The 71,661-nt window shown below is 40.3% G+C and overlaps 5 protein-coding genes across 5 annotated transcripts; 2 read left to right on the top strand and 3 right to left on the bottom strand.

Moving 5' to 3' along the window:
* Positions 1-30,759: 30,759 nt before the first annotated feature.
* On the bottom strand, positions 30,760-34,783 carry LOC149299245 (interferon regulatory factor 8-like). The gene is made up of 8 exons (XM_089486468.1): positions 34,610-34,783; positions 33,858-34,041; positions 33,684-33,748; positions 33,312-33,417; positions 32,903-32,950; positions 31,806-32,192; positions 31,458-31,570; positions 30,760-30,927 (listed from the first exon to the last, which is right to left on the bottom strand). Exons 1-8 carry the CDS (start codon positions 34,781-34,783, stop codon positions 30,760-30,762), a joined length of 1,245 nt encoding a protein of 414 aa, XP_089342594.1.
* A 6,114-nt stretch (positions 34,784-40,897) lies between these two features.
* Positions 40,898-51,016, bottom strand: LOC149299244 (dual specificity protein phosphatase 22-A-like). Its single transcript, XM_089486470.1, has 7 exons — positions 50,996-51,016; positions 49,533-49,566; positions 49,082-49,164; positions 45,603-45,652; positions 43,511-43,585; positions 43,100-43,271; positions 40,898-41,092 (listed from the first exon to the last, which is right to left on the bottom strand). Exons 1-7 carry the CDS (start codon positions 51,014-51,016, stop codon positions 40,898-40,900), a joined length of 630 nt encoding a protein of 209 aa, XP_089342596.1.
* A 1,986-nt stretch (positions 51,017-53,002) lies between these two features.
* LOC149299243 (cytochrome c oxidase subunit 4 isoform 1, mitochondrial-like) lies at positions 53,003-55,232 on the bottom strand. Its single transcript, XM_089486473.1, has 5 exons — positions 55,215-55,232; positions 54,283-54,356; positions 53,876-54,043; positions 53,456-53,587; positions 53,003-53,179 (listed from the first exon to the last, which is right to left on the bottom strand). Exons 2-5 carry the CDS (start codon positions 54,353-54,355, stop codon positions 53,043-53,045), a joined length of 510 nt encoding a protein of 169 aa, XP_089342599.1. The 5' UTR covers position 54,356; positions 55,215-55,232; the 3' UTR covers positions 53,003-53,042.
* A 1,146-nt stretch (positions 55,233-56,378) lies between these two features.
* Positions 56,379-57,959, top strand: LOC149299242 (ER membrane protein complex subunit 8-like). The gene is made up of 5 exons (XM_089486471.1): positions 56,379-56,579; positions 56,691-56,767; positions 57,061-57,130; positions 57,401-57,495; positions 57,800-57,959. Exons 1-5 carry the CDS (start codon positions 56,379-56,381, stop codon positions 57,957-57,959), a joined length of 603 nt encoding a protein of 200 aa, XP_089342597.1.
* Positions 57,960-66,390: 8,431 nt separating this feature from the next.
* Positions 66,391-69,396, top strand: LOC149299241 (DNA replication complex GINS protein PSF2). Its single transcript, XM_089486472.1, has 5 exons — positions 66,391-66,480; positions 67,715-67,829; positions 68,158-68,257; positions 68,759-68,885; positions 69,271-69,396. The coding sequence occupies exons 1-5, from the start codon at positions 66,391-66,393 to the stop codon at positions 69,394-69,396; spliced, it is 558 nt and encodes a 185-aa protein (XP_089342598.1).
* The last annotated feature ends 2,265 nt before the right edge of the window (positions 69,397-71,661 follow it).

Below are 71,661 nucleotides of genomic sequence, written 5' to 3'. Positions count from 1 at the left end.
GGGAGAATTTCAGGAGACTTTTTTTTGGGGACCTGTGATGGTCATTGGAAAAGCAAGCCATAACATTGTATAAATACAAACAAAAGTAACCCCAAAAAATAATTATTGCAACAGTTTAAAGTTCTATTGCTTTGTGAATCACATATAACTCTAGCCATCCGTTTAGAAAAACTTCTGGTGGCTCTTACTTTTACCCACCAAGAGACGTAAAAATCTAGATGTTCCTTAACCAAATTATAGCACCAACTCAAACAAATACAAAAGAAAATAGGTAAGAACCCAGATTCACTTACCCCTTCTAGTTGAAGACTTGCTGATGCACTGGAAACAGCAACTTTATGATTTAAGCCGTTAATAGACTGCCATTACCAGGGATGGTTTTATTGGTTGACCCAATTTTAGCTGGGGTATGTTTTTTTTCCTGGGAAGCTAAAGTTTAGTGTAAGGTTAAGTATCTGAGCAGAGATTTTTATCTGTTTTAGGATAACATGATCCAATGTCTGCAAATGACATTGTTTATTGCCATGAGAACATTTAAGGACACAAAAAAAAATCAGGAAGAAGAACCTTTAAAAAGTATAAACTTGACCTTTCTAGACCTGACGATCACAGATTTTATTTTTTTCACCCTTTTCTCTGGAACACAACTCAATATATTGAAAAATCTCTGTTAATCTACATAGTTGAGTGAGTAGTATTTTTTTTTAGGAGATATTGTTTCAAAATTGTACTAGCAAAATACTATTTGTATTCATATTTAAGCTTCAAGCGCTGTTAGATTTATTGAAAACTGAACATATTTCCCAAACAGCAACATCTTCAGTTGGCAATCTTTGCCAAAAACAAACCCATGTCCATCACAGCTCTGTATCGGTTTAAATGTTCTAAAGGGCCAAGCAGCGTGTGCAAATATAATTTGCATACCAGCAAGAGGACCATCCTGGGACCGTGAAAATGTATCATGGTCAATAGCCAACACCCTGTCCATAAAAAAATGTTCCACGAAGGTGTTAAAGGGTCCCCCCCCCTGTCCCATTTCTGCCTATCCCCTCCTTTTATGACATAACAATTGGGCATTAAAGGCTACCAGCAATGGTGAAAAAATGGTGGTGCGTTTAAGTATGGAGTCACAACTGCATGGTCTTACTTGTAGTTCCTGGAGGAAAAGTGATAAGTTTGGTTCATACTGTCACAAGTCACCCTTGTGTTTTATAGAATAATGTATGGTTTTCCAAGTTCTCCAGCAGTTGAGATGTTAAATGTTTACTGATCCCAAAGGAGCAGGGTTTAGATCTTAGTAATGAGGACTTGAATACCCCCAGACACTGCAGAGGTGGTCCTTCCAGGTCAGGTTTGAGGTCATTGGCAGGGCAATGGTGGGGAAAATAATAAAATCCAAGCCATCTGTATGCACACGCACACAGTCACATAGGCTAAGAGCAAAGATACATCTCATTAACTTTTACGTTTGGATCAGATTTGTCATCTGTCATATGTGTTTTTGTGGCTTCCTAGTTATCTTTCAGTTTTGACTTTAAATCCATAGTCAGCAATTAAGTTGAATGCATTACCAGCAAGCTCAGAACATATGTATTTAGAACATGTTTCCACTCACACTTGATCCTGCGCTACATCAGTCATTCCCATACCTCTACAACATGGAGAACGTGGAGGTTCTATGTTCCTCTGTGACCCCCCTGTAAGTCAAAGTGAAAAATGTTACAATTTTATACAAAAAAAATGATAAAAAATCCATGGCATGTGTCCATAGGTTTCCATCCCTCACTGTTGGAATCCTTTTTTTTCCCCCCCAGCAAAATGGTTAGTTATGTAGAAACTCAGCAATGTTTTTTGATTAAAAATAGAAAACAAAACAAAAATCTACTTTTTAAAGTAAGAATCTTTAAAATGCGTGAAAAACAAAAAGGATAGTTTGGTTTGAGCTTTGGGTTCAAACTTATTCGGGAGGGGAGAAGCCCTCTGCTTAATACTCCCAAGGGGGCCCCCAACAAGACGGTTATCGGCAAGTGGCACTTCAGCGAGAAGCGGTTTTAGGGCCAACGTCAATATACTGGGATAGCCAGAGTTTTTATTCCAGCTAAGGTGGCAAAACTGCCAGTAAACTGCCCCAAACTTGAATCGCAGAAGAATTTGTAGCGGGGAAGCCAAATAACTTGGAGGAATGGATTTCAGAAAATTCTTTCCCTGGACAAGGTGATTGTAGTTTGTTTGGACGACAGAAACTGGTTGGATGGACTCTGGGCTCCAGGACTTTTTTTAAAAATAAATAGAGGCTATGATTAAAATAAAATAGGTGGAAAAACTAAAAGGGTGGGATTTTTGACAGAGGCAAGGAGCTGTGTACGTTGTCTATACAATGTTACCGGGATTCATCCATCACCTCCTGAGTAACACGCTGCTGGTGGCTTAGAGGAAGTCATTCATCTCTTATGAAAATATCCCCAGCTCCACTGCCCACGACTGCCTTACAGAGAGTTCCATTCGTCTCTATAAACACCTCAATGCTCTCTGGGGATGAACTGTAATTTTGACCCTTACAGCTGTCTTGGGCTATAGCTTCCTGTACAACATGTATATAATTTAATGGTAAAATAATGTTAAAGTACAGCCGAATTTTAACTTTAGACAAAATACCACAAAAGAACTTATGTTCTAGATTGTGAGTTGGTTCCTCATACCGGTTTGCCTTGGTTTGTCTTAGGTTATGTGTAGAATGTAAATTGCTGGTGCTGTCTAATTTATTGAGATATGAATTTAACGGTATAAGGGAATTTGTTGAAAACATGTTGAAATAAATGGCTTCTGAAAGAATAGATAGAGGAATTCACAGCTAAGTATTGGGGGGAGAAGTTATGGTCAGAAATGTTGTTGGGATAATCGAAGCAAAACTAGTAGGTACAATAATAATTGACATGAAATGTGTATTAAATCATATCACCCCATTCTCCTGAGGTGTACACTAGTTATTCACTATGCACCGTGGAGATAAATCCTCAGTAAGTGCTTTTTTTTTTTTTGCTTTTTTTTTTTATTTTAACACCAAGTGATTAAAATCCACTTAGAACTTTCAGGGGTTTGCGTATTGAGAGAACCTTTCTTATTCTTTTTGGTTCGGCTTTCGCATGCTTTGGCAGTTGATGCTAATTAAGAAATAAATGTTAAGGAAAATAAACATTTTCACTCGGTGAACACTACAAGCAAAACCTAACAAAATAGATGGTTTTCATGTTGATTGGATGGAGTAAACCAGGAAAAAAGTACACCGTAGTTTGAGGGTTAGAACCTTGATTAAATGGGAAAGCAAAACAGAAACGCAGAGCATGATTGAGTGAGCAGCGTTTGAGAAAATCTCTAGAAAGGAGCCGCTCGTTGAATATGTCCCAGAAACCACACCTGTAGTCCATTAAATAAAATCCATTATTTTATTTTAGTTAGGTATGGTGTGCTTCATCAGGGCCGAGCAATCACGACGAGCGGATGAGAGCCGACACACAGCCAGCAACCATGTGTTTTACTCTGCACCAATGCATGGTGGTCCTTAAACGCACAATCCTTTTTGGTTTCTTCTCTTTGAAGCAATCCTATTGGATTCTAATGCGGTATTTTACCGCATGATGTAATGGAATTTTGGGGGTTTTAAAATGTTTGAGGTGATAAATGATATCACGTTATCAAATATGTTGAGGATATGTGCAAAGGCAAGCTTTCGTTAACGTTTGCCAACGTTGACCTGCCATCCACGGACAATATCGTCGTTAATGTACCGCATATCGTTATATCTGTACACTGTGCTTATTAGGACACACAGTTAAAATCTCTGATCAAACGAGACAGATATTGGATGAAAGGTTTATGCTAAATTAAAAAGTAATTTAGAATTTTTCATTTTTGCGAACAAAGCTGGGTTTGACATTCAGCTCTAGGTAAACCAGGAACTCATAATCTTCCTACTGCTATCTCATATCTATTTTATTAGATGTTATAATAGTTACATATTTTTGTTTTGTTTCCGCCGTCGGCAAACGTTAAGGACGTTACTGCAGAAGTTGCAAGCAGATGGAATTTGTTTGTCATGATTCTTGTGATCCCTTTATAAATCAGACTTTCAGTTTTATTTACGAACAGTAATGGTTTTCCATATTTTAGCCCACACAGCCCGCACGCTTTTACTGCTGCATCTTCCTTTTGGCAGAACTGTTTCTAAATAACTTTTTTTAGTGGCCAGGGCTCGTAAGAAGCAGCAACTGGCACCCCCCCCCCAAAAAAAAACCAAATACGGCCTTCAGCTTGTTCCCGTGCTATGTTAATTAAGGATGTTCTAAGTATCCATACAGGTGTTTCTTGTACAGTTTTGGGTACATTCTCCTCCACATTCCTCATTGAGTCCCTTTGACTTGTTGTGTGATCTGTTTGCTGTTGTCCTTGTAAGGTAGATTGTGCTAAGCCTTCAAGTTGGACTCAATTTGTCGTCATGAAAACCGTTTTCAAAAAATTCCTCAGCTGACACTGTGTCTATAAAATATGCCAGAAAGCTAGCACATAGCGCCTACTGCTTAATTCATACTTGGCCACTTGCTACGGTGCTGCTGGATTTTTTGGCTCTTTTCCTGAAGCTGCTTCTCCGCTTGGAAATAACAGCCCTTTGGCAAGACACGTTACAAAGCTTTCCAGCGGTCGCTTTTACAAAGGTATTGTTCTATACACCCCATACGCAGGGGATGCTTCCATCCTCGCTGTATATAGCCACTGACTAATGGTGTATGTTATTACCACCAGATAGCATAGAAGTGGAAGAAAAATTGAAATCCATACAGCCGTCCAAGGAAGCTGTAGGTACGCTATGCAGTATTCTACAAGCCCGTAAATGTATTAATAACTAAATGTATACCGCAGGCCAACAAGGTTACATTGCCTTTGATCTAGACTACCATTCTCGGCCATCTAAATCCTTTTCTTTTAAGATTTGTCGCTTGTTTCTTACATTGTCTTTAGTGACAGATTGTGTGTTTATAACCCTTGTCCTGAAAAAGCCAGGGTTTGTATAGCAGTGCCAGCTGGCAGCTTGCGCTGGTTGTGGCATTTTGCAATACAGCCGTAAACACTCTTATTACTAAGCTAGTGTGATGTCCAGTGGCTTCCTCGTAGGGAATGACTGCCCCAGTTTGGCTTCCCCTTAAACCGACCCAGTGCCAAATATGTAACTGTGCATTGTAGGGGCATTTAAGCAAACAATAAGGCATAGAGTTACAAAACACAACCAAACCCTTTTTATTATTCATAAGGGCAGCTTGGGGTTGAAAAAGGTAAAATATTTTGTATGTCTGTCGATCACCAGTAGTATACCAGAGAACTGTGATCTAAACTGAAAGTCTAAGCCCTAGTTGAAGTGAGGAAGCTGTGGAACAACCAAGGGAATCCGGTTAATGATTTCAACCACCCACTAGTGTTTAGATGTCTAGAAATTCTTTTGTATGGGCACGCATATGACTTTCCAATTAAATCCCCTCTATCACTAGATGTGGTTGCATAGCACACCATAGACACCATACGTTGTGGAGCACAACGAGAGCTGTAAATGTTTTTGTGATGACTAGTAGATCTCAGATTTTAAGTATATCCCCGGGTAACCTTGTTGAAAGACCATGTATAATTATATATTCGACATAAGTAACATACAGTGTGAAAGCAGAGATCTTCCAGGAGTCTGGTGTTAAAATGAAGAGCGTTCTTTATTAAACCTGGCGTGTATCATCATGCAAAGACACCATCAAGGAAACATCTCATCCTTGGCCACCCAGACACTTGATGCAAAGTTCAACCAAAACACAAGTTCTTCAGATGCTAACCACAGGCGCAGGAGTTTTTCCACGCTGTAGAATCTTGTGTTGTATATAGAATTTCATTAACATTACCCTTTTCTACTAAAGATGTGGTTGAGTATCGTCCATCTCTTGCAGGTTGAACGGGTTAACCCATATATTTTATCTTGTGTAAACTTGGCACCATTTACATTAAAACAAGGGATTAACATGTTATCTTTGATTAAGCTATTTTTTGGACTGCTTTTGGCAATTGTGTTCCAATATGTTCTGCGTCTAGTTTTTGAGGAAAAAAAATGTAGTCAGCAGATGTCTTAGGAATTTTCTCCATGGCGGGTTGAATATTATCTTACAGGTGATACAAGGTCACTTGGCATTGTTACTGTAGTGCAAGGCTTAGTGGAGATGTTCTACTCTACTGTAGTTGAGCTCACCTGGGCGACTGGCTTGATGTGGCTGTGTCTGTTGGGATCCTGCTGGATATTTAATAGCATTTGTCTTTGGTTTTTCTTCCAATCCGTTTTTAATAGGCTTTTTAGTGAGATGACAGACTGCAATAATTGTATTAAGACTGTGTAGTAATTGCCTAAAGCAATGGCTCAAACCAACCAGTGGAACATCTACAGACTGAAAAAAGTGTAAACAGAGTACCCTTTCAAAAGGAGAATGCACAATAAATGATCACATCAAATGATTAGAGTAAAAAAGAACCTGCGATGCTTATGGTTTATCAACATGTCCTTTATATATAGGAGAAATGTAGGTATAAGCGAGAGTCATTGAAGAACTAGGAAAGAGGCACTGTGGTTTTGTGTAAGAAAAAAAGAATGGAAAAGGTTAAACATCATCTACCCTCAAGACATATCCTAATGAGTACCTTCATAGCCAGTGGTACCAGGATGCCAATATATTGCTACACCTTCCCTCCCAAACCTTTTGGTTAGCGTTTTTGTCACATATACACTTTGCTTATTTGTTTTCTGTTAAATGCCATCACTGGCTGGCTAGCTATGGCTACAAACTTTTTATCAAGGGCTCCTAACATTGTCCCTTCTTATGCTGATGCGGAACAAATGGCTCCTAAAAATTGCGTGTGGGATTAATGTCATTCTTAAAACAATCCTTCTCTGTGGATAAAAATGTTGATATAGTACATCACCTTAGACTTGCGTCAAACATTTCAAAAGTATATGTCTAATGGTCTAGGCTGACTTCTAATTAGCTTTTGATGAAAATATGATAGCGGTATGTAGGAATAGCATAATATGTTTACAATATTTTATTATAGGAATATATGATGATTGTATTGCTTTGTTTAGACACAAATGTCTTTTAGTGTCTTTTAGTTTATATTTGGTAACCATTTTTGTCTATAGAAAGGTATCTAGGTCCTGCTTTGAGTTTCCACCTAGCAAAACTCCTGTGTCTGTAAAATACAGAATACAGCATTTGGAGAGACAAAAAAATATATTAAATATATATTGTATTGTATAAATATATTATAATATATTATATAGAAGCAAAAAATACAGCGCTTAATATTACCCAGAAGAAAAAAAGACAGGGGGGAATGATCAAGAGCCAAACACACACACCAATAAGTGAAAAAACAAAATAACCAGTCTTATGTGTTTAAAAAAAACAAAACAAAAAAAGTGTATAGAAACAATAAACTGGTATCATAACCAATAAATGACAAAGCTGCTAGTCTTGAATAGTACACGTTCTCCAACAGGTAGAGAGATCCTACAAAGATAAACACAAACTGAAAACAAGAGACAGCGCTTGGATAAATGTAAAAACATTGTTTAATACAAAGACAAAAAAATATACACTACATTAAATAAAAAATAGAGGCAAAAAAAATATATAAGACCTCAATAATATATAAATAAAACAAGAGCGGTAGAGTGATGTTCAGCCTGCCCCACTAGGGGTCAAAACAATGAATATACAGGGAGAACCAAAAATGAAACAAATATACTACATATATCTAAAATAAAAATACTTAAGACTGATGATGACTGTGCCTGGCCAGGCTTGCGCCAAAAAACCAAGCAGGACGCGTTTCGTTTGCACTTCCCCAGCTGCAATGGGCGCACCATTGTTTTTTTGGCACAAGCCTGGCCAGTCATTATCAGTGGTGTTTTAACTCTTAGTGGGGCAGGCTGAACATCACTCCACTGCTCTTGTTTTATTTATATTTTTGTACCAAATTATTGAGGTCTTTTATATATATTTTTTTTGTCTCTATTTCTTTAATGTAGTGTATATTTTGTCTTTGTATTAAACATATTTTTACATTTATCCAAGCGCTGTCTCTTGTTTTCAGTTTATAATATATTATATATTGAATATTAAATATAATATATTGAATATGTAATATATAATTGAATATTAAATATTATATTGAATATGTAATATATAATAGTATATTGAATATACAATAGTATATTGAATATACAATAGTATATTGAATATACAATAGTATATTGAATATACAATAGTATATTGACTATTTTATATTTAATATAAACATTACATATGTAAACATATAAACATAAATATATAAAATATAAATATATGAAATATATTATATGAAATATATATATATTATATGAAATATAAATATATGAAATATATTATATGAAAAATATATATATATATATATATATGAAATATTAGGGCTGCAACTAACTATTTGTGTAATCGATTAGTTGGCCGATTGTGTTTTTCAATTAATCAGATAATGATTTTTTTACATTTTTCATTTATTTAAAATAATTTAATTAACAAACCGGATGTTAAAAACAAACAGCAGAATTTTATGACCCATCCTGCCCCCCCCCCTAGTTATACACATCTAAGCCCAGGCTTGCCACACTACCTCCCAGATATGCCTTATACCCCCTGTATTCCTTATACCCTTTAGATATGCCACTCTGCTCTCCCCAGATATGCCTTATATCTCCTATATGCCTTATATCCCCCAGATATGCCTTATACACCCAAATATGTCACTCTGCCCCCCAGATATGCCTTATACACCCAGGTATTCCACTTGGGCCCCCCCCAGATATGCCTTATACACCCAGGTATGCCACTCTGCCCACCCCAGATATACCCATCTTCCTCAGATATGCCTTATACCCCCTGATATACCACTATGCCGTCTGATATGCCTTAGACCGCCTGATATGCCACTTTGCGCCCCCCCATATATACCTTATACCCCATGATATACCCTATATATCACCCTGTCCGTCCCAGATATGCCCTATGCCCCTTATATGCCATAGTGCCTCTGATATGCCTTATATCCCTATATATATATCTCAGACACGCATTGGTTTTATTGTAGATGTATTTGGCAGCCTTTTCTGTAGACTGCTTTCTTTACAAATAATAAAAAAAAAAAAACCAAAACCCTGTTCCATCTCGCAGTAATTTAATAGAGTCTGGAGTTTATCTGTGAATCCAGAACCTGTCTGTGCGGATTCAGAACATTTTCACAACCTGGCTTTTTGTTCCTGTTCCTTGAGCCTGTGCAGGGTCGTCAGGTAAATCATCCCTTGTAACAGAGACATAACCCCTTTAAGTTTGGGAGCCTGGCCTGACTAATCCCTTCCATGCTGATAGGAGCTGCAACACAATCCAGGAACAAGGGCCAAAGAGAAACTGGTCTGGCCCTTAACACATTGCATCCCAGACGAAAGTGCAGCGCTTAGCGCAACATGCCAAAAAAGACTAAAAAGTACAGTCAGTTGGAGAGTAAAGTCAGAAAATATGGACTGTAACCCCTTGAAAGGCACTCTACCGTTGTGATGTTCATTAGTGAGCTACATGGTCTATTCTCTGGGTATATTTGTATTGCTTTTGAATGCCTCTTTAGCGCTATATTGAAACAGTCTATACATACATGATGGTACTTATCACCAAATGCATGTCGTATCACCCAAGTATTCTAAGGAGGATGAGTTGTCAAACATTGCGTTCCAATTTTAGTCATTTTTGTAATGCTAGTCAAATAATTATGTACCCTTTAAAATCCACAAGTAAACCTAGTTGTGTTACTTAATTACAGTAATAAACTACTTAATATTGTTTCATATCACTACAAGTTTTTTTGTGCTACATAAATACTTTCACACATAGCAAGGACCATGACTACTAGGTGAACAGTCAGCGCCGCTAATCACAAATAGAGATAGATCTTTCACTGTTTCCCCGGTAGTTTACAAATTGCTGCTTCTAAGAATCACGTTTTTTGTTACATTTCACCTGCAGACCTTGAGCCAGTGATGGAAGGATCTTAAATTATGGGAAAGCTACAGACGTGACAAGGGAAAATGCTGAGGTCATAAGGGTGTACCAACTAATCTTCATATGACATGCCCTGGTACATGTTTTATTACAGTCCTGCCACACACACACACACACACACACACACACTGTTGTGCAAAGGGCAAAGGTCGCCTTGCAGTGCCCAGATACAGAGGCTTCCTTAGGAAATGCTTAAGACAATGTCATGCTTTAAGTTCTGGTACTGATTTTGAGACTAAGGCATTATAATGGATTGCAAGCTCACAAGAGCAGGGCTTTCTTCTCCCCTGTAGTGAACCAGTATGTCTCATATGTCTCACGTTTGCACGTCTTATTCTTGAATTGATGTTTTGTTAGTGTCCGGTCGTGTTGTGTATTGCAGAGAACAGTTATAGAGACATATGTTTAATATTTTCAAAACATTTTCATTTGTTGTAAACATGGCTGTCTCCAAATTCTATTATAAATTGAAATGTAATTAAAAATCTGGTGCGCATCATCGTTGCATAGTGTCTTTGGTATAATGTTGTATTCCCTTAAGGACAACACACAAAGCACTATGGCAATTTGCACAGACCTCGCTAGTGTAAATGGGCTACTTTCCAAAGAACACAACCCCAGTAAAGTGAACCAGAACTGTGGGCTACCGCCTCTTTATATTTTTATATAGCGCCGCCATATTCCACAGTGCTGTACATATAGGCAAGTTGCCTTCTCAGCACCATATATATAATGTACGTAATATTTTTACGTAAGGCTATCTGAATCTAAAGTAGGACCCGAAGACTGATTAAGACCTGAGACTTTAAATCCTGAAAAAATTGTTCTCTTTGGCATCAGCTTCCATGTTTCTAAATACTGGTGTCTTAACCATTTTTCATATGGGAAATTTCACGAGTTGCACCAATTTCTTTTAAAATGGAAGCTGTTAGGACATAATGTAACATTCGTAATAAGTTTGCACGTTAATAATGCCGGTGTCCCCTCTGCTTGCGCTGTTAACGGAGGATGTGCAGACATGTGTAGGAACCGACCGTAGTCGCCGGTCATGACCTTAGACCTTTCCCTCACCAAATCGTCACATACTGAGTGCCTCTTCTGTTGCTATGTTGGCTCTACATCATTGAAACAGCATCCAGGATGCCTTGTCCTATTTTTGTTTCCTTTTGTTTAGGGGGAATCTCTCTTAAGGCCTTTGCCTTCTCTGGCAAGGAAAAGCCCACTTAGAGCCCTGACATAAAAATGTGTTACGGAAGAGGCGTAGGCTGCATCCACAGCAATTCATTTCTCCTTGAAAGATTCAAGTGGTTTTCTGAATGGTGATTTACTAAAGCAACATGGCTATAAATTAATCTCGGCAGCTTCCACTGACATGGGAAACAACTGAAGAAATAGGAATATTTGGGATGGTTAATCAATGACATTTCTTTCCATATCGGCGGTATTTCCCAAATCTGTGTTTATTAATACGTTTTGATAAATAGAGGGAGATTCATTCCTTTTATATTTAAACTTTAGTAACCTGACATTTAATATAACCAAATATTCCAAAATATATTGTAAACCATATCATCTTACAGGTGCATTATTTCATCTAATTAGCTGGAAGCGTCCTCTGGCCATGGGCTATCGGATCTCAAGATGCTCAATTGGCCTTTTGGCTGGCTGAGCACAACAGATATCCAGGTCCACCGGGGTCAGACCAGCAGAAGCTGCCATTGTGAGATAATAAAGTGGAAGAAAAATTCAAAATTCAGATATTCAATAATGGTTGGAATGGCCAGAAATGAATGGTTGGCTGGACTGACCATGATGTATAGACTATGAAAGTGAGCAACCGGTTTAAAATTGGTAGTGAGGAAACTTAATGTAACATTGAGGGGTGGAAATGCAATATCGTTATATAGTAGACATTTATGAACTGCTCAATATTAAAAGAACCAGTAACTAGAATTAACTCCATCAAATATGTCTCTTCTCTTCTGGGGTATTATAGCGTGGGGTATGTAGCCGCCCTGCGGAGAGTGGGTTTAAGGTTTATTACATCCATTGGGGGTGCATATGCTGCATTTATATAAAATCTGAATGTTCTGTGCAATAATGTTACTCTTACAATGTCATCAACGAGAAACGACCATGAACTTTGGGGGATGCAGCCTATAATATGAACTTTTACAAACTCCCAAATGTAATGATGTGTTTGGAAGTTTAGATGGAAGATAATTTTGACTCATCTAATATATAGATGAGATAGTACTTAATGAAATTGGCAGAGGTTTATAAACATGATTGGTAACAAAATCAGACGCTGACTGCTTTATGATAAGTAGCATATTGAAGTGTATTTAAAATTTGAAATATTAAACCCAAACCATGTATGTTACTTGCTTCTATTACTAAGGTGCAAAAAAGATACAACCTGCATCAGAAATTATACTTGGAGACCCCAAGATGCGCCTTGTGTGTTTTCAAATAGCAGAATCCGGTTTTCTCAAAAAATGGCTCAAACAATTGTTGCAAAGTTAAATGAAACATTGTATTTTTAGGTGTAAATTGTGGGCAGACTCTTCTAGAGGAAATTAACCAAAAACCGGTTTTGCTAGAGAGAGAGAGAGAGAAAAAAGACAAAATAGGGAAAGAAAGATGTGATTTATGGGTTTCTTACTTTTCTAGAGCACAGGAAATTTTAAGATCCATCCATTGTATTTTGGAAAAAGCCTTTCCCGCATCCCCTTTCCCGCATCCCCTTTCCCATGTCGCATGAGGGGTTACAGAGAAGGTTAACGGGATTGTGTTGCTAGGAGCTGGACTGTGTGTTGATGTCGAGCTGCTCAGCATTCTAAATTAGCAACGTCATTAAAGCACTTTCCTAGTCCGACTTAAGACAGAGGAAGCTTTTCCTGCCTGTGCCTGCACGCAACGAGCACATACAGAAATGGCATCTTCCTGCCGGCCCCGGCACTGACACAATACACCGTTTTGGCTCATTAACTAAACTTACCAATTCGTTTGGGACCCTTTCGATGCGAAGGTGTGGGCCAATTTTTGCAATGCATTGCCAGAGATACCTTATGAAGTGAGAAGGTTTTGCTGTCTGTTGCCTTTGTTCAATCCACTGGATTTGGGAGACCTTCTTAAAAGCCGCGCCATACCATAGGCACAGGGTCTCTTCCGGCTACCGTCCCAGTGCTGTCTTTCTTTCCAATGTGTCACTCTTCATATGTCGTATAAGCATGTTGGATTCATTAGTTATTTTATTTTTGGCTATGAGAAAATGTAAGAATGAAACTTGAAATCGAACAAAAAATAAATACAATTAGAACCAATTTTTTTTCTAAAATAAAACAAAACTATATCTTTAACATGTTTTCAAAACATTCTGGTTTATTTACTGTAAAAAATAAAGAAAAAATAAAGACATATGGGTTTAGGTGAAAAGGTTTAACGGCAGAGTTCTGGGGTAAAACTAAAGGCAAATGTTAAGCTTAGATAGTGGCTTTATGGACCTTGGGTTCACACTTAGCAAGTGAACAGCCTAAAAGCCAAGTCATAATAATTACTTTAGTAGCATTGCGTAAACATTTATTATTTTATTATCCTTTATAACAATTCCTAGAGGGGGTTGGATATAGAGAGATACATAGAAAGAGATGGTCCCATAAAAGTTGTAGTGGGTGTCGTATTGGTGACAGGTAAAGGATTAAACAAATACGCCTCTATAGACCGCTCTCTAAAAAATGTCATCCCCAAACGTACCGAATCACTGTCACTCCTGATACTAGAGCATTACCCACTAGACACTCTTGCAAGATACTGACTTACTACTTAATGTTTGGTGTCCTAATTGCAAGGAAGTGTTCCCTTCAATTTGAAACAAGCGTTCGTTGACTTCTCGTTTCACTGTACGACATGTATTTAAACCTCACTTGCCTTGCGTCGTGTTTAATGTAAATCCTAGTACATACGATAATAAATAAATGATGTTGTTCCGCAAGATACCGAAGGCGTTTTTTGCTGCGTGTGACACAATACACGTTCACTGCTAAAGCTACAAGATTCAAACCGGCAACAAACTTACAAGCAAATAAAATCTCTCAAACTGAAACGAGCCCCTGCTTTCTTACGGAAGGGGGGGGGGGGTGGAGAAAGTTTCATTTTTTTCAAGATATACAGAAAATATCTTAACTGTGCATCATTCTGCAATATAATATGACATGATTAAACGCTATGATTTCCAAGTTCCTGCTGACCCCAGGAACTATGCAGTTGAGTTCTCATCCTGTATTATGTCAAATTTTCCACATTTTTTTTTTCACTAAAGCCCACACCAGATATATGCTGGGTTTTTCTAGTCAGTGGAAAGGCTGTCTTTTCTCAAGTAGAAATTATTATATATTTTTAAAAGATTAGTTGCTCCTTGGACAGATAGTGAAGTCCTTATTTGATTCACACTATACTCAAAATTCTTTGCCTCCCTTTTTGTTAAAGTTAAAAATTGAGTTCTATCGATTGCATTGCCCAAATATTGGCTATAATTATACAAAATAATCCAAAAAGGAGGTCCGTTATTACTAATTGATCTAGGATAATCTACGCTCATTTGCTATCCACTTTCCATGCAATGCTACATTGTTTTATAGATGAACACAGTTCTTAAAAATATATGTTCAGATCCCTCAGTATGTGCCTATATCATTGTGTCACCACTCTGAGCTCATAAATCCCAGAGCTATTTGGAATATTTTCCACTCAAGAAGGACTTCTAGGGTTCGTGACTGTAACTGATGCATTAACATAGTTTTTGTTGCTATTTTAGCTAAAGTGGACTTTCACTTTTTCTTTTTTTCTTCTTTCTTTGGACCATATGTGCACTGTGTGCAGACATTGGTTATACATTTTGTCATGGGAATTTATAGGAGATTAGTCTTAGCCTATGGCGGAGGGGACTATAGCTATAACAGATGAAGCGTTATTCTGAATGCTAATACACATTATGATACTGTTTAGCGATCCTGTTTTTTGTTTTTTTTTCTCCTATGATTTATCATCATGCTGTGGAGTTGAGGCTTACTCACCTGTGCTCAAGGATTAGCCCTTACATTTTACATACTTGGCAGTGTTGGAACCTCTGTGATTTAGATCTATATTTTACTAACCCAATTTTTCACTTTATATTTTATGGCATTGTTGTTGTTCCGATTGTACATACACAATAAGTAGACTTAAAATCATTGGTCTTGGAGACCTTTTTGCCGTAGACATGAAGGGTTATTACTGCATTGCATCCTGTAATCAGTGAGTTGGCCATAAGGATATTCAGAGTTAATAATAAATGCTAAAGTTGTAATAAAAGTACTATGAAGATGTTTGCTTCATTTATGCATCAGAATATATTACTGATGTGGCTCTTTGCTAAATCAACCATCAAGGGTGAATACTAAATGCCAGCGTGCATTGCTCCAGGGAAAGTCTTGATCGTTTCAGATAATGCGCAGCTTGAGGTAGGCTTTCCTGGTTCAGTTTAATACTGCTGCCAAAGCCACCAAGAACTGGCATTTCTCATAGATTGAAAACACTTGGATCCATACCCATATCTCGATCGTGCGACATGCTTCTGCAGCCAGTCACATGACTTATCGTTTTTGAAGAGCTCGAGGGAATTGGTGTATTCCGTAGAACAGGATTATCAATCTATGTATGTCAGAGGATCGCTTTAGAAGTGTCTCGGACCGTGAGCACTGTCATTGGCAAAAAGATAACCAGCGTAAAATAACTCGCTGGTTAGTTTTGTTCACATTATCTCATACGCTTGCATTGGATCCAAAAAACTCACTTCCTACCTTCAAAACCATGCTCTGTTAAATAGTTTATCGAGCTATGAATGGACACGTCTGTTATGGCTCCTATTGGAAATCTGGTTGACGCCTAAATACCAGCCAGACCCTTCCTTCCCGGGTCTTCTACCTCTGTATCTTGACGGCATTCACCCCCCTACTCCCCATGGTGTAGATTCCTTGTTGTTGTTACTGGTTAAGGTACATAATAACTTGTTTGCGGGAAATTGGTGTCTTATAGCAGTAAAGGTTGTTTTTTGAAGATATTTTCTAGTATCGGCTATACCGACCGCAGCAAAAGTACAAGAATTTCTTCCCATTAACATGCTATTACCATAAAGTACAAAATAGGATTTTCCTGAACTGAGCTATTGGCTAAAATACAGCATTTTATATAATGAACTTTAATAGGTAAACTGTTTGTTCTAGATAGTAATCTAGAGCCGAGAGTGGGGAGTTCAGCTTATTAACAATAACTCTGGGGGACTTGGCTGTCAGCACTCTGAATTAATACACTGAAAATGGCATAATCCATAGCATCTTTTGGCAGAAATGAAGACATTAAGGGTAATTTATTGTTCTCACAACATGCTCTTTGTGTTTTCAAATTGCCTCTGGGAGCCATTTCTCACAGAGGAGACAGCTGGCTCAGGAGAAAAGCAAAAGGAACATTAAAAAGGAAAAGCACATGTTGCATTCAGGGGAAGGTTTGTAAGAAGGATTCCTGTTGACAGCGCAGCGATAACAGAAATTAGTCAGGAAAGGCTTGTAGCAGATAGAGCTCTGAGGAAGAGCCTCGACTTTCACTGACCGCACGGCTGCACGGGATGGGCAGCGCTGGGTTCAGTAAATCGGCCGGAGGCTGCAGGGTTTACACATGCGGCAAATGTGTTTTATGGCCCACGTTGGCAATGTTAAGATCAATAAAAGTGCCCTTTGGGCTCCAGAGGGCAATGACACTAAACTACACTCTGTAAGCTGTTGGGTTTTAATGGTTTGAAAGGCTTTCTGCATGTCACCTCTCATACATAAGCTTCATAGGCAGCACATTTTAATAAAGTCTTTGATCATAAGCATGCATGCTGGAAAAAACAGACACACTATGTGCTAAAGTTGGCTAAGCTTGCATTAGGGTATACTGACAGACCCCTTCGTGCTATGATATGAGCCTCCTAACCTAATGGGGAATCCGGCAAAGGAATCCAAACACGCTGATGGCTTTCACCCCATCGTGCGTCAAGGCAGGCAAAATCGAGCCCTGAGTATATGTCATGTTGGAAACATGATCCAATGTGTGAAGATAAGCACTGTGCTTCATATCGGACAAAGGCCGATTACGAATACCTCGGCTTCATACATGTAATTAATTCTAATGAACATAAGTCAATCTTCAGATTCACTAATTGAGATGTTTTCCCACCGCTTATCAAACGGCAGAGAAATGCACCACGTTAGTGTACACTCACTGGGATGCGTATTGGGTCAGAAGGTGAAACTTGCTCATTTTTCAGATAAATTGTCTGATATTAAGTAGTGAAACAGTGTATTTTTTTTAATTGGTTGAATCTGGGTCCATTGCCATGGATTTCATATCCACCCATCTGCATAATGTCACAATATAGGATTTTTGGAATAACACTTATTTTCCGCATGAGATTTCTAAGCAAATTTGCCCTGTAAATATCATCAGCATTATATATTTTACACGCATTTAAAATATTCCTCCATGGGTAAAGACTACTATTATAAGTTTAAATATTTTACGTGGGGGCATATAGGGCTAGACAATGTTCCTACTAGGGTGACCAAGCCACGACAAACATTGTCGCTGGATGGGGGACTGGTGAAGTTCCTTGGGATGCTAAATCATTTTGTGTTGTCATCAACATCTTCAATTACGTAACTTGTTGCTGAATAAAGTACTAACCGGCCCGTGACAATTGGCCGTTTCATTGAATGTGACTGTTCTATAAATGTTTCTTATCAGTAGGCTTTTATTAACTGGGAAGAAATATAAAAACTTAAAGCAAAAGTGCACACCAGAAGCCTGAAATACTTAACATTCTCTAATTTCATATTAATAAAATATCTAAAAAGACATAATCAAGTCCTTATGGAGACCAGTGCAAAATAGTTTCTTCACGCAAACTACATAGTAATGCTTGAAGTTTAAACTAGTATTCTTTTTTGGGGTGAATTCTGTTAAATTTTGTGCCTTTTTTTACTGCTTGTGGCTGCTCTTCTGTAATGTTCCCCAGCAAACAGTGTGAAGGACCTTAATTCTGGAGGATGCCCTCAGACAAAGGCCAAAAGGTTGTCTCTGGGGTGTGGTTTCCAGGACATTTCTAAATGTCTCGTTCAGTAGGTCACAGAGTCCAGAAGCTAATAACATCCTGCAAACTTCCTCCCTTAGCTCAAATGGGACAAAATTACAACCCCACGGGCAAAATCCAAACGTGTTCCATTCACCCCTTCACCTCTCCGGGCAGACAGACTATTGCCAATGGAAAACAATTCAGCGATTAGAGGACCAAGTGTCACCATCTCTGCTAACGACACAGGGAGAATGATTTCAAATCACCCTAATTTCCTCTTATCGTTAGGTACTTTTACCTCTTGTGTAATACACCCCAACCACCTCTAGGTAGTAAGCTTGTTTGAGCAGAGCCCTTCAGCGCTATATAAAACAATAAATAGATATAAATAGATAATGTTGCCTGTTTTTTTGTTTCTGATGAAGGGTTGCGAATGCTGAAAACGATCTTGCGTTGTAGCAGTTAGGCTCCTTACTGCCAGCCGGGATACGAGTGTGATACCCGCTCTGAGTATGACTGAACACATGCCTTTCCGCTTGCAAACACAATAGGCTTGTGTGATTAATCTCCAACACATCGGCTCCTAATGTACCTACAGCCAGCGCTGCCAGCAAGCTAGAAGGATTGGCCCAGAGGGCAGCTTTTCCTTGAAGTGGGTCCTGTTACAGAGCATTAATGGAACAAGGACATTTATTTTGGCAGCAGCAGCCAAACATATTTCCTCTGGAAATAAAAGACACTTACCCCGGTGAAGCACACACACACACACAGGTGCTCCGTACTTTGTGCCAGGAATTTTTTCTCTTCGGCAGAAAGCTGCCAGTGTGGTGTCCGGGACGAGGAGATGTGTATTAACGGTTCCAGGATTTGGGCTCTTGTAAGAGGGAGCGTGCAACTCCCAATGTCCCGTGGCTCCATGGTCCATCCTGGTTCTAGTGGCACAGAAATAAAGCGCAGATTACAATAGGCTGTCAGCATTTGTTTAGTGGAAAAAAAAGTTAAGTGCGAAATCCGCACAGGATCTGGGCAATTATCACGTCGGCCAATTCGCCCAAGAACGGCTCGAGTAGAAAATAGGAACCTGAAGCAGATCGTGATGCTTTAGAGGTCCTGGTTCATTTATCTGTAAGCTGTGTTATGAATGTAGGCTGCAAAATGTTCTGACATACTATAATATTTTTTTTTTTGAAATATAAGAAACCAAATAAAATTAACGGGATTGTATAATGTAAGGGTTTTTCAGTACGGGTTTAGTACTACATTTTTCTATGAAAGAGCCGATCCAATCCTCCGTGTCAAACCCTGAAGAGGCAGCACAGTTATGATGTGTAGCTTAGTATAACTCCAGATCTAACCTTGTGGCAGATGTCGCTGATGCTTTCTTGGAATTCTGGAGTCGCTTGGCATCATCACAGTGGATTGCAGTCTGATTTTTAATGGAATATCTTCATAGGCGTACATCGCTCCCATCCCTTCTGTGTTCCAATGGCACATTGTGTTTGCTAATCAAAGCTTAAATTTAAAAGGCTAATGGATTGTTAAAAAAAAAAATTTTTTTTGCAATTATCACAATGCTAGATATTTCCTTGTTTTTCATGAAGTGCCCCCAAACCTTTAAATGGTTGGGTGGGTGTATATATATGTATATTTATATATAGAGATATAGAGATATATTATAATAGACACACACACCTTTTAAATGGAGTGGCTGTTTGGTTACACCACATATGTTATGCATAAGAACACCGCTAAATACAGTGAGTTCAAATTTATCTGGCTCCAGTGCAATCAGCGTGTCCGTCATTAAGCTGAACTGAGGTGTGTTTTCCTAGAGTTCTTGACCCCTTTAGGGTGAGTTTGTTCAGTCTAGGGGTTACGAAAGGTTAAGTAAGGGTGAGAGCCTTACAAATCCCGTTGCCTGAGGGCATCCCAGAGCAGACCAGAAATTCCTCGGCTAATAGGAGATATGCAGATTATGTTTCTTTATCTAAATAATTAAGGGGTTTTTGACTGGTTGCCAAAATGGGACCCTTTAAACTTCAGTTTAGTGAACTTTTCTCCCTGGTGCCATAATGAGAATTAGAACATGTCCATAAATTGAAGATCTGCGCACTTTATCTGACTTGCGAGTTTTCCTGTTTACATTTCCCTTTAGATTACTGTAATTACGCTAATAATTGGAGCTACAGTTTGGGAACTGCGGAATGCCAGCATGTTCAATACTTTTCCGACCAGGGCATATAAGACAACGGAGGTCAAACCATGTGGTGATCCCTTTAATTATTCAGATCTCTCATATCGTATTTTATCCTTTGCTATTGCAAGGCATGGGAATGGCAAATGTGTCGGGAAAAATACATTCCAAAAAGGCATTTTAAATGAATCTGGCATGAACATGGTATTAGCTGGAACCATTTGAGGGCAATAGGAAAATCAGACATAAGACCCACATGATGCGAGGACCCCTAGGCTCTTCTAACAGGATGTGAAGAGGTTACAGGCTTCTGGAAAAAAGGAGGCAGAGAAAGTCTTTTAGTTCAGATGACATTATTTACCATGTTGCATGATTCCTAAGAGGTTTATTGGGAATTGTGTATGTCTGTCTCAAAAAAAGGTAACTCTAGGGCCAGCATATCTTTGGAGTGAGGGAACAAATGGTTGCACAGACATTTAGGCTTATCATGATCCCTCATTAAAAGGAGAAACCATTGTGAAGATAACATCCATCCTTTGTAATTCAATGCACCATTTGTTGGCTATCCTGATCATTTATTTCCCACAGGGAGCATGTAGTGCATTACAGATACTACAATAAGAATCTGTAAAAGAAGTGCTTAGGATTGTACATTAAGCAAGGCAATTACTGTTTTAATTAATTTACATTAGTAGTGCTGTAAGTGAAATTGTATGGCATTTTTTATTTTTTATAACACTGTAATGAAAACGGCATGAATTGATTTTCAGGAGGTTGGGGGAAGCAGTTCTCTGGTGCACCTTTCCCTTCCTGCTACACTGAGCAGAATGTGATCAGGAGGCCACCAGCGCATATAGAACCAACCCCATGTGTCTCATGCCATCTACACAGGCGTACGAGCCACAGAAATGAGCTGTAATGCGGACGGCCTGAAATGTTTACGCAAGGAATTCTTGCAGACCACAGCGGTTACTGTGAACTGGAACAGTTCTTTTCCCAGGAAGAACACACTACGCGATTCCCGGCCAGCTGCAGCATTTTCCAGGAGACAGACCATCCGGAGCGTCCGCTGCTGTGATCTAGATCTCTGATCAGGCAGTTGTCATGTTAGATGAAGGCACTGCCATACTGAACACTTTTTTTTTTTTTTTTTTTTTAATAGCAATGTTTTTGGGTTTATTTGAGTACTAAATATCTTCTCATGCTTAAAAAGCAGAATCCATTCTAATAGCAGCTAGCATGCATCACTCCTGTGTTCCAGTGGCACATTGTGTTTGCTAATTCAAGTTTAAAAATGCTAATTGATAAAAAGCCCTTTGGCAATTATGTTACAGCTAGAAATGTCCTTGTTTTCCATGAAAACGGCAGTGACACCAAACCTTTGAACCATATTTGTGTGTGTTTGACAAAAAGGCCAAAATAGAGAAGGGATTCCATTATCAGATTTGATAAAGTGCAGCTTTCATACATTGGGCGTATTATTGAGATAGAGTATACTGCCATGCTATCTTCATGTCATATGTAGGAACATTGGGCAGTAACCCTTCATGTTTAATATTTTAGCCACTCAATCCATATGCCTTGTGTAGTTGCAACAAAACTTTGATTTCCATTTACGTGAAAAGCATTTTTGGGCAGCTTTATACGATGCATACGGAAGCCGCACCAAAGACTGAAATGCACCAAGGCCTGACTTTTTCCCCCGCTTTGTCTTGTTTTGCTTTTTGTGCGTTTTCTGGACGTGCCATGTGCTGGCCTCTGGTGGCAGAAAGGGAAGTTGTTTCTGTAAGTTGAATTGTTATGTTGTATATTACTTATTGTATCCCGTTTACCCATTGTACAGCGCTGCGTAATAAGTATACAAAGTATCTGCTTATGAACAGTACCAACCGCTCAGTAGTTACATTTGCCTCAATGAAATATGGTATTTCATAATACAGATGCTATAGGAATAAAAACAACTAGAAACATGAAAATATAAATTAGAAACAAAACTACTTTAAGTAAACAAAAAGTAACAGTTTGAATAAGTCAAGATATATAAAGTATGAAATAATTTGTCTTCACAGAGACTCCAGGTTGGGTGTTGATACCGTAGACAATGTGGAAGGTCCTACTTTATAAATGAGTAGAATCTCTCCTTCCTAGCACCCTATTTTATTCTCATGGTTCTATAACTTTTAGTTATGACTTTTTAATATGTTAAAAATGAGGACATAGTCATAAGCTAGAGGGGCAAAGGTTTAATGGTAACATCAGAAAATATTACTTTACGGAAAGGGTAGTTGACACATGGAATAGCCTTCCAGCAGAAGTGGTAGATGTTAATACAGTAAAGGCATTTAAGCAAGCATGGGATAGGCATAAGGCCAAGCTAGAAAGGGCAGGTACTAAAGGAAAGTACTCGGAGGTTGGGCAGACTGGATGGGCCTACTGGTTCTTATCGGCTGTCACTTTCTATGCTTCTATGATATACTCGCACATAGCCGTTACATATACTTAACCTAAACTAACCCAAAAAGGGAATATACTGACTATATAATAACTTTAGAGCATATTGACAAAATGTGTCAATGTGGGGAGATGAGCCCTGTTACCATGAGCCTAATTACCCTTAAAATTCTCCATCTTTTAACCCAAGATGTTTACCGTCTGGCAGACCCCAGCTCATGCTATTGCTTCAGTGTGTGCTCTCCAGATTTTACGCGTAACCAGAGGCTAATAAATGGCATTTTCATGATAACAGAGCAGGTTTACCACACATGTAATAAAGCCCACGCGTTTCTGACACGCACAGCCAGCGGCCTCTCACTGCACTCGGCTATTTATCTTATAAGGAGTAAATATTTTTCAGGTTCTTGAGATGTGGGATGCAGGCTGAGGTCTGAGATATTTGGATACAATGCAGTTTTGCAGACTTCTGACTCATTCTTGCCCTTTACGTAAAGTTTCAACTTCCAGATTTCTAATCGCCTCCTCACTGTCCGGGGCAGTAATAGCCGAACTCTGCAGACAAACGGTTGGTGGGCCATGTTGTCTAAAACGTGTTAAGATCAGCCATGAGTGCCATCTGACTCATGGGAATGTATATAGTTTACGATATGCCAAAGGTTTTCTGACCCTGGCTAAGAGTCCTGTTGGTGGAAATTAAACCACATCAATATTTCTAGTGCCTGCTACCAGGTAGAAGTAACTTTAGGACTGTATTCTGGAGTAATTCTGGGGCAAATAAACCAATGGGGCAGTTTCTTTACAAAAGAAAAAAAAGGTGTAATGGTTCTGATGATATCTATAGATTCGAATGTTGCGCTACTAACCATTCTAGCACCTAAATAAAATAACTCATGAGGATTCTTCCTAAAACCTTTGCCCTAATGTTCCAATCCTTCCTCGGTATGCCTACTTGACAGGTCCATACTGGCCTACGCTCATATATGTACACTATCTATTTGGGCCCATAACATGTTGAGTATTATTGCACTAATGTTCTTAGTAGACACAGCGGTTCCGCTGTAATCCCTGAACCTCAGATGAGTCCCGGTGAGATATATGAGAGCGGATTTACCGGGTATTTACAGTGGTGACATTTTTGCTGGAGCACAAGAGAAAAAGTCCAGAAGCTCACAAAGTGACCGTCACGGCCTGTTCTATGTATTCACAGGCTTCTCTGTTCCAGCAGGTTCCAGCCCCAACTCCTGGCCCTGCTTTTCCTTATTCTGACAGCGGATATTGTTTCTCAGGATATGCAGTTCCTGTACTTAGAGTACAGTTTGCTTGGTCCTGAGATCTGTTTTCAGACATATATATTTCTATCGTTTTTGTTTTTTTTTACTGTCCGATAAGCAATTAATCTACAGAAAAATTTCCCAACATATACTGTACAAATAATACCTTCCCTGTTCTCTTTTTGTGAAACATTCCAAGTAGGAAAAAAAGATGGATGTTATGTCATAGCGTTGTCAGCATTAATGTTCGCCACACGAGGGCGCCAGTGCCTCCTATTCGGCACCAAATGACTGTTGGTGTGGGATGGTCCAGCTCTAAAGAGAGAAAAACCCTAGCATTAATGACAATTTACAGGCTTGCACGGAATGTGAGAATGATTACCCATTTTGCAGTATTGATTGAAAGAGCTGTGGGCATTGCATAAGTGCAGTCGCATAATCCCAAGCATTCTTTCCTCATCCTAATATAGGGCCCCATGGTGACCCATTCGCTGTAAATGCACGAGAATTGACATAACATAAAAACACCCCGCAATACGCAGGAACATTTGGAGAGCTAATTTGATGTAAAGAGAAAATTCCAATAAACCTGTACAATTTGCGGCATGGTACAGTTTTTCCTAGTGATAATATTCCCCACTTGTTTGTTCTGCTTTTGTGGAAGAGGAGATATGTCTTGGCCTCTTCAAAAGGAGCAGGTAGGACAAGGCAGCAGTCAAATTTATACTGGATTTCCAAGAAAGGCCCAAGTCTGCTGTGCTTAAATAGGACTTCATTCAACAGGAATATACAATAAAAATCTTTTAATATTTTCTACTGTTGTTCTATCCCAAATATCACTATAGCTGCAGGGATTTTCTTTTCTTTACATAAATTATGTTGGAGAATTTGTTATTGCAACATATATTGTGGGAAGCAATTAACCCAAAGTTTAAGGAAGTCCAAAATAAACAAATGGTGTAACCGGCTAAAACCACCAGCTTCTAAAAAGTTCTTTACAGGAAAATAACTAGTTTCTGTTTCATTTAAAACATTAATGTTTGAGGGTTTTTTTATTTATAGGAGTGCTTTCTACTTGGTAGATGGTTGTGATGCCATTTTACTCGCATAAGACTGATTTTTGTAAATATTTAATGTTAAATAATTCTTAATATCTCTTATTAGGTGAAAATATGACATTTCCCTACCTGTGTTGTAATGCTAGTGGTGGTGGTAGTCTCACACTTTGCCACTAGATGGCCCTATTTATAGGCAGATTCAGGTTAAGAAAAACAGTTAATTTTCCCAAAATTTTGTGGGCTTTATTTAAGGGAGGGTTTGCAGGAGAGTTGTAGTTTTTAACTCTAACTTAACTGTGAAGTGCCAACACTAGTAGGTTTCTCCAGCAAGAAGGGCTGAGTTGGCCCTGTATCATGCATTTTTAATAGGCAAGGAGACTTGGGACAAAAAAAATCTCTATTTTAACTATACTTTATACTGGGACAGCCAAGCTCATCTTTCAGCAGAAGCTCACTTGGAAATGTTTTTTTACAAGATATAGAAGCTGAAACTAAAATCTCTTGCTAACGCGGTCTTTAGTAGGTAGTTCTCACGTACCATATGCCATATATCTGAACTCAAAGCTGAAGCACAGTGATGGATTAAAATCGAAAATATACTTTGGTGGGATCAAACAGACAAATCACATACATAGGGGGTATCCTGTAAGTGCTAGTTCTTGGTAATCTCAAATCTATGTGCCCTACTTTCTTGTTAAATATTATACTGTGTTTTGCCTGCCATTTCTCACAGCTTCACAGTAGTAACCCGCAGAACTTTAGAAACCTTAAAAACCTTGTAAACGTTGAGTAGCTCTGCCAACACGGCATTCGTACAGTCGGAGATGTTTTCAAGCGTTTACCGTGAGAAACAAGGGGAAGAAAATCACATATTAGTCTGAAGTTGTTTGCACCATTTACACTCAGCTGATTTAGTCATTCTGTTGGCTAATCCACCCACAGAAGTTTTTGAAATTGTGAAGTGACCGACAATCTCATTCTAAACAATTGGTTCCCCATAATCCTTCTAGGATTTTAAATAAGGGGAAATCAGAAAACAGTAGGTGAAAGCAATTGCCTATCCTCTGTTGGCTGTAGGTACAGTTGCCTTGTTGGGTTTTAGACTCACAGGACTAAAAAGTATTAAAGTTCAGATTTGCAAATCTTGCTAGGCAGGGGATCTGTAAGTCACGTTTTTACCATATGACTCAGCTATTATTATTATTATTATTATCCTTTATTTATATAGCGCCAACAGTTTACGCAGCGCTTAATACAATACATAAATTCAAGGGATATGACAAGACAAGAATTGACAGACTAAGACAAACCGATACATTTGGTGGAGAGAGCCCTGCTCGCAAGCTTACAATCTAGAGGATATGTCAACATTCTGAATATTTTAATGTAATTAAACTTCACTGATGGGGAAACACAATTATACAATGATACTTTCAGACAGTGTGATTTTGTACATAATATATGATATACAATGAGATTATCTAGGAAAATAAAAAAACAAAACACCTTATTCATAATAAAGCACAAGCCACAGGTGCCACTGCCATGTGAACTGCTCAAGCAGCTGCTGAGCACCAGATTGTTCTAGCAGCGCTTTCGGGGTGTAGCTAAAGTATTTGGCGGATCCAATATTTTTTTTGACTAGACTCTAGGTTTCCGGACTCCAATTAGCTTTTGTTGAAGCAAATAGCCTAGGGATTCACATACTACTTCCAACCCACACTGTGAATGTATGAATGATATATTTAATATGGACAAGAACAATACAGTAATTTGTTATGAGTTTAAACAGATTTTTTATTATTGTAACTTATATACTCATTTTGTAGGACAAATTTATACATTTATACGCTTTGATCATTTCAAAGTGTTCATTTTCTTGCCACTGTATGTTATAGTGAGCTGTTGAGCATGGCTTCTATCATTACATAACAAGCCAAACACTGATGGTGGTACAGCATAACACCAAACCCTACATGCTGAGCCAGGCACTGATGGTTCTACAATAAGACTCTCATGGCTATATAGTGAGCCAGACATTGATGGTACAGCATAAAGCCTTTCACTATATATCATATGCTGGTGCTCTGCATTAATAGCTGCCATGCGTCGCGCGGGAGCAGGATACGGAGGTCTCTATGAACGGACATTGTGCTCCTTTGTTTTTGGGCTTTTGGCTGGAGATCCATGATCTTCTCGATCACCCCTGCTCCTCCAGTGGCAGGCAGTATATAGATTTGCATTTACATGGCTATGTGTATCTTTGTGGTTGCTCTTGTAAAAGCTGGATAGCCTGCTAGCCCAGAGGAAGCACAGCTGTCAATTGGATTGTTGCCTTTAGTTAGGCAATGCAAAGCCAGGATTGTCACAGGCCTGTCATCCCTCTGTGGAAACAGATAACAGTGGTTAGGGAAAGGGGGCTTGGCTGTCACAGAGCACCTGCCATTCTCTAGAACTATCTGGTGCCACAGAAACCTCAATGTTGCAATGACTGTCTCTGGCGAGATTGCTTGCAAAGCAGGAAGACATACCCACAGAGAAGAGGAGCCATGGTTGGGCAGAAAAAAAACCCTGTTCCTTCAGGCGCCAAAAAATATAGGCCCCTAATAAACTGTGCTGGTTTTTGTTTGTGTTCTTCCTCTTTTTTTTTTTTCAGCGGCTGAAAGTTTATTTTTACTTTTTAATCATATATAAACATGATACTGATACTTATTTTGTAGTAGTTGTCAGATGTTACTCATTACAAACAAGCAGACTTTGTAACATTTACCTCTAGTATACCTGGAATGTGCTTTTTCTATGCTCGCACATGTTTGGATTCAACTTGCCACCATGGGTTTACTCGCTAGTTTACCTCTGGGTACAAAGCAATAATTGGCTCCTTGGGAAAAAAAAGGCTCAGACAGTTGGGACCTGGTGCTTTGGATTTAACAATATATCATAGGAACATCACTCAGAAGCTGTATCAGATGTTTTATTATTATTACTATTACTATTATTACTATTACTAATATTTAGATTCCTATGGATCTGTCCCTACCTGAGAATTCCATCTACCTCCCTAAAATTCTATGTTTAGCTTATAAATTTAAGAAATTTGTCATCCTAGATATTACCTGGTATGCTGTCTGCTCATAATTTGGTGCAAAGCAGAAACCAAAAGAACACAAGTACTTGGTTTCCTGCCTGTCTTTTTTTTTGTTTTTTGTTTTTTTTTTTTAAGATGCAGGCTTCCTCAACAAATACAAAAAAGCAGACATCCTGAAGTACATGACCAAAAAGAGTTAGCAAACTCTACAAACTTTCACTGACATTACAATCCTTGACCAGTGCACGAGGCATTGTATCATTAGCACAGATTGGGAGTAGGATCCTAAGATATTTGTATACCTGCAGCCATCAATATATACCATACACTACCCAGTTAGTCCTTATTTACAATATTAAGTATTAATTTCAACAATTTAGTTTTGCAAGTTATCGATTACTAACATAATGCGTGATTCTTAATTTTCAGACTGCAGTCTGTGCCTCCAGTGGTCCCAAAATATTAGTCAGAATTGCTGCTGTAGTTGACTTCAGTTGATTTCAGAGTTGAGAACAATATAAGAAAAAAATATAAAAACTAAAATTATATTTCAAAAATCTTTATCATGAGGAACTCTGGGGATTTTTTTTTTCTAGTTTCTTTGTGTTACTACATTTTCTGCAACTGACCCCTAGGGATATGTACACAAAGCTCACAGTAAAGAGGAACTTGGAAAATAAGGACCCAAAAGTGTGTCCACACAGAAAATCAGCTAAACGGCAGTGCTTTTTGGCTAATGGGGGCTGAATGTGTTGCGTTGACTATTATCCATGTGGATGTCAAAACTGTCAGCAAGTGGCCTCCTAAAGATCTTACAGTAGGTCAGCTCCCAAAGTGGTGTTAATGATCCTTCATGGGTGCGACAAGGGACCCATGACCCGAAACATGACATAAGAGCTCCATCAGACATGGTACGCATTGCATACTGTTGTATGCAGCAAGTGTGTTTTTCCTGTGGTTGTCCTGTCTGGTTGGACGTAGTCAATGAGAGCCTTCAAGCGCATCTCACCTTTTGATGTGTATTCAGTATGGTTTGATATTGCATACAATGAATGTTATTTCCTGATACATTGTATACATTTTACTGGTTTAGGTGGCAGTTATAACTTTGTGGGAGAATCTAATTTTATCAGATTTAACATATTTCTCTTCAGATATATCACGGCTCCCTAGACTAGTGAAACACAGCTAGCTTGTGCAATTCCATTGGTGGTCAGTGGTCACTTGCCGCCGACTGATGCAACATATTGTTGGGAAAAATAAAAAGCAACAATACATAGAAATCCTAAGCGGCTGCTTATTGTGTAATAATATTTCACACGCTGAGTGGAGGGGCCAGTCAGCAGCTATGGGCCTGGGAGGAAGCAGATGGCTGCTGAATTGCTTTTTTTTAAATTTTATTTTTAGCCCCTCTGTATTTTCGTTCAGGCTGTGAAAAAAAAAAAGTTGTGCTCTCTAGTGTGTTAAGCAAGCAATCCTTAAGGCAGATCTGTGATTTTATGATTTAATCACATAAAACCAAAACACTTCAGGCCTTCTTGCCTTGTATACTGACAAGGTATATCTGTGTATGCATTTGTGTCACATGTGTTCACCTTTGTGTTGGGTTGGCCCATTCTTAACCTTAAGATAATCCTTTGGGTTTTACCCTTATGCAAGTCACAGGGTTTTATGTTACCATATGCTGAATGCCTTATTTTAACATGATGTAGTGATAATATGACCCCTAATAACCCCCATAGCTCTACTTTTTTGATAATTTTCCAATTAGAAGATGACTAGTACAAAATAAACACATTTTATTTTAAAGATGTCCAAAAATATAAATACATAGTTTATACTGATTTACTGAATTTTCATTTGAAAACAAATCAAGAGATTGTCCAGCACACGTTTGCATACATATTGGTCAGAACCAAGTTCAAGAAAATTCACATTATAAAAATAACTTTCTTTTTTTTTTCTCCCATGTCTTCTACATAGATTTATATACATTATTAACAGTTAATACCTGGCTGCTGTACACAACGAACCAAGAGCTACAAAAGTCATATTGCGTGTGAGCAGAAAGCGTCCATGTGGACACACTACAAGTTAATATTAGGATGTGAACTTTTTTATCCATCCTGCGCTTGCCAGATGGCCTGCTTGCGCATTAAAAGAGAAATATCCATAAAGACAATCCATTTATATATAGGTTCTTAGTAAAATACAAATTATATACATCAAGATGAATTCTTAACAGAATTTAATTTTGGATAAAGTAGAAAACTATATGCTATTTTGGTGTGTGTGTATGTATATGTATATATGTGTATATATATATGTATATATATGTGTATATATATATATATATTATACACACACACAGCAGATCACAGATCAGACTGTGATCTGCTGGCTCTCCCTATAGAACGATCTCTGGTGTGTTGTGCAGCCGTCGGAGATGATACGTGGAACCGGAGCCATCAGAGGGTCTTGATGCAGACTTGTAGAGCTGTAACTCTTTAATGTATCGTCTGTGAGCTGTCTCAGGCCAAGCTGTTCGATCTGAAAGGCAGAGGAGAGACGCTGAAACCAAATATCAGCGGCCACACCATACAGGAAAGGGGACGAGGTTACAAGCAGGATGTTTCTGTTAAACGTTACTGATGTTTGGGGTGTTTGAGGGGACGTATGCTGTTGTAAAGTAATAGTTGCAATTTATTCAAACATTGCGCCCCTTGAAAAAGTGTAAATTATAGCAACGCAAGGGATAGTTCACCCCTGTGGAACGTTCATAGTACGTTTGCATCGAGTAGTAGTATATTAATAGGTCTATTAATAAAATAACCTTAAATATCTTATGTTTAGAACCCAAAAACAGGTGGCATAATGGATTTGGGATCTGTAATGGATTGGCCCGGCAAAGCCCACAGATGCCACAGACCCTCTGTTACTGATGTGGTGCTCAATGGATATGGTAGACAATGAATAATATATGGAATGGTTTTGCAGCAGCCCAGATTCTTGGTGGCTTTATACTCCGGCCTACAGAACGGTATTATATGGCCGTGCCGCCACACCTGGGAAGAAGTTACCTGCACAATGATTAGTTTCAGGTGCAGTGGAGCAGCGTCGGGAAACTCCTCTCCAAAGCATAGCGTGATCCTGCTTTCAGGAAGCCTTCCTTGGCTGTAACATTGATGTAGTTCTGTAAAGATAAAGTAATGGGGTCAGTGGGGGTCATAGCTGTACATTAGCTTCAGTGTGAAATACAGAATACTCTTATCTTCTGGTGTAGGAAAATAATTGTTTAACTGTCAGCCTTCCTGCCCCAGAGCTAGCGGGCTAATATTTGGTGTCCAGGGCATACCCGATGAAGCCTTGATATTTCATGTGCGTTTTTCATTTGTGATAAAAAACCAAATGCATAAATGCACATATACCTCTTAAATACAAAGCAGTGTCAAATATCTTGACCACCTCATCCCTTTCGAGCTTGTTCGGTCTGTCTTTGTACTGCATGCAGTTCCCGCTCCAGAACACTCGTCCTTGGCATAGCCTCTTGATGTAAATGCCTTGCTTGTTGCTGTATAGGAGCACTCCTCTGTCGAGGTGGCCAAACAGCTTCTTGGTGACCTGCTTCTGGCGCTCGCTCGTGATGTAATCAGCCGATGGGAATCGGATGTTCTCAAAGTTCTCTGTCTCATAGATTTTGTCTCCGCCAGGAAGGTGCTGTCCCAGCGATATGCGGCATCCTTCCATGCGCGTGGTGGTGACTTGACTCACCAGCTTCCCACCATAGAAAAACTGAATCATCATTTGAGAAAAGGCTGCGGGGTAGGTTAAATGTGAAGAACATTTAGTGTACGTATTTCAGTCCTATAGTGCTTAAAAGTATCCCTGTTATCTATGTTCACAGAATGTCACCACTTGTCGTTTCGATGAAACTAACAGGTAAACCAGATAAATTTCATCTGAAGAAGAGACCTCTATTGTCCTGAAAGCTTCTGTGACCCTAAAAAATTTTTTCCTACTCTGGCTCTGACTGCAGGCTAGCGTTTCTTACTAATGTATGTTGTACGGTTCTCTTTACAGTGCTTTTTTGAAGCTACACTTCACTGATATTGGCAGGTGCTTCCTTTCAGTCAGTTTGGTATCTAACCCTTTTAGTGACGGAGGAAGGAGCTGTGTATGGTTTTCTTTATGCCTTTAGATCTTGTGACATATAATAAACATAATTTATAAGCCCAGGCAATTCCCTTGGAAGTTCCAGCCCCACGTGACTGTCTAGGGTGTGTTGCCACCGATTGGTGTTTTCCTTGGTCTTCCCAGCCTTCAGCAGCCTTCGCATTATCTTGTTTTGAATGAGTGACTGTGTTTCTTAGTAATTATGCATCTTATGTGTCCTTTTGAAATAAATCATTTTTTGCAAATGTCCCTAATTCACCTGTGTTGATAAGCACACATGACTAGCTGGAATTAAGTTGAGTATTTCTGCTGCCGTCAATAAAGCAGGTTATAGAGCGGAAGTCCTCCTTACCGTGAGACATTGGTTCGTACATGGGGTATCCTTCCATCGATGAGACGCCTGAGGGCAAAAAGTGATTCATTTATAGCGTCACTTTCCATGTGACTATAATTGACTGTTTGTGTTCTAACCAGGACCTGAGAATCTCCTCTAGTGGGCCAATCTTATGTGCATTAGAACATGCAATATTCACCATGTCAATGGACATAACAGACTGCATTCCTTTTTAGAACACACTCGAGGATACACTGTAAGTTTCCACTTATAAAATTATTGCCCAAACACTTTAGCTCTGCTCCCACCTTCTATGTACCACCCTCTGAGGGGTTGATGCTTCTTGGCTCCAGTTGCAAATGTTGTGTCTAGAGTATTACGTCTACTAATATAGAAAGTAACCATTTGGGCTGGGTGCATTACTTACCAGCGTTCAAGTACATCCACCAGTCCTGGGCTGGCTGCTTCTGGCATATATCTTTGGCAGGTGATGGACTGCGTTTTATTATAGCCAAGTAATCATCTGTAGATGGCTGTGGGCGATGAGCACGGACCAGGTTAGCAAAATTTAAAAAAAAACAAAAAAACAAACGTATAACACCCCCATTCCAAAAACAAATCACCATTTTTGCACATAGAAAATAGAAGCGTCAAACCATATGGAGTCGTGTAAAAAATATGAAAGCCATCTTGACTTGGTCGATCACTAGTAAGAGTATATTATTTTCTCTTAGTGAATTGCATTCACTTTGTAATTTCCCTGCTGATGCAGCGATTTATTAAATTATTGGCTCCTCACCTCAATATCTGATGGGCTGCAGTCCATGTCTGTGGCTTCATTTATGTTTCCACAGACAGATTTACCTGTAAAGGAAAAAGACACCAGAAAGGTGAGGCTTTTCTGAAGCTATGTGCCGTTTTACCCTCCGATTTTTCCGGTTGATAATCCGGACCCTGCTTTCGCCGCACTTACTCTTCTGTTCTTCCTCGGGAACGATCCTGTATACTTTATAGGGCTCGGAAATGTCCAGCTGCGACCTTTCTGTCACCTCCTCGAAGTCGGGGCTCTTGTTGAGAGCACAGCGTAACCGGGTTTTCCAAGTGGCTGGTTCTGCTTTATCCCCTTCTTTGAATTTGCCTTTGAAAACTGCCCATGCCTGCAAAAGAGATCAGGGGTCACTGCCACCTGCCTCATCACAGATGGTCCTTGACACTTGCCGTAGGGGCTACCCCATACCACGGCTGACAACTAGACCCCAGATTTCAGGTAACTGACCAGCAATGTGTTACTGTGGGCGCATCCTTATAGCACTCCTTAAAGTGCGTGGGATACTTTGTAGGCTTCCTATTTAAAAGGGAAGTATGTCTTTGTGGTCTTTATTTGTGACCCTGCTCGTTCCACAATATGTAAATAACTCGCACGACATATACATCCACTCGCATTGTGCGGGTAAACAAAACATGATAAATCTGAAACCACTGCCTATAATGTCTTGGTTGCTGTGATTATTTTAGTATAGCGTAAAGCCTTTGGCCTATTTGTGAAAATATTTTTACTCGTTAAATATGTGAGGCAAGCATTTTTAATAGGGTGCCATGTGATGTGCATAAAGCCATCCTAAAGAAAGATTAACTAGAATATTCACAAAGGAATTTGTATCTATGTATTGGTGGTCGGTGGTGGTCCTTGTATGGCCCCTTTTATAATCAATAAAATGAGTTTACTTTAAAAATGGATGCATCCACTTCCTGGTTGTAGTCCTGTTTTCCTGCGTGTTTCCAAGGAATCCGAAAGAGGCTTTTCTCGTCGTTTTCCCACACAAGCCCGGGGTAATACCCGCTGTCTATTTGCTCTATCAGCCACTGCCGCAGCCTCCTCCCTGTGATCCGGTCACACATCTGAACAAATACATAGAATTAGCATGTTGCTGTGTTGTAGCGTGTAGCGATAAGTGAAGTTACACGCCAACTAAGTAGACAATTGATAATTATCACTGAATCAAATAAAGATTTCCTTCAGTTTCAACAATGTTCTACAAGTGAGATCCCCCGAGGGAGCTTAGGCTGTGAAAATAGTTTCACTTGCCACCCCGGAGAGCTGAGAGAGGAAATATGGTTAGAGATTAGAACATGTGAGACCATGTTTAGGTATGTTTTTGTATAAGATACAAACATGCTTGGGACGGGTAGGTTAGTCTCATAGGTGTCTGATTTTTCAATACTTATATCACAAACGTATGTGTATGAGTGAACCCAACATTCTCAGATAATCACCGGCTGAAAAAACATGACTATGTTAGCCGAGCCTTTGAAACCCGTGCCCCTTTGTGATATACCATTACATCTCTAATGTTAGACCTAGTGCCAATATTTCTTTATGACCACTTGATTTTAGCCCACATCCCTTATAGATATCAGACCAGCGTTCCCAAACAGCAGATAACTATTACCGTTCACGGTGTGCAAGTAAAGGATACTACACACAAACTATGTTCCGGATATTTAAATATAATGTGCTTTGTGCAAGGTGCTCCCTCTTAACAGCAGTTTCTGAAGATGTGTCAAATTGGATTAAATCCGTTATCACCACAGCAGGAAAACTCTAATCTTATTTTCTAATGTTCCTTATCACCTGGTCTCTAGTACCTAGCATTTCAAAATGAATCCTATATCAGTTAATTGGTTCCTTAAGGTTTTAGTTTTGACATTAATGCACATACATTAATATATAAACCATGCACTTTGGAGCTTTACATACTAAATAACATTATGTTTGTTTGGGTGTATATGTATCTGTCATGTTACAAACATTATATATCTGATAACACAATTTAATGTACAATCTCTTATGAACACCAAATAACTAACACCATTAATAATCTCCAAGTAGGTCTGAGGGAAATCCAGTAGCCCTACCACCAATGTCACATGATGGCCAGAATATTTAGGCTTTCTACACCCCTAGTATACAACGTCTCAAAAGCTTTAGATCTCAAAGTAAATGTCGTCACTGATCCTTTTGGTAGAAACAGATACATTTCAAATCTGATCAATTAAAGTGGGATTTCTGGCTCCAGCTCTTAAGTGGTTGGCATGTCATAGAGGAATGGAAAACTTTCTATTTCAAATCTCCCCCCCAAAAAAACCATTTGTGTGAACTGTCACAGGTAAATGTGTACCCTTATTACTAAAGCTCCCCAGGCATAGCTCAACACTGTTTCGATTGCTTTGTGACCCCATCAGGGGGGGGGCAGTATACCTGTACAGAGCCCTAGTGTCTTTGAGAACATGTGTGTGTCGCTGGTACCTTGTTGGTATTTAGGAAAATGCCACCTGCCCCCCACGATATTGGAGGTGATGCACAGGGTTCTGGTACCAGTATAAAAAAGCCCTGTTTAGACAGAGGCACTGATAGCAGAAATTCCCAGTGAAGAATCAGCCGGCCTGTCGCTATGCACCTGCCAACTGTCTGAGAGCTGGTGATGTTAGGACGAGCCATACCTCTGCCAGCGCTGTTCCCTCTGCGTGTGCTGAAGCTGGTGCTCCTGCAGGCTTCTTACAGGACGTTACACAGCATGCTCACTAATACAACTTCTGACCCGCCCACTGTCTGACTGGCAGACCTCTGCTCCAATAGAAAGAGAGCAGATACACATCAGCAGCCTAATGGAAAGTAAAGTCAAGCTTGTCTTCTTTTAAAGGCACCCTTTTCCGAGAAATGAGTTTTTTCTATGATCTGACCTTAGGGGCCCATGTCATCCTCTGCCCACAGTACTCTGCTAGAAATCACCCCCCAATTACCTGAAAATAGCAAAATACCAGTGGGCTGATCAAAGCGCATTTATTATAAAGCTGTGTGTCATTACAGGAAAGCAATCAGAAATCTATTAATAGTCGTCTGTAATTGCTATGATTGTTATGAATATTGGCATAATTTAATGTTACTTAAAACAACATAAAATGTTTTGTTTATATACTTCCATGTGCAATAAATTGGATGTATATCAGAGAAAGATATTTTGTTTACAGTATGTTTACGTAAAGTGTCGATAATGTGGATGTAGTAACTACAAAGAGAAGAGGAGGCAAAGGGAAAAAAAAAAATAGAAGGCTGCTGAAAAGCACCTAATTAGGGCTGTTTCCAGATGCCCTCAAATTAACATTAAAATATAAAATTATAAGTTAATTATGTATTTCTATGTACAAACCAATGTCTTTTTTGGCAAGCGATTAGGAATATCTGTGAAGGGATTTGCCTTTGTAAGAGGCCACAACTTGCACAAAAAATATGCAATCTTTGTAGGCAGGGAATTGTAGGATATGGACCAAACCTGATGCAACCAAGTTAAATTTGTGAATTTGGAAGAAATGTATCTCTGCTCTAATTAAAGGAAGAGACTGATTGGTATTGTCTGCATCCTTATAATTTGTTTCAATACATTTGTTAACTGGTGCCAGTCTTCTGAAGGTGGTTTATTACTACAGGAAACAAAAGAAGTGTATATAGTGTAACAAAAATAGCAATAATGTGTATGAGTCATTCCATATTCTGAGAGAGAATGTTTTAAGTCAATAAGGAAACATAGACAAGTAACTATTTGTAGGAAATTGATGCTATGTATTTGATCTCGACCTTTACAGCTTTTGGGACCTTTCAATTGACTTATCACACATATATCACCTATGCTGTATAGAGTACACAAATATTACCCCATATAAGCAAGTCTCAACATACTTGTTGACTTGCACTTGAATGTATGTTTTCTCCTAGCAGCATTACAAACTCATCAGGGTATACACTATATGGCCAAAAATATTGGAACGCATCTCTTAATTATCGAATTCAGTTGTTTCATCATATAATATCAGAACAAAAACCGCGTGGCGTAAGCTTCATGGAATGGGTTTCAATGGCCAAGCAGCTGCATGCAAGCCTAGTAGATTGGGTTGTAGATGTGTTGTATATATAATTTTTCGTCCCTGGTTCCCTCGGCTTCCTGTACATGCTGGTTACCACCGCTGCGTTCTGCTTTCTTTACCATTACATGTTAACCTAACTTCCAGTAAGGTTAGATAGTCTACTTGGCCTACTTTATTCAGCTACTTAAACCCATTGCAAATCATAACTCTAGAATGTAAGATTAAGTGAAATTGTTATGTTACATACTACTTATGTCCTGTCCACCCATTGTACAGCACTACGGCTTTTGATAGCAGTATATAAAACATCGCCTCTGTATTCCAATGGGACATTTTGTTTGCTAATCCAAGATTACGCTTATGAGGCTAATTGGTTGTTAGAAACCCCCTTTTGCGTTTATGTTACAGCTAGAAATTTGTTTGGCATGTAAACCACTGTGACCCCAAACTTTTGAGCAGTAGTGTGTTTGTATAAAAATTAGAATTGATAATGTTGCAAAATATAGTATTAACAATACAATAAGAATAACACTTTATGAAAATGTTCACAATGTTGCCCTAGGCTGCGTGATTTGGTGCCTGGACTGATTAACCTTTAACTGAATAGAATATTGGGGCAAAACATGTTTGACTACTTTAGATACGTTTTATTAACCAGGTTCCATGATTAAGGAATCTCGGAGTAGGACGGTAACGCTCCTACGTTCTTGGTAACATTCTAAGAATGCTTTCAATTTCAGATGAACCTGTGCTCATAGTCCATGGAAACCTCCTGAACAAGTTTCCTTATAATAGATAGGGTCACAAACATATTCTTGTAAGTATGTCATGCTTAAAGGAACAGTCCTATGAAAAAGGTATTGGTTGTGTATCTGAATACTTTTTATGGCTTTTCAAGTCCCAATGGATCTATATCTATAGAGATTCTGGGCAGTTTCAGGGGTTCTGTTGATGTCTGCAATGAAGTTGGATTTGGTACACACTGACATTTTAGAACACAAATTTAATGGCATCAATACTGATGTTCAAATCATTTGCCTCTGGCTTAGGCTGGGCTTAAGTTTGATAGGACAGCCGTATGTACATGTCGGGTGTTCCAGATATGTTGTCTGTTGTAGGTGGAGGTGCTGTGCCTTTGATCGTTTCCAGACAATGACCTTGGTCATTAGATAATTTCCAGGCAGTCCAATGGAGACGCTTTTCCTATCATTAGATAGCACTAATATTTAGCTTTCCCGTAAGTGTCCTGCAAGGCGTGCACCATACTGTGCCAAAAAGTTAGCACACATCGACCTATTTTTGTTTTTTTTTCTTGTTTTTTAAATGTAATTGTACCTTGATAATAAACAGCAGTATATAAAAGGTTAGGTTTTGCCATACTGCAGTAGTAATGTCCTGCTGCGTTTGGCAGACCCACCGGTGTATAAAAAAAAAATGAAGATGCTCCCCGCACCTCCAGTAACTTTTGCGTTACATGAGCTTCTGCCATAGAATCGATCCCAGGTGTGGCTGGTGCCAGCCTTCGGCTAATACCATCTGTGCAGCTGAGACGTGACAAAATTGTCGGGGTGCCAGTGAGCATGCCAAGCGACATTGTTAAAAATGGAGCTCTAGACATGTGGAAAATGTGCCTTGTGGTTATATACAATGATTTGGCACTCTGCACACCATTCTCGGTGTCTCATTTATCCCATGGGGCCAATAGGCAATCTGTGCACGCGGTCCATGTTTTGGTGCCAGTCATTCTGGTGGTATGTTCTGCCCGCTGGGGTCTGCACCCCATTGTCTCTAACTCTGTATTGACTCAAAAGAAACTGCTCAGCCTCCCAGTAATCCATCCTCTTTCTTGCTCTACACTAAATTGATCGCCTATTCCTATGTCTCAGGATTGGGGGTCAGAACCTAACTGACCCTTAAAACGATATCCCTTCCATATCCATCTATATGGGGAGCACAAAAGCAGTGGGAAACCCAGCAACCCAAACTGTTATATTCAGGAGCCTTGTTTTGCAAATCATTTATTTGAATGGAAAACTTTAGAATATACAAAGTCTGAGGAGCAGGAGAAATGGGAAGTGAATATAAATTTAAGAGTACACAACACGTGGGATTCGCTGCGATATTAAAAATGTCACAAGGCAGCTGTGTGTTAACACAAACCCAATGCCAACTTCCCCTCTTTTTTTTAATGCTCCTAAAATATCTAATTTCAATACCTGTATATCTCTGCACCGTGACCACATCGCAACCCATTTCTGCAGTTTTTTTGGAAGTGGACACCGTATTCTTCTCTCCCAGAGCTAATTTTGCTCCTGTTAAAACACCGCAATGGAAGCATAAAACTGAACTCCACCACGCATCCCCTTTTTTGAGTTTCTAAATGATCAGAATTGTAGCCACAAAAATGTTTACCTTGGCGTGGGCTTGCAGGTTGAGTGAATTATTGGTTAATAAATAAGGGCGATTTTACTGTACGCTATTTTGTTGTAGCAGAACCTCGTATATAAATGGAAAAGGCTTTATTTAATTAAAGGAGAGGTTTTGCACAGTGTTGCATCCTCAAAGTTTCTCTTGCTTTCTCAAATCAATCCACTGGTGGCACAAATGACCCGTTGTGATGAGTTCCTTGGACCCCCGGCACTTGGTGAACTAATGCAGCAAATAATAGTGGATGAAATAAAGTCAAGAATAAAGCTACCGATATTCACGTAAGGAATGAACAAGCCAGATTGTTTATCCTGGCCACATTCCATGTAACAATATCCATTGAAAACATAGCCTAGGATTTATGCAGGTTCGTAGGTACCCGGGATCAGCATCTTTGAACATCCCGCTCTTTATTCCTAATGTAGCTCATTCCTTTCTCTATAGCACAGTATAGACTACATGACGCATTTAACCATACACCCCCAGCAAACAGATAATGGTATCATTTATGACGTAATATACGTTTTATTTTCAGAAGGCATGACTTTAGGTTACTGCTGCAGCACCTGTCCTTTTTTTTTTCTTCTCTGTGGATACCATCAGCCATAAGGCTCCTTGTTAATTGTTGGTGCTTTATTTTTATTTTTTTTGGCGTGTTAGGTGTGCCTACCGGTTGGTCCATCTGCTGCTGGATCCGTAGGCTTTGTATGGTAGGGGATATTCTGTATTTGGTCTATTAATCCAACGGTGCTGTGCCTGCCTCTGCTGATCTTTTTGCTGCTGTTGGGATAGTAACATCTTCACTTTATCTTGGTCGTTGAAAGGATTTCTTCCATATTCCTGTCTCAGCCACGATCGGTACTGACAGGGAAAGGAAAATTAATGTTTTTGCTACTGGCTTCACATGGATGTCATACTTTGGATTACACAGATGATAAATAAAACACAGACTTGGTAAGCAGTCAGACTCTGGATCTGATCCCAGCAGATCCTTCATACCAACCGCTCAGTCCCTCTGATATCAGGCGGATGATGTCATCATTAACCAGTAAATGCCATCGAGGTGCACAATTCTCTTCTCACCCCCCCCCCCTCCTCCCTGCTTTCAAAACCCATAGCATAAAATAGTAGGGGAATTTTGTAGCTGAAATTATATTCTGTGCAATTAAATAACTAGTTTCGAGCAGCTCATTAGTGCTAATGCTGGAGACGGTGAGTCATTGCTCTGCTGAACTAATTGGTTTTTTAAAAGTTTGTTTTTTTTCATATGTTTCCCATTTAAGTCTCCACTCTCTATATCCTGACTATGAAACAAATGTTGGCCTTAAAGTATTTCTGGTGATAAAAAATGGATTTGCAGCATCAATCGGTTGATGTAACAAACATCATAAGCGAATAAGCTTAACATAAGCGAATGTGTGGTGCAAGGTTTGGAAGCTTTCTTGAACTGCTGCCATCATGTTCTGTAGTGCTGCAGAGTCTTAATATTATACACAAATAAAGAAAAAGTTGGCAGTTTTTACAGTAAATGTGTATGAGGTGTATATTACAGATCAGGTAGGGTGATTGGGTTATTGTCCCTGACACGGTACAAATGGAAACATGCACCTTACGGACATGCTTTTAGTGGTAAGAACACTTCACCCAGCAGTTCCCTTTTTGCGTCTGTTATATACAAGGTTTCTTCTCTCTGTCCTTTCCTGTCTGTGATATATACAGCCATTTTGCTGTGACTCTGGTTAGCCACAGGAAAACCTTCTGTTTTGTTTGGTGTCCCCGGTTGTCAGCTTCTCGCACGTGATGCCTCGCACTGTGTCCTGTGTCGGATGCCTGGAGAGTCCGACTAGATGGCTGCTAGACTGTCGGTAGGATAGAATAAATCTTTACCCATTTAAGATATGTTATTACTAGGTTGTTGCCCTTGTCCCTATAATGATATCATGTGTTTATCATTTACTATGCCGAGTAGGGGAAGCCCTTCTGGGAAGTTCTGAGAAAGGTCTTTTGGTCACAGTGGCAGCAGTACATGTGATCATTGCCTTCTATACGTACAAGTCACAAGGCTGAGGGACATTTGAAAGGTCACTACTACATTCTTTTATTTTCGGTCCTACAAGTAGTTATCCCAGCCCCTGAATTTAGGGTTCTCATCTTACAATCCTATGCAGCCATTAAAAAGTCAATTTGAAGAAGACCTGAAAGCCGAGAAGAAGAAATGGTGGTGGATATTGGAGAGGAAAGGGCATGTTCTCTGAAGTTGTTTCCCAGAAGATGTGAGGACATGTTACTGATCAGAGTGTTTTAAGTGTCATGCTGCCAATAGATGTTCTAACTGCGGTTGGGTATTGGGAGAGAAACACTCGGCAAAACAGAGTGAGGATGGGGTTAGGGGCTTAATATGAATTTTTTTTTTTTCTCCCCCTTTTTCGGGCAAGGATCGGTCATGCCAAGAAATTATAAATCATGAAAGTTAAGTGTGCAGTTTAATAAGCTGCTCATTTTAGTCATAGCTGCACCTAAGGCTAAGGAGTGGTTAACCCATTAATTTTAAGTAAACTAGTAAACACAAATAGGTTAACACTTCCCTCTCCTATTTCGCGTGCAGCACGATAATTGTGCTGTGACTGTTGTTGTGAGTCTATGGATTGAGAATCGGTAAGAAAGGAAATAGAAAAGTAAGGCCACATTGATTAAAAATAAATACATTGAAAGGTTCTTACAAGTTTAGGTAGAGTATAGGCAGTATTATAGGCAGAATATTTTGCCGCTTTCTTGAATTTGAGTATAATTTAGGATTTTTAGTATTACATTGTTGTCAAAGCAATATGGAGCAAGATTAGAACCTGTATGACATCTGACATTTAGTACCTCTGTAACCAAAGTCATCTGGTATTCTTGAAGCTGCTGTTGGAAGCCAAAGTTTGGGTCAGCGTAGGACCTGACGCATTTCACAGCGGACAGACAGTCTTCCCAGCCAAAATCCGTCACCGTCATGAGATAGGCAACCACGATAGTTGTGCTTCGGGATACACCAGCCAAGCTGAGTAAGAAGTATAGTTCGATTACCCATCATGTTTATCTGATGATAAATAATATTGCCAGTCCTAAAATCATCAATGCTATGTTTTTCTTTGTGGCCCAATTGAACAGCAAGTGTACTTGGGTATTTAAAACTTCATCAAAGACCCTAAAGACCGGAGGCATTCCATAGAATACCCCAAAAGATTATCCCAAAGATTACAGCCCACAGCACATTAGTATTCATCATCAAACACTGACCAGTGGACTAGGCAGCCGCCTCCATTCAGCCGGGACTCGTGGATAAACTTGATACACTTTTTAAAATGCTGGATCCTAATGAGAAAAAGACATGAAAAATAATTCGGGTTATCGGATGATTGGAAAGCCAAATATGTGAAGAAATCCTGAAATATTTTTCTACACCTTGAGAAGTTAGCAGAGGTTTGATTTGATGATTTATTCAGTCCTTTTTTCTAAGCTGCTTCTAACTTCTCTGAGGGTTAATAACCATGAAACTCAGGACAACATTTTCTGCCCCTGGTCTGATAGCGAGACAGTACTGATGCTTTTTTTTATTGCTGCTATCTTTGGAGCAAAAGAGCTGTTCTCTGGTGGTGGAAAGTGCCTACCAGAACATTTGTGGTGAACACAGCATTCATGTCTGTCCCATACTTTAAAACCACATGTCTTTAGAGATGTCTGCCTGCATTTTCTAATCATATTCTCAGCACAATGTCGTCGCTGAAGTCCTAAAGCACCTACCGTCCCTGGTTATTGCGCAATAACATGAACATTGGCAAAACACATCCACGGATAAAGATTCCTTCCTGTGGCGGATCTGCAACTACTAACCAAGTGAAACAAATATCTCATTCGGAAATAAACAAGGTAATTAAGAAAAATGTGTTGAAGCCCATGGATCCAGAAACCGAGAGTGCAGTAATAATCCTTAAAGGGCCATCTAAACAATAAAAAAAAAAATCTGTATACATTACATTCTTAAAAATATACTTTTACACTCTGTCAAAACAAAGCATGGCTTTCAAGTTAAGAGATTGTCTAAATATAAACCCTTTGAGTGACAAGAGTGATGTTGCTCACATCTGGAAGGCACTCAAAGGGATTAAATATGCTTTTTATTGGAAAAAATATTAAGAAAATGATCACGCTTGATTTATTTTTTTATGTATCTCCCACATGAAGGCACCTCCTGTTATAATGGGGCTGACCCAAATGGTAAAGACGTCTCTTCATAAACTCTAGAGTCTAGGGTCAAGTCCATGTCTCCAGACCTTTCTCCTCTATGGCTGCAGGTGGGGTTACATGCTCTGGACTGTAGGACAACCAGAGCAATGGGACGGTGGACAGAGCTGATTTCAGTGAGCAAAGGGGAAGGGATTTACATGGAAGGAGAAGTACCATCTCAGGAAGTGTCTGAGGCCGAGACGTGGTACATTCAGAGTAAATGGGAAGTGTTTCTTCACAGAATCAGTATTGGCTTCGTGGAAGGAGCCACGCCTGATGGGCTCTGTGGTTTATATGTATTCATAAAACTTGACGGACTGGTACCTTACAACGAGTGCCCTGTTCTGTGTGGGCCACGATGAACTTCGGGTGTAAATTTTGACTTGTACAATACAATGTTTTTGGTAACGCAAATATTTCCTTCCCTTGCCAAGAATTACCACCCCAGCCCATCCAACGTATGTTAAGTATCGGTCTACTTCTGGCCACAGTTATTGGGCAGTATTTATAATTAATCCATGAGGTTGCCTCCAGAGTTTATCTTTATTATTACTACATGTAGAAGGAAGTAATGGAAGACTGACGTTTATTTGACATCTGTCAGGTTTCCCCCTTATTTTTTTGTTTTTCTCCAAAATGAGGTGTTTTTTTTACGAGACAACACAGAATATGAATTGGAAGAATGTAAAAAGGAAGCACGTGTTAATCCAAGACTGTAAAATAATAAAAATAAACTGTCCCTGATTAAGGACCACCATAGCTTTTGATTTAAGAAGTATGCGGTTGAAACTCAATCCTTTTTTTTTTCCCCCCATAACTTTTTGTGATATCCTCCAGACACCCAGTGCCAGGGCACCATGATTCACTCAATAACAGAATGGTACATGAACTTCCCCCAACTCACCATTTCGGGTTTCAGTTGATTAATGAAATCAGTTACTCAGCTTCAACGTCTTAACTTTTTATAATAAACTGTCTGTATAATCCACAACTCTACATAGAGAAATCCAGACTTTTGCTGCTATAGTGCGGTGCAGCTTACAGGAGGAAATAAAAGCGAATACTATGTAACGTTTGTACATATGAACATAACTGATGAACTTACAAGTTCTGGTTGGATGAATCAGAGGCTGATACACAGAGATAAGTCATTTCCTGCAAAACAGAGGGAAATTCTGAGTACACCAAGTGATATAGGGATATCCCAGTGCAGTATTTTTAATGGGTGCCTCAACACAAGGTAATTTTAGATACTTTTGTGATACTAAAAGTTTTCCAGGGACTAATATAAGACTCTAACATGCATGGAAAGCTGCTGTTCTTAAGTATGCACTCCATAATTAGGACTCGGTGCTTGTCTGGAGTGTCTGCAAGTACCGAGTCTCTACATCTAGCCCAAGCCTTTGGTCCCCAAGTAAGTTGGTGAATGGATAATGCGATGTTTTGTCTACCGCTTAGCTTTTTTGATCTTTTGCAGCCATAAAGAACCGAGAGTATTTCAATGTTCTGTTCTAGTTGACTGCAGAAGCTCAGCTGATCTCATATTTGATTGCTTTATGCTACGTGGAAAAAACCCATAAGTGGTTCTGTGTTCCATAAACATGTAGATTTTGTCATTCGCTAAAGGTCCGTTATGTGGCAATCCTCCCTCCGCAGACCTGGATTTATCAGAAGGTTCTTGGACTTTAAACTATTACTAATCGTCTTGGCGATGAGTAGATGGAACTGTACAGCTGAATGCCTGGGAAATCACTATAAAAGGAGGCTTTTTAGCGTCTTAAATCCTGGGCCTGCCATTGTGTGAAGGAAAGGAGAGCAGGAAATGGATTCTACGGGAACATCTGGAGTGTATAAATAGCCAAACATCAGGAAGGCATTATTCAGAGAACCTCACACTTACCACACACAGACCAGCATTAATACACGCAATACAAGACCGCAGTTGTATACCGGCTTCCTTCTGTACTCGTTCTTTGGGTATTAGAAGCTCGTTAAAGGGATTCACTTACATAATCCATATGCTTTCATGAGATGGCAGGGACTAGACTAAAATTTGCCCATTTTCTACTACAGATTTGTTTATGGATTGGGTATCTAATAATAATATATTGGTAAAAAGGTGTCTTGATGGATCTAAGCGCTCTACAGGAAGAGAGGGTGCAGAATGTTTTATTGACGGATTCAATGACATTGAGCATTTAATTTTCATCTTTTTTGGTCTTGCACCAGTTATTTGCTCAAAGTGTAAAACGAGTAATGGTCGCAAGGAAACAGACACATTATCCTAGTTAATTGCTGCAGCATTAATTCATATTTCAATTAGTGACATGAAATCAGTGACCTATAGAGGCCTAGGGTGGCAAATTGGGGGGGGGGGGCGGCGGCAGATGGTGCCACAGTAGAGTTCCCAGAGTACAAAAGTAATTACAGGCACCAGGAAGTGCTGCAGTTGTGTTTTTGTGAAAGCAGAAAGTACCGCGGTAATAATTCCATGTGGAACCCAGAAAAAGTAACAGATTGCATATAATGTACCTTCTGCACAAGAGCCAAGCCATTCATTCTGACAAATGGCATACTGGCAGCAGATGTTGGCACAGAGCTAGGGTGGCACAGGTAAGCTCCTAGCTATAAGGCATGGGAAGAAACAGTCCCGTTTTGACGTGTGAGGACAGCCAGAAGAGATGTTACAGGTGTCCCCAGTTACTTCCAAGACCCCCTTCGGGTTTTATTTAGGTTGGCTGCAGCTGTTGAGCTTTAACTAGGCGTTGTTTGACAGAGCTGAGCCCCCTCCTTCCTGTCAGCCCCTCACATCCTTAAAACGTCCCTCGGTCTGCTCTACCTGCGTTTCTCTTAAAACTACAGGCATTTCCAAGGATATAGACTTCTCAGAAACTGTATTGAAGATTCCAAAGCTCCTTTGATAGTTCCAGGAGCAGAATGGACCTTCAAACATCACTATAATAAATGTTCTAAAGGTTCGACCCAATCGGTAAAAGTGCAGAAGTGATCCCGTTGTTCAGGATTATGCAGTAACACACATCCATTCGCATGTTATAATAATATATATTTTATAAGTTAGAGGCAAGCCTCATGCTTACTGGAGAGTTTTTTTATTCTGTGACCTAATACAAAAAAAAAAAAGAAGAACCAGAACCTCGTCTATTAAGTTTAAACTCTCACTTTTTGGAAACTGTGTAAAGTGCCAGAGCACTGTAACAATGCACAGCCCATCCTTGAAGAAAAGAGAGGGTGAAATGGCTCGTAGAACCACGTGTTCTGTCCTCTCTCTAGAGTGTATTCCGTGCCTTGCAGCGGGCCTGACAAATCTACTGTATCAACTGCAACTTCACACCAAGCGCCTTGTGGTCTTCTAGTAGCAAGTGCTACAAGACAGGGTCATAACAGCTGTTTCCTTCCAGAGTGTCTCTAAGATGAGCCGAAAACCAGAGCCATCTGCAGAGGATGGCCAGTGTCATCCACAAGCCCATGGCACTGCGGTTACTGCTCTCAATCTGTGCTTGGTGTATTGCTCAATTCAGCCATTCTTTTCCTGTTCTTCTTTTTCCCTACCACACTCTGGATACGTGATGTAACCCACTCAATGCCGCGCACTAAACGCGGTAGGGCTTTCCAGCTAGTGTGAATATTAGGGGAACATGTTTTTTTTTTTTTTTTTTTAAATATCATAAATGTAGTACAATCCACAAATACAACCTTAAAAATGTTGGTATCGCGCAACATTTTGGTAGACAACTCCTGCTGGCCAATAACGCACATGATGATCAGCTTGTCTGTGCATCTTTCTATCTGGAGAAAAGACCTTTGAGGTCCTAAAAAAAAGTGTATGTAACTATACATCTTTTTTTATGTTGGCCCAATAAAAGCTATCAACTTTTTGTGCAAAATCCACAAGTAGTGCCTATGTTTTTACTTGTAAAGTCTACTTTTCAATGTATCTCATTTCCAGAGACCTCTAGTGTTGAAATGTAGGTATTGCTTCCCCATAGCCAAGTGATCTATCCAGTATATGTAGAATGCTGCTGGCCTCTTGTGTTCAAATCATAAAAGTATTTCTAGATTGCAATGTGCCTGCATATAACTTAGTAACTCAAGACTAAATATTTTTCTACCCAACTCACGGTCATCTTTAATGGAATAAAAAATGACAAGCAACATAGCTTGATATCTGACCATTAGGTAAATGTCTGCTATTAAACTTAAATTTAAATCTGCATACATTAACCACTATATAAACATATGCAGTTAGTAATTTTGCTCACCATAAAACAGATACCTTGTCCAGAGGTATATACAAGCAGAGTGGACAAAAATATGGTCCAATAACCTTTTAATAGAGCTCCCCATGTCTGCCAGCACATCTCATTTGCAGGTTGTGAAACTGTTTTGGGCAATATAATCTACCAGGCGTTGTGTCTGGAGTTCAACTGTCTGTGGTATGTATACTTGTATGGTTACTAATAATATTGCTTTAATTATACATTTGAACACACAGATTTGGCTCCAGGGCATTGAACAAAATATCTCCTGCATACACAGAACAAAAGGTTGCTCTTTACCACTTACCTCTAGTAGTGGTTTGGCGTTATTGTGGACAGACACTATCCGTGTGACTCCGTTTCTACTTAACGTAAACTTATCTTCTGAATCTATAGAACAGAGAAGGGGGAGATATGGTATACAGGGATTCTATTCTGCGCTGCAAGCATACACTCTATTTTTAATATTTAAGATTGCCACAAACGGCTTTACCCTTTTCCCTTAAAACAGCTAAAATGTTTTGTAAAATACATTTAAAAAGGTGTTTTATGAGCCATTTAGCCCCTCTAGAATGTTTTCTTGTTTGTAGAAAATGTAAAAGGTATGACAAGCTTAAATTTGTTCTATACAAAGCTTTAGGAATCCATAATATGTGATGTTGTGGTTACACCTGTGTACTGCCTTTATAATGCTGGATAAGATAGTATGTTGGAAGTGTATAATAACATATATGTATAAGAAATTACATTCTACTTACCCCTGATATTTCCAAGATATAAACCATGCACGATCTGTTGAGGATAAGGAAGGAGTGATATAGATTGCCAGATTAAAAAAAGATGGATCAGTTGGTTGTCAATACCAAGACCATACAGGTTCTTTCACCGACAGACAAGGCAAAAGATCTCGCTCTTTCTGTGGCTCGATATTTATGTGCTTTACTGTATGTATGGGAGACTCCATGCACTCTATGCATTGATGTTCTTAAATGGCATCTCAAAATAAGGTGACCTGGGGACTTTAGCTTTACAAAATCTCCAGGAGCACATAGGACCTCAAAATGATGAATGTAAATGGTAAAGGGAAATATTTATATTCTTTATGACACTTAATATCCGACGCTGTCATCTTGGACAAAAAAAAAAATGAAAGATGCTACTCATTGATGCAACAAAGTCCCTGGGCCCCATGGAGATGTCCATTACTGGTCAAGGGTTACTCACATGCACTTTAGACAGAATGTTTCCACCATTAAGGGAATTAAAGGGTTATTAAAGGGTCCCGTCATGCGCTTGTGTAGGGAGGCTGTATTTACTCTGCAGCGAGGGCAGCTCGCCAAAGTCTAATTTTAGCTGATCCTTCTTCATCCTGACATTTCACAAAATCTATTAGTAATGGATACATCAGAGCCAAATTCACACAACAGATAAAAGGAATACATGGGGGGGGGGGGCACAAAGCAAAATATTTAGCAAACAGACCAAAATAAAGCATTATTTTTGATGCTTGTCCCTTGCATACATTTTGCAGGAAAATAACCTAATCCAAAACTATTTTGTGGAATTGCGTGTTCCGGTCAGAGTTTCTCTGGAACAAATGAATTCTGTGCGTTGTAACATTTACTTTCTGGCGCTGAGGAGAGAGTCCTGCCGGGTCCTTAAAGACAGGTACTAAGATTTAACCAGTATGTAAAATGTTATTGCAGAAGAATGATGGGAGAATAACATTTTGGGAATGCTCGAGACATGCACAAAACAAGACTGTGTTTTAAGATTTGTTGGGATGATTAATTTCCCCAGTTATTGAAATGATGCATACTACAGAGCCGCATAAATATTATAGCTGATGTGCGTGATATTTTCTGTTTAAAAGTGACATCACTTTGCCCTGTGATTTATACACGAGATATATAATGTTTAGTAAATTGGGCATTGTTGTAGCTATCACAGGTGCTCTACAGGTTATACCAGGTAGAACCTAAATAGAATTATCTAGGCATCTTCTTACTGTTCAGCCATTCAAGTTAAAAGGCATCACAACCGGCTGTTCCTATAGTTCTGAATGGGCTTTTGCTGGTATATGACAAAGAATAAGTAAATACTTAATATATAGTACTCAGTGTGAAAAGAGAGCATTATTAATAATAGATCCCTGATGCAGAGAGACAAAGGGATTAGAGTGAAAGAAGCAGTTTCCAAGGCATGCAGAATACTGTCCCACCTGGCTCATTCCTCCACCCATGGCACTGGTAACCAGGAGCTGCAAGTAAACACACAGATCAGCCTGAATGCAGAGTGACTGGGGAATTACTGCTACCAGAAAACAGTGTGGTGGGTGCTTAGATAGAGGAGAGAGTCACAGCAACTAGGGAGAGGGATGTGGGAGAGAGCAAAACAATGAGAGTCAGAGAGGAGCCCCCCAACAAGACAGGGTGTAAGAAAGCAGAGGGATATCCATGCAGAAGGGGTGATGATGGCATCTTTGTCATATTTGCTTACATGAGATCAGGGCAGCAGAGGGTCCAGGCTCTCCACTGGGTGACTCTGATCATCACAACACAGGACAAACACGCATCACAAGCTTTAAGGGATCGGATTACTCTTCCGGATCCCACGCAAACTCGCAGCCTGGAGTGATCCAGCAGGGGGCATGCAGCTGATCCAGAAAAGATCTGATGGATCACAGCAATTGGGTTAATAGAGACTCCACTCATGCACATGCACACACTCATACGCACACACTCATACGCACACACTCATACCAATATGTTTAGTGCATCTTGAGCCATATACAGCCTGAAATTTCTGCTGCCACTCTTTTAACCCCGTTAATGCCTGGAATAATTAGTATAGAATTATCTTTTGTGCTTGATGCATTTTATTTACACATCTTGATTTATAAATAGTAGTTTCTCTACACGTTGCATTGCATAACTTGGTGATGCCCTCATACCTGCCAAATGATCTGAGCTCCCAGAAAACAGGGACATACGGGGAGGAAAGGGGGACGCAGAGTTTATTGATTCTGAAGGCAACTGAGATTGTAGGATATACAGCAAAAAAAAGTAGTATGTATTTTGTACAGCGCCGTCACATTCCATAGTGCTGTACAATCTGTAAGACGAGTTCGGTTACTAGTGTATAGGGTGAGTGTCACTGCATCTCTAATTGCTACGGCCTGGAGGCAGTCTCTTTATTGTCCTTATATATTTGAATAAGTGTTTAAATGCATTAGTACAGATATGCGCAGAATATTATGATACATAGCACACATTTTACTGCACTTTTGCATGTTTCATAATTCCCATAATCTTACCCAAAGAGCTAACAGGGCTAGTCAGAGATCCCCAGCTCTCCTTCGTGAGACCATAGAACATGCAACCATTCACATCGCAGGTAGCTTTTTTAAATACATGAAAATTATCACTTTGCATGGGGCCTCACCTTTTGATTACATAAGATTGTTGTGATGCACTTCTGATTTTTGTACTACTGAATATGATGCTAAATAAATATTGATAACCAAAGAGATGTCTTAAAAGGTTACCTCGCTCTTTTCCTATGAATTTGTTGTCCACTAGAAGCCAATATATTTTAGTTGTTGATACATGTATTGTGCTTGCGTAGATGGTTTTATTAAAGAATGGTTAAAACCTTTTATTTGCGTTCTGAACAGTGTATTGAGAAATTGCCTAATAGAGGCTGACCTTTGCCTTTCCCTGATCCAGCACACGCTTATGTTGGAGGTGTCCGTGTTGTCCTTGTCAGTCTCTAATATTTAGCCATTGCCCGGCCCACACCTATTCCTTAACTGATCAGTAGGGGGTAGTGAGGCATCCGGGCCACTTAATAACCAATGTTCCCAGGATGTTATCCCATGCTGCCACAGTTTCCACTAAGAGGCAGACTTTGTTCGTTCATTGTGAAGGCAGTAGGAGAACTTTGGATCATACCACTTCAGCAATGGCATATGATGTCACCTTTATAACTCTGAATTGGGGTAAAAATGCTAAACTAACAGAAGTGGGCTGACAAATGCTTTTTGCCCTTCCCAGAAAATGTGAAGCCCCAGGAGAGGGCTACTGTGAAAAACCTTACTGAAAACAAAGTATTAAAGCAGACACAGAGATCAAGTAAACCAACACTTTATTAGGAACATCGTTTTGATGGAGGAAACATTCCAGTTGAGAGGTAATGTGGTTATGAGGTCAGGAATGGACCAAACGGTTTCTTGTACGGAGAACTGGAGTGTTCGGGGACAAAAGCTTTCATTTCTTCCACTCTTTGTTGTCATAGTCCCACTGGGAAGAGAAACCCTGAACTGGGTTTACTCTCATGTCCAACATTCTCTTTGTCTGGACTGACACCCACTCCTCTGATAATGTGTGAGGAACCTCTCCAAAAACTACAAAGTAAGATGAAGAATGAATCAAAACCAGTCATATAGTGTTAAGAGTCACTACCCAATTCATTTTGTCCCAGGCTTGCCATACACAATATGCAAATAAATAATTTACTTCCAAAGGGTTATTTATACATTGCATATTAAAGCAGCGCGGGTGTAACGGCTTCTGCACGTCTATAAAGAAAATGCGTCGGGCCAAAACTTTCCTAGATCAGTTAAATCTAAATTAGCAGCGAAATTACAGAAACTTTCAAATACACAAAATTGTATTCTTACCGTATTTTTTCTGCCAAATGACAATCAAAGCGGACAGTCCCACAAAAATGAGGCCACCACCAACGATGGTCTTCCATTCACTTGATCCCTTGTTCATTTCAGCATAAGTCTCATTGAACTTGATATGGTACACTGTGAAGGCAGTAAATGCGTTTCCCTGTTTAGGCTTTTCTACGTTGTGCATAATAAATATCGGCAAAGCAGAAATCAAACGGTTACACCCACCCAGAGTCCGACTCCAACAATATAAACTATCTGCCCAACTGGCAGCAGGATACTTTAATTACCATTTATACAGAGTGCTACGTAACAATATAAAGCTATTTACAGCTTCAATAATCACCAGAACTAGTGTTGTGGCATTAGAAATGTCTGCTGACTGGCATCTGTACCCACTGCCTCCCAGTGACCAGTACTTACAGTCAAGCTTCTCCTTGGTGTTCAGTGCAGACCATGTGCCCTTTTCCTTTTCTTTCAGAGCCTTCTGTTCGACGTCAAGGGCTTCCACAAAAGCAATATCTGGCAGCGGAGTATCCCGGCGGTCAATGTATACAGGGAGACTGTATGGCTCAGGTTTGGCGACACTGGCTTTGAAGACAAAACGCAGAGGATGAGCGGAGAGTTATTACACGAAGCCTCAAACACAGGACAATACGCGGTAAACTTTACGTCTACGTAATCTATCGATGATGAATCCCATTGTACAGCGCTGCGGAATAAGGGCTCGTTGCGGTGCGCTTCCCTGTCTAATCTTACATTAAGAGATATATTGGGAATTGATTTCATGCATACCGTGGGCACCAGCAGTAAGCGTTAGGATTACTTACCGTGGCCTTGCAGACAGACAGAGGTAGAAAGAGCTCGTCTCCCAACTAAGCTGAGAACTCTTGAAGACAACATTCTGCAAAATACAGTAAAGGGTATCTTAGTACGGTGGACGGGACGTATCACCATGTATACTGAAATCAGCTGTGACATGGGTCACAAGGTACTCTGTGCTGCCCCTAACCTAGCATGATACATGCGAGAGCCGCTTCAGGCTTTGCGTGCCTTCGGATCACCTCTCGGGAAGGTCACCGTGCCTTTGGAAAGACTTTCAGGCGAGGCACAGATTTCTATACTTCTCCCTGGGTATATATAGGGGCTTGTACAAATGTAAACACACGTATTGCGTAATTACTCCTTGGGGGGTAAAGCCAATCGAAAAATGCTGTGTATTAAAGTCTCCTAATACATCTTAATGAAGATGACCTGGAAAATGTCCTAATCCATTTAGGAAACTACTGTATGCATGAAATGTTAAGGGGTGACTGGACCCTACCCCATGTCACACGGTGGGGTACGGGGGGAGTATATGATTATATATATATCTATATATATCGTCATATAGTGCAGGACATGGCTCCTGTGCAGTGAACCCCCAGCTGAAGCAATCCCATCTTTTAATACATACGGGAAATATTATATGGTTTTATGACCGTGGCCTCTCAGCTGTTGTCCTTGGTTAACCTCGGTGGAACTGAAGCCCTGTATAGAAGTAACCCTGAGATGGTCTCATTAGTTGCGGCGTCCCTAGGTACTTGTCCCCTATGTGAAGCTCACCGTGTCCCGAGGCTGGCCTCAATGTCACCCACCCCACAAGGCCTCGGGCCCCCAGAGGTAACACGGGAAGCCGCTGTGAGCCGCAGGACGGAGAGTGTCCCCGCATTTACTGTCTCCCTCCATCCCCTGTGTGAGATCCCGGCCCGGGATGCCTTACCTGCCGGTACCAGGCTCTCCTATCAGCCAAGAACAGAGTGAGGACACCGGGCAACCAGCGAGACGGGCAGAGAAAGGAAACGAGAGGAGGCACCGCCCACTGCCGCACTGCATGCTGGGCCAGCTCGGAGGCTCCAATAGGAATCTTGATTTCCCGTCTCAGGTTACAGCGGATACCGTGTATTAAGTATGTGCGGTTATATACAGTAATGTGTAAATCACAGTAGGGATAGCATTGCTTTGATTATTATAATTTTCGCCAGCGATTACTTATTTGCTATAGAAATGCCAGGAGATGAAATATAAAAGCAACAAACTGGCAGACTACTTTATTTCTTATTATATTAGTGTCATTTATTAGTATTGCATTTCACATTAAAACCGAATGCCGGGGGCTTGTTTGTTGGTATGATGATGGGGAAGGCACTTAGTGCCCGTTTCAAAGATGGCCGCTGCTGAGTCAGTCACATGTGTGTACAGCCGCTTGTCACCTTTCGGCCTTGGAGTGTTTCCGACAGCCGGCGCCTTGGTTTCCGGCAGTGTGAGTGTGAGTGAGTGCTTACGGCGACAGGCAGATACTGCCCGGGATTCTCCTCTACGGGACCGATCGTGCGGTAAGTATCAGATGTTAATACCCCAGGGTCTTCCGAGGTCGCTACTTGTTCTGTAAACGAACCGGTTTACACATCGGCACCGACTTTTTAACCCTTTGTTTCCCAGCGAGGCCTACTATATTTGAGGAAGCCTGGGCATCTGAATGGTGTGATTTGCATGCATTCTTTGTGTACCGATAACGTGTGTGTGTGTGTGTATATATATATATATATATATATATATATATATATATATATATAATGTGTGTGTGTATATTTAACACAATGTGTGTGCGTGTTTGTTTAGGATGTTTGTGTAATGTACTGTGAGATCACATCATAAACGGTAAAGAAATAAATAGCGAAACAAACAAATAAATGAAACCACTCTGAAAATGATAATATTGCATTCCTCCTGTCCTGGGGATAAGGCTCACTCCGTCTACCGGCTTATGGTTTGCGTAAGATGGTAAAGTACGCACCGTTTATCCTACGTCAGGCTGTTCATGCGTTTATTGGTGTTCACATTCCTGCGATGGCACTGATCTGCCCCATTGTTTGCCTTTTAGAAAATGCCGACCTTTAAATTGACGACGCAAGCCTACTGCAAGATGATGCTCCACGGAGCAAAGTATCCCTTCTGTTCCGTTAATGGAATTTTAGTGGCAGAAAAGCGCAAAGACGGACAGCAGCAGGTCCTGTTTGTGGACTGTGTCCCCCTCTTCCACGGTACCATCGCACTGGCGCCCGTACTGGAAGTGGCATTAACGCTGGTAAGAGTTATATGCTTCACCATGTAGGCGCTAAAACGTCATGCCGAAGGATGGTTTATTTCACGGAAAAGTTATTTTGTCTCAAAAGCGTCCGTGTGTCTTTATTCTTAGATCGACACGTGGTGCAAAGAGAATAATTACGTGATTGCCGGTTATTACCAAGCCAATGAACGTCTTAAAGATGTGAGGTCAGTGAGCTCTGTGTTGTTCATTTTGTGCCGTGTATCCTGCGCCCCCTGTGAGCGATAAAACCTTTACAATCATTGGTTCCTAACGTATTCTCCTTTCCTCCACCATATGGATTGCTGGCCCGTCCATGTTCCTTTCGCCTTCCATAACCTTTAACAAAACCATATTACCTCCCCTTAGGGTGTGATGACCCTTTGTGATCGTATTGTTTTTATTTTGTCAAAAGTTTTAATTGCATTTTTTAATCATTCTGTCTGTTTAGCGTCAGCACAAATAACAAGCTTTCTTTCAGTCCAAACCAGGTCGCAGAAAGGATCGCTTCTCGGATTGCAGAGGGATTTAACAATGCTGCTCTAATAATGGTATTTAATATTTTTTTTTACACTATATTGTTTACTCCAGTGGGTTATATTGTTTAACCAAAGCTTTGATACTGTATTTTATTTAGATGAATCTTATTATTCTGGTTTATTAATTTATTGACCTTCCCTATATGGATTTTGGATAAGTTTTGCGTTATTTGTAGTAAATAGTGCATTAACTGGGCTTTGCAGAATATTTTTGCTTCGTTTGAGGCTTAACTTCTATGTGAAATTATGAACACGCAATCAGCTTTTTTCTCTTGTGAACAGGTAGACAACACTAAATTCTCCATGGAATGCATAATCCCGGCCATCACTGTTCACGAGTACCACGATAACCGTTGGAAGTGCAGAGATCCACATGAGTGAGTATGCACAGGCGCTATAAGTGATATCTGCCCTCCTAGTGCATGCAAAGCGGACTGCCATGGAATTCAGCGGGACAGAAGCAGAATTACGATATGGAACATTAAGATCGAGGTTTATCAGCCACGTGAATAGTGATACACTACGTCGTGTGCGGTTTTACACATAGTCTTAGCGATTACTTGCAGCGGCTTCCATAGTAGAGAGATGTACAGTAGATGTGATGGATCTGCTCACAGCAGAACTGGAAACGTTTCGTATTCATGGCTCGATGACTGTGTTCTCGGTTATTTCTGATTCCAGGGATGTTTTTGAAGACTGGCCGGAAGCCCAGAGGATTGCTGCGTCCCTCCTGGACAGCAGGTCCTACGAGTCACTTGTGGATTTTGATAGCCATCTTGATGACCTCCGTAATGACTGGACCAACCCGGATATCAACAAATCAATTATTCATCTATGCTAAGGGTGCAGAGATCTCTGGCTTGGTCCATACTATGCAAGATGACCTCTGAATGTAAAAACCATTGGTTAAGGAAACATCTCTACCGCAGTGGGGATCATCAACCCGAGAAAGCTTATGGCCTGGGTGAGCTCCATTTTACCAGCCGGCCCTTACTAATAAGAAGCTAGGAGAGGTTGATGCAGTTTGACACCTGTGTCATAGAGAACGGGAAACGTGTCAGCAGATTCTGCAAGCTTCACAGTACGGTTAAAATTCTTTCCTGTTTTCTATGATCTCAAGATAATTTCTAAGGATATCTCAGATTTATTTTTTTTTGCAAATGAAAAGTTTTAACTCTGACTTATCAATGTTAGATAATGTTGTCTGTTGTAGTGTAATTTGTACTTGTTTATATATAATTGAAATGTGAAAGAATATTTAATTTTAGAGAATTAACCATGTTTAGATTGGCACAAATGAAACGTTTATTTTCTTTCCTTCCGATGTACAAATAAAAGATACCGTTTAGGAATATACCTCTAAGTCGTTAGATCTGCTTTGCCCGGGGTAGTAATGGACACCTGCCTTTGATGTGAAAAGGGTCTTATTGATCCTAGTTTTGCGTGAAGGTGGAAAGCAGATATGTATACTTCGGTACATAATTATCTGTCTGTTGCACCCAATGCCTTTCCTTCTTCCGATACGTTAATGCATCCCTTATAGTTCATCCACTCTGTGGTTGGGTGTTTTAACGATATTGAAACCGACCTGCTTGTTCTGTTAAATTTCAATGTTTTGGAGTCACTCCCGCATGTCTTACACTCAAAAAAAAAAACCAAACCATAATACACACTTTACTTGTTTGTATTGTTCTTTTGTTGAAAATAAAATGAATTTGTTTATGAAACATGGGGGGAGTATTATGCATTGTTCTTCCGTATAAGACCCTTGTTAACCCCTTCGCGACCTTTGCCGGTTCAGGACCGTCATGACATGAAGGTCACTAAATGACCTTTGACGGTCCTGAACCGTCAAAAAGTAAAATAAGCTTAGAAAGTGATCAACGATTCAATTTTTCACCATGTTTTTTTAATTTTTTTATAGTAAATAAGATGATACGATCAAAATAATGGTATCTGAAGAAAGCCCATCTTGTCCTGAAAAAAACAATATATAACTTATGTGGGTACACTAAATGGGTGAGGAGAAAATTACAGCTGAACACAAGCACCACAAAAGTGTCAAAACAGCCTCGGTCCCACAGGGTACAAAACGAAAAATGAGCCCGGTCCTTAAGGGGTTAAACCGAATGACGCACTTTGTATATTGATCTTTGGTTGGCCTATACCATAATAATAATGTATTCAGTGCTCGGCGCACGGCGCTGTTTTATGTCATTAGCTGTTCTCTTGTATAAAAGGTGATACCCAATGTCAGGCTGTTATGATGAGATAGATATGGACCTTAAAGGACCAAGTATGGTGCTGCGACGTCCCAACCTGCATTCATATGTTTTTTTGGACACTTGGAATGATCAGTACGGATGCCATGCTTTAAGTAACACCACTTTAATTTTATAACCGATTGTGTTGGGGGCTACTTTTTGTCTTGCCGTAGAGAGCCATTGGTATGTAGTCCATATTAGCCCCCCTAAAGAGCTCAAGGTCTATTTTGTAAAAGGTGCACTAGTTCTCTGCAGATTAGATGGTCAATCACCTTGGATAGTAAGAGCAGTAAGTGACCATACAGACAAACCTGGCAGCTCTGAGCTGGAGAGGAGCTGCTCTGACAATATGTCCTACGTTGGCTAGTAAATGCATGGAGAGGGAACCCGTGCCAGCTCTTCTTTGACCGTAAAGTAAGTGCATCGTATGATTGGATCTATCATCTTATTCACCAATTCGCATTAGACTCTTGTAACGATATCTCTTGCCATGCAATGGCAAAGGTCAAACCAACGTTCTTCACAGTTTGTTTTGTCCCTCGCTGTAGACTCAAGGTCTGTGTGTTATCATCGACTGTGCAAACTGTGTCTCCAAAAATTAGAATCTAGCAGGATAGAAGTCTATCTTGACATAAAAAAGGTTAATTAACATTAAAACGGCTTCTATGGAATTCTGATTAGTCTGCTTGTCTCAATAGAGAGAGCATAATCTGTGGGTTTGATACATACTTTTTATCAGAGTTATACCCAAAATTAGAAAACTAGTTTTATATATGGCTAATTCATATAATGTGTCGCAGTATCCAGCAAATATACTGGCTTGTGTGCGCTATATATATATATATATATATATATATATATATATATATATATATATATATATATATAATATATATAGGGCAGCTTTGCTTCCTCCATCTCCTGTGAACGATCTTGTATTTGTCGTCTTTGCCCTGTCACGGTGTTGATTGTGCGTTTGAAGGGCAGTCAATGCTGGTGCTTTTACAATCCTAATCTAGAATCTGTAACAAAAATGGCGGAAGGATTACAGCTCGCAACGTTAAGATTAATACTACAACTTTTGTGAGCGTTCAGGTGAACCTTCACACCATATGTAGCTCTGTGAGCATCATCACTTCTTGCCATTGAGACGATCGGCCAGATGCCAAGTATCGGACCAGTACTGAGATACCCCCCTTGACTAGGACCAGAACCCTCTTTGTGGGGCGTTATGAGTGTTTACATGGGGAAATGGACAATCGAATAGGATGTCTCTTGTGTCCACAATAGGGTAAGTTTATTCCTGAATGGATCTAGTGGTCATGAAATGTGTGTATTTTGACTTCTTACTTCTGGTTACTTTTTATTTGTAGCACTTTTAGCTCTGGACCTTTTCACAGATTGGAGTCCTGGCGTGGTGACCTGCGGCTAACATCTGAAGCTGTTTTGATGTTTTCGACGTTTTTCCCAGACTGAAATTCCAGGAAACGTAACGTAGGCTTAAATAATGTTTTCTTTTAAAGCTCATTCTGAAAGGTACACCTGTGAATGGCATGTTCTACCTCTTCGCTTACCCTTTGAAGAAGGGCATGTTATCGTACATCTGTGAGTTGCAATCTCAAACCAATGAAGACCTTCAGAGCTTGTTAATATTTAACTAAAAATGATGTGCTCCGGCCCCCTGTGCGGAGAGCGAGAGAGCAGCTGAACGAAGGATCTAAACGTGAAAGTGAATTTAGCAATGCTTGAAAGACTAATAGCATAATTTAACTGATCGCGCTGTCAACCCTTTTGATAATGGATGAGGGGAGGATGTCTATGACCCAGCTCCTTTCCCGGAGGTTATGTTAAGCAAGTTCTGACTCACGCTTGCTTTAGTATTGCTTTGCAAGTAAGTAGAATGAAGGTGCGCATCGCTTCTCTCCTCTTTCCACCAAACTTGATTAATTCCTCTTGCTCAATCGTATGCAAGCTTCTTCCAATCCCCCATAACCTTTCTCACGGCATATTCTGACCCTATATCTTCCATCCCTTTATGTAAACATGGTATGGTCCAATCGGCGTGACCGTTTCATAGGCTGCCGCGGTGGAGAGACCACTTCTCAAACATTGCCACATAGTCACCTTTCGGTCGAATGCCTGATAAGTTAGAAACGCACCGCTTCCTCTGTCACAGAAGGTTCGAAGAGGTAATACGTTTGAGGAACTGTCTCGCTATCGGCAGTAACATCTTCAGGCTGCGTCTGTGAAAAGTGCAGGGCATGGTTTAAAATCCTTTACTTGCCAAGCTTGTGTTAATGCGTTACATGATTAATATCTAAATCTGGAAGGCAGTACCAGGAACAATTTGCATTCCACTCTGTAGCTCAACAAAGAGGGAAAAGGGTGATTTCAGTCTCTTCTTCCTTGCAGATCTGACTATGTGACTGCCGTGCAGCTCAGAGGAAGCACCTCCGCTGTCAAAGAGCAGCTCTGAGCTACCAGGGGGTGAAGAGAGCAGCCACGGACGTGCGCAGATGAAGCACCGAGACAGGGTAAGGTGGCTCCTTGCTGGGGGGGAGGGGGGAGCCTTCTGTCTGAAGTGTCTGCTTTAAGGCAACTCGGGGCATTTCCCGACGCAGACCACGCATGCTGCAGCCTGTGTGTTCCCAGACAGACGGATCTACGGAAACTCACACGGTTCCTACAGATGGTTTTATCTGCCTGCCTTCAAACCTACAGCTTATTGCATACTGTTTCGGGGAGGTTGGGTTGCCGTATTGTTACACGAACATATGTATTTGATTCTAATAATACTGTACATAAAATGATGTGCTTTTAAATGCATCCAGGAATAAGAATGTAACCAGTAGTTAGTGTATAGTATACATATCGATCAATTCCTATTGCATACACTATAATTGGAACTAGATAGTTTTTTTGTTGTTGATGGCATGACATTTTAGGGCTGAAATGAGCCAGACTGAAATAATAAAGCAATAAATAGCAGTGTTAACATTCTATTTGCAGCTATGAAACGGCAAATAATTGTGCAGTGAAGTCTGTTGTAAAATAACCCTGCAGTAGCACCGGCGTGGGGTGGTTCGTCCGTATTTCATTCATATTGCGGTTCTTTATAAATGCCGTTGGCAGGAGCTCGCCCGCTGGCGCTCTCCTCACTCCACCTAAAGGGGATAAGATTTTCTCATGGTAAGCAAAGTGTTTGGCAGCTCCTTCCAGGTCGCACATAATCGTCTCGTGTCCAAATTATATCGAGTTTGGAGCAGAAAGGAGGCTTAATCCGTTTACTCAGCTCTTCTGGAACAAAAAAAGGAACCTTAGGAAAGCGTGGATATCAATCGCTGTTCTTTCTTGAAGCGTCTACTCTTCTCTGTGGCATTTAGTGTCCCCGATTATTCAGCAAGCAAGCTGTTCGCTCACGGATCCCCAGACCTGGCTCACGCTGGATATTCGGAGATGATGCCAGCATCACTTAACGCTGCATTTAATACTTTGCACGCAACCAGGACAGTTCTCCGTTTTCCGCAGTCATCAGAGAATGATCTCTAATAGAAGCAAGGCGAATTATGGAAGGCGGTGCGCACGTTCATCTACGCTTTCAAGGGAAGAATACAATATAGTGTTAGAATTGTAAGACGTGTGTGGCACTTGAACAAGTCGGTGCGCTCACTCATTTAGTTGACCAACCATTCCAGATACTTGGAGCTAAGAGTGTGCGTCACAAACCAGTTGATGTGCATCTTAGTTCCAAAAGTAATTGACGACGAGTAGGCGAGAAACATTTTACCGAATCTTTGGCGTGGGGGCGAGTACTCCGTTTGCCCAGAAGTTTAATGGCAAACCGGTTACAGGAAACCGAACCTCTGCGCGTTGCAACACGTTTCTCCGCAGGGCTTCCCAGTGCAGCGAGAGCTCAAAGAATGTGGTTTTGGGGTTTCATAGGTTAGTGTGAAGTTCTTTAAATAGCCCTTTAATGTCTGTCTATAATACTCGCATTATATCGTTCTCCTGCACAATATGTGTATACGGCTCCCTGCCTGCGGGCAGAATGTCGGCTCTTATGTAATAATGTTAAAACACCATCGTTTCTTGTTGTAAAGTTGTTGACACATAACACATCACATGCACGACGCACTTACTACAACCGAGAGACGGCCGGCTGAAGAGCATTTGTATTTAGTTATTCCTCTCGTTTATGCTCTCTTAGGATCCTAGGTTTGCAGTGACAGCTAAACTCTTGACTACAACGATGGAAGAGCAAACCGATCGGGGATTATACTGAGCAGACAGAATAAAAAAAAAGATGGGTGTTAATCTGTCGTGTCTGAAAGGTAAGGAAACGAACGTAAACTAACAAATTGCAACGTCCGGCTGATCTGTCTTGCCGCAGGGTCCGACACCGAATGCCAAAAGTTGAGTGCGTTGTTGGGGAGTTTGCAGTGACCTCAATGAGGGAGTGAGGTTCTAGAGTAGGAGCTGGGACCGAAGCGAAACTTTTGATGTTTGTCTAATTGCTGTCATACGATGTAAAACTTTACGTATTTTCTTGTTCTTACTTCTACCTTTTCAGGGCTGCAGGCTTGTTACAGAAGCCGGGAGGAGGTTCCCGCCGCGATTTCCAACCACCACCTGAATGTCCCTGATATTATTGTCACACCTCCGACTCCCACCGGGACGCTGATTGCCAGCGGCATGGGGCAGGAGTCTCAGAAGGACACAGATGATAAAATCTGTTGCTGATAACGCCTCTGGGGAACTGAAGACTTTTCATTAGATCTGCCAATCTTACCGTTAACGCCAAAGAATGCAGAGCGCCGTTACTGCCTTACTCCGCGTTCACAGCCGTGCCGGTGCCTTCACCGGGACCACATGACCAAAAAAAACGATGTCTTGTGCATGAAAAGAAAAATACATTACGCCGGACCACCGTGTGTATGACCCCTTACAGGTAGATACAGCATATTAAAATAATTCTACATGTGTAGCCGTAACCGAACCAAAGCCCTTTCTGTTCAGCTAATTAACTGACCGCATACTGAAAGTTGGCAGCCTGCGTTGGGGAGGATCACAGATTTCGAGAAGGTGCTGTTTTGTAAATTGCTTCCCTTGGGAGATATACGAGCGCACATCGCTCCAGCTGGCAGAGGAGACGCAAGCCGCCTGGTATTGCCAAGCAGGGGCAACATCAATCACTCCATTCCCATGTCGTATGGTGCAATAGGTACAGAACCTGTTCCACGGTTGGGATTGCCTGAGGGCAAGGAATGTTCAACTTTTCTTTCTCTCTAGAGTGGGTGTGAATCACGTGTCTTATAAACTGACGTGTATGTATGGATCTACACACGGATTAACCGAGCGGGTTTACTGGTCGGGGATGCTCGGAAAACTCTAAAGCTGGCTGTTGCCCTTCCCAGATCTGCACTTCTAACCAAGATTAATTTTCACAAGACTTGCATGGAGGTTACTCTCTATTGATATAGTAGCTGCTGAAACACTTAAGATCTATAATGAAGTCTTAATAATAATAAATATAATAAATAGACGGTTGACGAGGCTACATTTTATAACCAGCATCGGCCCTTAATCCCTCTCGGAGATGTAGGTTATATAAAAGGCTAAGTTATATGCCTAAATGCACATGGCTAACAAGACAGTGAAGAACACAGATGTTACCTGCTGTGGTTTTGTAACCCCCCACCCCCTTGGGATCGCACACCGGGGGGATATGGAAGGATGGTGGGGGAGACCTGATTTATGTCATGGTTTAATCGCCCCTTCCAGTGCTGGCCATGTATCGTAACGTGTTACAAGAGTTGGGGCTTCTTCATTGATTACTGTGGCTCTCTTGACCATGTCGGTGCAAGCTCAGCATAAAGCAATGTTCTTACATTATCATTTTATTCTGAGCGTTGTCCATTATTAATGAACGTTACACATGTAGATGATCTCAATTGCAAATTTGCATGATTTAATGTCTGTGTTCGATGCGCGGTTGTTGGAAAGTGATAGCACGTAAGAAATGACTTCAAAAAAAATCAACAGCAGAAATACCGGAACAGAAGCAAAAAAAAAAATAACCAACCAGCTGGAAATGTCTTCTTTAGATGAGAGCAGCAGCTGGTAAAAGATATTCCCCCATCTCTGTTTAATTCACAGAAAAGGTATTTGCATCGCACACCAAATTCTGCTGTTTTCTACCCAACCTCGCCCGCGTCTGACTCGACAGTAGAATACGGTTGAGAAAATAGGCTCCAAAGTTTTATCACTTCGGATGTTAAAACTGCAGACTAACAACCAACTCTCAACATTTTAAACGGCCCCACGTACACCAACGAAGGGCTGGAAATGATAAGTCAAGGCGGTAAAGGCTGCCACTGCTTCGGGTTATTTTATTACAGCTGATTTCCGCCCTATAAACTGGTAACTGCGCTTAGTAGTTAAGACCCTGGGCACGCTGTGGGTATGACGGTGCTGGTATACAAGGAGGTCTGTCTGGCCCTACTGAGTTGCGGCAGCCACTGGTCAGTATCCGGGAATCTATTTAGTTGATCTGTCCCTATTTACCTCAGGACTCCTCCTCTCTGGGTTCCATGTATGAGAGTTTATTTAGTCACTCGCCCAGAAAATGTATTCACAAAAGTTTATTAGATGATAGTTTATATTCGGGACAGGCACAGCATACACAGTGTTTGCTCTTTTATAATTGGACTTTAATTAACCGCCCCGATGCGTTGTAGGGAAGGGCCCTCTCGCCATATGCAGCGGCACCGTTTACACAATGTTGCCGGCTGTAAATAGAACGGTGACCGGGGACGTGAAGTTTATAACATGTCCGCAGACCCTGCAGTTGTATGACAGTCACCATGAATAAAACATACACGCGGGCCGGAGTGGGAGAGAGGCTTGGAACGCAAATAGCTCCGTCAGCCAATACGCACATACACTCAGCAGCCGGCGCTAATTGGCCAGTCCCTGCAGCGCGGGAAGCAGTGGGCGGGGTTTGCAGAAATGGACGCGTCTGAGGTAGAGTTTCTAGCGGAGAAGGAACTGGTTACTGTTATCCCCAACTTCAGCCTGGATAAGGTCTACCTGATAGGGGTAAGCGGAAACTACCGCCGTTCTCATACATGTTACCGGGCGCCCGCTTTCCTCAATGTGAGGGGCACCTCCTCTTCCTGTACAACCACAATAATAACGGAAAGTTTAGCTTCACTGACAGGTGCGCGCAGTAAGCGCCGTGCCAACGGAACAAAGTTCACCGTGTGACTGGAGTCGTTACTCTCAGCTCCCCGGTCCGCCGCCAGGCATTACGCATGTAACACCTTCCGTATTGCTGCTGACATGTTGTATTATTCCCGGAATGTCATGTAATACACCGGTACACGACAACCCTGCTTCCTAGGCTTCAAGGCCTCCCCAAGACCTCGTGCTGACCCCACAACATTAAAACCACATTCACTTACACTCACTCAATGTTTTCCTACATACGCAGACAGACATGTTCACACACTGATATACCCCCCCCCCCCACATACATATGCCAACATACTAACACAAACACAGCCACGTGACACATGTTCGCATGCTAACATACCCAGACACTCAGGCATACCCAGACAGACCCTCAGACATACACACACATACCCAGACATACCCGGACACTCAGACATACACACACGTGTATCTAGAAGAAGTGATGCAGTTATGGAGTCAGAGCATTTTTTCACACCTGCCTCAAACTATTTGCATCCTTCGCCATAACTGTGCGTTTATATAATGCTTCGTCACAAACGCTTTACACCCCAGCATGCTTGACAGACGCCCCATTCAGCGATCCTTAATGCCGGCTGCTTGAGGTAGTTACCCACTAAACGCCCCTCTGCAGGGCGAGTGCGGCTACCCCGTGCGCCTGACCTCCGAGGCTTGGCTATCAAACCAGATCCTTTGAAGCATTCAGTTCTGGCCCACTAGAGGTATTAATAAATATTAAAATATACGTCATAGCCACCAAATTAATCGAATTTCCACGGGGAAGCCATTTATTGCCGTATTTTAGTAGTAAAGCATGTTTAGCTCAATGTATAGAGAAACGGTATCTATGTTATTTGTTTCTCAGAATTCAGTGACATCTTATAGGACTAAAAACTGTTAATACCTGTTATTTTAGGATTCAACGAGTACTTTTAGTTTGATGGCATTTTATTCTGCCACGTGTCGTCTGGTCTCACATGAAACAACCGTATTTGCATCTTGTCAGTGTTCTCTTTTGTCACGGTTTAAAATTAAGTTCCTAAATCCTAACACATCATTCTTATTTCATTATCATTTACAGGGTGACTTGGGTCCATTTAATCCTGGTCTGCCTGTAGCTGTGCCCCTGTGGCTCGCCATTAACCTCAAGCAGAGGCAAAAGTGTCGTATTGTCCCCCCAGAGTGGATGGATGTGGGTAAGGAAGACAACATTGGGAACTTAATCACGTATTCTTCCAACGCATATCCGTATGTGCTAGACCCGGCAGTGGTGTGTGTCAGTAGATGGGCAGCTGCCCCAATTTGCTTGGTTTCCTGCCGACAGACAGCGTTTCCAGGTCTAGTACCCATGGACATTGCTAGGAAGCATTATAGTTATTGTCATTTGCCATACATTTCTCTAAGACATATGACCCTTTTAAGAAAGGTTTACTATAAAAAAAAAAACTTCATCTCAGCATTCGTTATCTTGGGTTTGCATTTTTGTTTTATCATAAAGTGAAATATATGTTTTTCCTTTTCCAGAGAAATTAGAGACAATTCGGGATGAAGAGCGCAGACAGGAAACATTTACCCCAATGCCCAGTCCGTACTACATGGAGGTGACCAAGTTGCTGTTAAATCAGTGAGTACAATGACTGCACAAGCTTCTTTACTGCATGTTCTTGCTGGTATGGGTTTGCTGTCAGATATTATGATGTATAGAAATATGTTTTATGCGAAGCAAATGTTTTGAACAAAAGGGGTATATATATATATATATATATATATGAAACATCAGATCTAAGTCTGCAGAGATTACTGTTTGTGCTTTGCGCTGCCGATTTTACCATGGAACTGAATCAGCGGGACTGCCTCTTGCATTATGAAATGCACATGCCTGGTTTATATTGTTAACGCTACTTTACTTGTATGTCCTGCTTTAAGCTGTGCTTTTCTGTGGGTATTTGGTTACAGGTGTGTGAAATCTTTATATCCCTAAAAACACACACACACGGTGTGGTCTTGCTTTGCAAAACTAAATCAGTGTTGCATGGTACATTGCATGTGGGTTCTTTTTCGACACTTTCAATGCTGTGTGTAGCCTTGTTGCTTGATGCGCCAAACACCTGTTTTCTCACCGCAGCGCCTCTGACAATATACCCAAAGCAGATGAGATTCGTACACTTGTCAAAGACACATGGGACACTCGGATAGCCAAGCTCCGGCTGTCTGCTGACAGCTTTGTGCGGGAGCAAGAGGCTCACGCTAAGGTATGACAAGGTGCATAGTGCTGGTCTGTGCCAGATGTACCAGATTCTAATCTGGCAAAGAGGTTTGGTTGGTGTGTACTTGTTTCAGAAAAGAAAATGAATCACGTTAACACTTTGTGAAAGTAGACGGCTCGTTTACACTTGGTTTATTGTAAATATTAATTGCCATATTAATGAGCAAAAAGTTTAAAAAAACACACAAAGCGTCTCTGAACCTATTTTCAAATGTGATGCTGCATTTTTGGGTCTAAAGTCTTGCTCTGTAAACCGGCTGGTCCTCTCAGATATTGTGGCCAGCTTAGCGCACTCTTTAATAATACAGGCTCCGTCATCCACCTGCTATTGAACTCCCTGGGGTTACAAGTCCTTTCTTTTCGTTTGCCAGCTGGATAACCTGACGCTAATGGAAATTAACACCATCGGAACTTTTTTTACCGAGTCCTTAAACCACATGTACAAACTGCGCACCAGCCTGCAGGCCCCGGAGGATGGCCAGTCCCAAGATTACTAACCCTCCTACAGTGTCCGGCAATTGCATAATTAAAAGTGGGGGAGTAATTAGTTGTCTGCTGAGACCACCGCATGATATCGGGCAGTTTGATGCCAAGGCCTCGTTTCCTGGCATGCCTAAATATCATCTCTGTGGATGGCTCTTGCATTGTATCTGCACTTTACATCTGTCGCTGAAATAGTGGCGAAACCAGCTGATCTTCCATTTTCGTATCTTGTTGCTTGAAGTGATCATTTTTTACAGTGTCAATTGAATGTTCTGATTATGTTGGTTCAATAAAGTGTCATCTAAATGCCTAAGCTGGTGCATACACTGTCGGCAATCTGTATTGGGTGAACGTGTCATATGTGTGTCTCATGTTTTGTCTCCTTGTGTATATTGATGGTTCATTCAGCTTTGAATTTGCTTCTGCAACCTGCATTGAAAATGATTGCTTGACCAGAGCTGAGATTTAAGAAACTGATACCCCAGAATAATGTTACGTGTTCTTTAATTGACATTCGGTGGCCAGACTACTATTAGCTAAGCAAAAGTAGAGGTGGGAAGAGTTTTTTCCAAAGCTGTTTTTTGTTTGGTTTTTTTTCCGGAAAAATTGAAAAAAATATGGAGTGTGGAGTATGTTCTTTTACAATGATAAATAATATGTTTATGACATGGCATTCAAACTATATTACATGAAGATGTTTGTGAAAGACTTCTAAGGCTTTATGTACAATCTCAAATCATTGCAAGTCCTCTTTACCTGAAGACAAGCAAATCCTGGAATACAATTCAAATTGTAAGCTGGTTTGAGCAGGGCCTTCCTCACCTGTTGTCTCTGTAAGTCAAATTGTTATGTTACATACTACTTGTTATGTCCTGTCCTCCTGTTGTACAGCGCTATGGAATTTGATGTCGCTATATAAAACGATGATAATAATACTGACAATGCAATTCTCAAAAAAGAGCAGTATGCGCTTCTGTCTCTAGGGGCACTGTGGGGAAAAAGTTTCCATTTAGTTTGGTTGTGGCTGGACTCCATCTACATTTTCTTCACAGGTAAGAGGTTATGTTTGTCTGGAAAATTCCGTTATGCTTAGAACCTTCATCTAAATGATTCCTGTTAACCCCTTAATGACAAAGCCTGTACATGTACGGACTCAAAATGCATTGTTTTCAATGGGTTTAGGGACTGCCCATTAAGGGGTTAATGTTCTCCCTCATCACAGTGCAATGTTTACCATCTGAATCGGGCCAGTACGCTTTCTCTTCAGTAACGTGGCGAGACCAACATCTTGTTCCCATGTATCGTTGAAATTTTCTTAATGTATACAGACCTTGTTCCATGTGCAACAAAAAAAAAATTTTTTAATGAGCACATTTTGTTTATTATTTACTGAATAAGTAGTACTTTTATTTCAAGCATTATACTTTTATATATACGCTGCATTTCATGTTCCCGGTGTAACAAAATGATTTTCAGTTTGTAAAACCACTCCTCTTTTCAATTTTTCCAAAAAATTATATTTCTTCTCCGGAAAAAAACAGAAAACATTTTTTTTCCATGATTAAAAAAAAAAATGGCATATTTCTTTCTTAACCTGTTTTTAGGAATTAGGTTTTCTTGGCCTCTGATATCTGCCTGGTCTATTCAGCAATCATTTGGGTGCGTGACAATTCCGAACGACTTTGACCCTTGTCTCGGTCAATATGGCTACTTAACCTGTTTTATTAATGAATTTAGGAATTAGTAGTTTAGTTGAGAGATTAGATATCGGGGTCATATAGTGTAACAGTGAGGTCGTGCTACACAGAGATTTAAAACTTAGATTTGTCCTCAGCCGAAGAGGACCTCTGGCCACACGGGATTATTTGGGTCAACTCTATATTTTAGTATCTTCAGCAAGGCAGTATCAGGCGATTAGCGCCCTCTTGTGGTATATTGCGGGAATAACGCTGTCTGCGAAATAATCTATGTTTTAGTAGGTGTTTGGGATTGTCAGTTTTTTTTTACGAACCTTAATTCCCAGCAGATGTACCAGAAAAGCAGGTCCGGTGTCTGTTTCCGTAGGTTTTCAGGCGGCGTTGTTTATCACAGTTATTTGTATCTTTGTTGTAGTTTTATCCTCAGGATATTCCACCGCTGAACGCTTATGTTGCTGAACATTTTGCGCTCATGGATCCCGATGCTAGTTCATGAAGTGTGTGTTCAGTAATTTGGCACTCCAGCCATGGAACCGTGCGAACGTGTCTCCACAGGCGCTAACTTATAGAAGGCAGAGCACT

The sequence above is a fragment of the Sceloporus occidentalis genome, unplaced genomic scaffold, assembly GCF_023333645.1.
Source record: "Sceloporus occidentalis isolate IW3139 unplaced genomic scaffold, rSceOcc1.0.p SCAF_29, whole genome shotgun sequence".
In the NCBI taxonomy this organism is placed as follows: Eukaryota; Metazoa; Chordata; class Lepidosauria; order Squamata; family Phrynosomatidae; genus Sceloporus; species Sceloporus occidentalis.
This window is presented reverse-complemented; position numbering and strand designations above follow the sequence as displayed.

Excerpts from the sequence above, each read along its gene's own strand:
- LOC149299245 (XM_089486468.1), bottom strand. The coding sequence starts at position 34,783 with ATGTGTGACCGGATCACAGGGAGGAGGCTGCGGCAGTGGCTGATAGAG. Across the intron at positions 33,418-33,683 it reads GCAGCCCATCAGATATTGAG|CCATCTACAGATGATTACTT; the intron begins GTGAGGAGCCAA and ends CATCGCCCACAG. Across the intron at positions 31,571-31,805 it reads CACTGCTTTGTATTTAAGAG|AACTACATCAATGTTACAGC; the intron begins GTATATGTGCAT and ends TTATCTTTACAG.
- LOC149299244 (XM_089486470.1), bottom strand. The coding sequence starts at position 51,016 with ATGGGTGGAGGAATGAGCCAG. Across the intron at positions 43,586-45,602 it reads GATTCATCCAACCAGAACTT|GATCCAGCATTTTAAAAAGT; the intron begins GTAAGTTCATCA and ends TTTTCTCATTAG. Across the intron at positions 41,093-43,099 it reads AGATGACTTTGGTTACAGAG|TACCGATCGTGGCTGAGACA; the intron begins GTACTAAATGTC and ends TTTCCCTGTCAG.
- LOC149299243 (XM_089486473.1), bottom strand. The coding sequence starts at position 54,355 with ATGTTGTCTTCAAGAGTTCTCAGCTTAGTTGGGAGACGAGCTCTTTCT. Across the intron at positions 54,044-54,282 it reads TGTCTGTCTGCAAGGCCACG|CCAGTGTCGCCAAACCTGAG; the intron begins GTAAGTAATCCT and ends TTGTCTTCAAAG. Across the intron at positions 53,180-53,455 it reads CATTTGGCAGAAAAAATACG|TTTTTGGAGAGGTTCCTCAC; the intron begins GTAAGAATACAA and ends CTTACTTTGTAG.
- LOC149299242 (XM_089486471.1), top strand. The coding sequence starts at position 56,379 with ATGCCGACCTTTAAATTGACGACGCAAGCCTACTGCAAGATGATGCTC. Across the intron at positions 57,131-57,400 it reads ACAATGCTGCTCTAATAATG|GTAGACAACACTAAATTCTC; the intron begins GTATTTAATATT and ends TCTTGTGAACAG. Across the intron at positions 57,496-57,799 it reads AAGTGCAGAGATCCACATGA|GGATGTTTTTGAAGACTGGC; the intron begins GTGAGTATGCAC and ends TTCTGATTCCAG.
- LOC149299241 (XM_089486472.1), top strand. The coding sequence starts at position 66,391 with ATGGACGCGTCTGAGGTAGAGTTTCTAGCGGAGAAGGAACTGGTTACT. Across the intron at positions 66,481-67,714 it reads ATAAGGTCTACCTGATAGGG|GGTGACTTGGGTCCATTTAA; the intron begins GTAAGCGGAAAC and ends TATCATTTACAG. Across the intron at positions 68,886-69,270 it reads AGCAAGAGGCTCACGCTAAG|CTGGATAACCTGACGCTAAT; the intron begins GTATGACAAGGT and ends TTCGTTTGCCAG.